This window comes from Vigna unguiculata, chromosome 6, assembly GCF_037176805.1.
Source record: "Vigna unguiculata cultivar grain cowpea cultivar isolate G323 ecotype 2 chromosome 6, ASM3717680v1, whole genome shotgun sequence".
In the NCBI taxonomy this organism is placed as follows: Eukaryota; Viridiplantae; Streptophyta; class Magnoliopsida; order Fabales; family Fabaceae; genus Vigna; species Vigna unguiculata.
In genome coordinates, this window is record NC_140797.1 from 41,795,422 (window position 1) to 41,860,776 (window position 65,355).

The 65,355-nt window shown below is 30.8% G+C and overlaps 6 protein-coding genes and 1 long non-coding RNA gene across 10 annotated transcripts; 3 read left to right on the forward strand and 4 right to left on the reverse strand.

The window, feature by feature from the left end:
* Nucleotides 1-12,397: 12,397 nt before the first annotated feature.
* LOC114188662 (uncharacterized) lies at nt 12,398-19,100 on the forward strand. 2 transcript variants are annotated; one of them, XM_028077240.2, is made up of 12 exons: nt 12,398-12,580; nt 13,071-13,325; nt 14,378-14,582; nt 14,808-14,898; nt 15,023-15,168; nt 15,728-15,971; nt 16,646-16,750; nt 16,855-17,037; nt 17,583-17,787; nt 17,992-18,484; nt 18,562-18,641; nt 18,755-19,100. In XM_028077240.2, the coding sequence occupies exons 2-12, from the start codon at nt 13,097-13,099 to the stop codon at nt 18,766-18,768; spliced, it is 1,995 nt and encodes a 664-aa protein (XP_027933041.1). In that variant the 5' UTR covers nt 12,398-12,580; nt 13,071-13,096; the 3' UTR covers nt 18,769-19,100. The 2 variants fall into 2 exon arrangements, with proteins under 2 accessions (XP_027933041.1, XP_027933040.1); XM_028077239.2 differs by having other exon boundaries at nt 12,429-12,688.
* A 1,031-nt stretch (nt 19,101-20,131) lies between these two features.
* On the reverse strand, nt 20,132-23,589 carry LOC114188840 (Intron maturase, type II family protein). Of its 2 annotated transcripts, XM_028077497.2 has the most exons (2): nt 21,349-23,589; nt 20,132-20,541 (listed from the first exon to the last, which is right to left on the reverse strand). In XM_028077497.2, exons 1-2 carry the CDS (start codon nt 23,475-23,477, stop codon nt 20,412-20,414), a joined length of 2,259 nt encoding a protein of 752 aa, XP_027933298.2. In that variant the 5' UTR covers nt 23,478-23,589; the 3' UTR covers nt 20,132-20,411. The 2 variants fall into 2 exon arrangements, with proteins under 2 accessions (XP_027933298.2, XP_085530435.1); XM_085674309.1 differs by lacking the exon at nt 20,132-20,541 and having other exon boundaries at nt 21,226-23,588.
* A 3,409-nt stretch (nt 23,590-26,998) lies between these two features.
* LOC114186898 (SIT4 phosphatase-associated family protein) lies at nt 26,999-43,025 on the forward strand. 2 transcript variants are annotated; one of them, XM_028074967.2, is made up of 19 exons: nt 26,999-27,283; nt 28,403-28,506; nt 31,495-31,581; nt 31,667-31,742; nt 31,818-31,892; nt 32,214-32,267; nt 35,704-35,763; nt 36,008-36,124; nt 37,686-37,780; nt 37,897-38,099; nt 38,603-38,700; nt 38,894-38,997; nt 39,073-39,238; nt 39,409-39,531; nt 39,726-39,808; nt 40,339-40,480; nt 41,172-41,201; nt 41,561-41,631; nt 41,747-43,025. In XM_028074967.2, exons 1-19 carry the CDS (start codon nt 27,245-27,247, stop codon nt 42,276-42,278), a joined length of 2,259 nt encoding a protein of 752 aa, XP_027930768.2. In that variant the 5' UTR covers nt 26,999-27,244; the 3' UTR covers nt 42,279-43,025. The 2 variants fall into 2 exon arrangements, with proteins under 2 accessions (XP_027930768.2, XP_027930770.2); XM_028074969.2 differs by having other exon boundaries at nt 41,795-43,025.
* On the forward strand, nt 27,290-27,764 carry LOC146885897 (uncharacterized). Its single transcript, XR_014995913.1, has 2 exons — nt 27,290-27,460; nt 27,579-27,764. It is a non-coding gene; the product is annotated as an uncharacterized LOC146885897 (long non-coding RNA).
* A 606-nt stretch (nt 43,026-43,631) lies between the features above and the next one.
* LOC114186697 (U3 snoRNP-associated protein-like EMB2271) lies at nt 43,632-47,246 on the reverse strand. The gene is made up of 7 exons (XM_028074671.2): nt 46,749-47,246; nt 46,326-46,665; nt 45,642-45,866; nt 45,180-45,408; nt 44,521-44,699; nt 43,997-44,062; nt 43,632-43,843 (listed from the first exon to the last, which is right to left on the reverse strand). Exons 1-7 carry the CDS (start codon nt 47,138-47,140, stop codon nt 43,769-43,771), a joined length of 1,506 nt encoding a protein of 501 aa, XP_027930472.2. The 5' UTR covers nt 47,141-47,246; the 3' UTR covers nt 43,632-43,768.
* A 2,931-nt stretch (nt 47,247-50,177) lies between these two features.
* On the reverse strand, nt 50,178-53,452 carry LOC114188922 (peroxidase A2-like). Its single transcript, XM_028077592.2, has 4 exons — nt 53,147-53,452; nt 52,881-53,072; nt 50,902-51,067; nt 50,178-50,819 (listed from the first exon to the last, which is right to left on the reverse strand). Exons 1-4 carry the CDS (start codon nt 53,372-53,374, stop codon nt 50,338-50,340), a joined length of 1,068 nt encoding a protein of 355 aa, XP_027933393.2. The 5' UTR covers nt 53,375-53,452; the 3' UTR covers nt 50,178-50,337.
* Nucleotides 53,453-61,178: 7,726 nt separating this feature from the next.
* Nucleotides 61,179-62,862, reverse strand: LOC114189243 (peroxidase E5-like). Its single transcript, XM_028077964.2, has 4 exons — nt 62,554-62,862; nt 62,269-62,460; nt 61,929-62,094; nt 61,179-61,840 (listed from the first exon to the last, which is right to left on the reverse strand). Exons 1-4 carry the CDS (start codon nt 62,761-62,763, stop codon nt 61,368-61,370), a joined length of 1,041 nt encoding a protein of 346 aa, XP_027933765.1. The 5' UTR covers nt 62,764-62,862; the 3' UTR covers nt 61,179-61,367.
* Nucleotides 62,863-65,355: the final 2,493 nt, after the last annotated feature.

Consider the following 65,355-nt stretch of genomic DNA (forward strand, 5'->3'; position numbering starts at 1 on the left):
AAGAGGATGAAACCATATACCATACAAGGGTCAACAAATAGTTAATACTAACACAAGTGGCTACAATAAACATGTCAAATTCACAACACATTACTGCCAAAACAACTACTATGCAATCTTATCATATGTTTTTTTTTAAAAAAAAAATAGATAAAGCTGAAAAAGATGCATCCATGCCAAAATGATAAGGTGGGGGATGTTTCTCTTTACAAAAACAAATAATTTCAATGGATTTCTCACGCCAAATCATAATTCAAAAGTGCTTCTCATCCAGATATCTTTCCCAGATTTAACACTCTTTTTTATTCTCTTTCTCTACACAAAACAAACTCAATTTAAAAGTGTTTCTCTCTGATTTCTGTTTTTCCCTTTTTCTCCCTGTGTCAGTTTCTTTTTACTTTTCTTCAAATAAAAAAGACACATTATTTTTTATTAATAAAAATTATCGAATTGAGGATTTGTGTTGGGTTGTGAAAAGAAAAGAATCAAGCATAACACAATTGGAGATTTCTTTTACATTTCGTTCAAAAGCTGTACAGATTTCCCATTAAACTAAAAGGAGAAAAAAAAAACGTGTTGCATTCTTCGGATGAAATTCTTTAGTGTTTGATTTTTCAAAAGTAGATCAAGATTCTCCTTCAAACAAGCACAATTTCATTGTATTTTTTTTTAATTATATCAATTTAAGCTATAATATACTCAATCAGACAATCTTACATATCCAAAAATACTTTGACACGAAACAGTAAAAACGAAGTTACATAAAATAAGTTTTTAATTATTAGTATTAAGAGCGTAACCAACGACTCCAATTTCTCTACTGAATTTTTTGTGGTGTCTTTTGCTGAACACTAAAAATAAACTATGTTAGTACTTTAAAAATATTTTAAAATTTTAAAATTTTAAAATTTTAAAATTTTAAAATCAGTGATCATCAAGATTTTTGAAGACACAACAGAAACAGAAGAACAATACAAAAAAATCCAGCAGAAAATTCAAATTCGTAATGAATAAGGAATTATGTTTGTTTGGATACCAAGTTTAATATAATTTTTATAAGGATTAAATATGTTTTTGGTTTATTAACTTTTAGTGAATTTTGAAATTAGTCTATTTCGAAACTTTGAACCAATTTAGTCATTCATCTTGTAAAATACCGTGGATTTAGTCATTTTAATCAAATTTTGTTAAATTTATTTGACATTTCAAACGCGTTTCATAATAATATTCGACTTAACATTAAATAAAAAATGTGTCAAATAGTATAAACAACTTATATACAATCCTAAAATGCATACGAAACATCAAATAAACCTAACAAAATTTGATTAAAATAACTAAATTCACATATTTTGAAATATGAAGTATTAAATTGGTTCAAAATTTTGAAATAGACTAATTTCAAAATTTACTGAAAATTAAGATATCAAAAACATATTTAACCCTTTTTATAAACTTTTAATTGACGATAAAAATACAAATTTTATTGTTCAAAAGAGGAAATGAAAGGAGAGATGGCTTAAGATTGTTTCACAAAAGTGATAACATAAAAGGCTTAATATCACTTTTGTTTTTTTTATGTTTATATAACTATTCAATGTTTTTCTTTTCAATTTATTGTTAATTTAGTATAATTTCTAAAAAGATTCCGTGTGTTCCTCACATTTCCATGCATTTCAACAAAGTTAGAATGGAAGAACGATTATGTTTCTGAAAGTGGAATTGAACTTATATGTTATTTTCATCCTCAATCTAAACGGAAGGATCACATTAATTTTTTCAAAAAATACAGAAATCACATGAAATAAAAAATAAATTTAAAATATTATTAATCCTTATAAATGTAAGGACTAAAATTAATTAATAGCTATCATAAAAATTATTTTAACTCAAGGTAGCCTTGACGGAGTGGACTAAAATTTTCATTCCATTTTATTGTGACAGATAAAGTTAAAATAGATCAGTTTAATTTGTTTTTGTCACTCTTAACTATCAGTTGACAAGAATGATCGTTAATTTTATTTTAGTTGATGAATATTAAGTTCATGGCATTTCAATTTTCAAGTTTTTATTATGTTAACTAATTTTTGATTGAGTAAGACTAAATTAATCTATTTAAGAAATTAAAGGTACAACGTAGGATATTTTTTAAAATATGGTTAAATATGTTTTTAATCTCATAAATTTAAGTGAAAATTAGAATTAGTTTTTTTTTTTTTTTGAAACGTTGACTCAATTTTAGTTCATCAACTTTGTAAATATGTGTATGTTTCATGATAACTTTTGAATTGTTTACATTCTTTAACATATTTCTGCTTCAACATTAGTTCGCTCAAAGATACGTTGTATTTAAAACGTTAAATAATTTTAAGAAAATTTGATTAAAAAAGATTAAATCCTTACATTTACAAAGTTGAGAGATTAAATTGGATCAAAGTTTAAAAAAAAACTAATTTCATTTTTTACCAAAAGTTAAAGAAACAAAACCATATTTAATTCTTTAAAATAAAGCTAACTGAGAGAGAAAAGAAAAAAAAGTAACGTGAATCCCACTAAAAGTAGATGGTGGTCGTGGGAAGGTTGAGATGGAAAGAGTGATTAATTCCACAAATAAATAATTAGGGGCACCTATACATATTCCCTAAAAAAGTGTATCTAAGCATGAGTTGGTCAAGATTGGGTTTGAGTATTGCATATGATGGGTGGTCAATTTTATTTGAGTGACTCTTTGGACATAGCCCTGTCAACAACAACAGCACAAGTGCCTTCCATCTATGTAGATGCCTCCATCACCTACTCACCCACAATTATTCTCTTATGTTCCTAACTAAACAACATCTCCTAATCAAACACACACTCTCTCCTTCACATCCTTTTTTTCTTTTGGATCAAATTATATTAGAATTATGTCCATGGATTCATGCAATGATTGGATACTTTATGTTTATGTTGTTGGAATAATTTATGTATTATTAAAAAATTTGATGTTTATGTACATTCAATAGTCTTACATCATCTAGAAGTCGAGATCAATGATAATTTAAATATATTTTTTTTCTTTGACTGTTTGAGACATCTTTTAAGAATAAAATCTGATAATTATTTCTAGGACGATGTTACTCACTTCAAATTACAACATTTGAGTGTAATAGCTTTTCGTATAGACTTAAAATTATTATATAGTATCAAAGATCATTCAAAATTAGAGTAAATGGTGGTGGTGTAAACATTTTGAAATTCATAAATACATAATTAAAAACGTTAATGATATTCGTATTTGAAACATAGGAACCTTTTTTGTTAAAAAAAAATTATAAAAACTAAAAATATTAAATTTAAAATATAAAAGCATACTTATAAACCATGAAGTTAATGTCCTTTTAGAAAAATAAGAAAAAACAGGTGAAATAATTTTCTTATAGATTAAAATTGTTTTTTCATAAATAAATTTATGGAATTTGTCTCATATTAGTTTCTTCAAAATTAGATTATTAACCATCACTACTAAATATTTATAACACTAATCCGTTATAGTCTTCACTCAATTAGTTGCAGAGAGACCAAGAGCACGTTGAGTTAGGATGAGTGGGCTCTGGTGACAGAAAATAGATGGCTATATATAGCTAGTGGATAAGCCCCACATAACATTTCTGTTCATTGCAAATAATTCATAACTTAATTAGGAACATAATTATTTCATATACAAATATAAAATTCAATCAAATAAAACTTTTATGAGGGATTTTTATACAAATATTATTAATGTTACAGTTAAGTTACATAATATTATTGTAATGAATATTTATATCTAATTTCAGATCATTCATATAAAACTAATTTAGTGATGGTGTAAATCTGTTTGTGTCTTAAATGTTATATTATATATCAATTAGATTCTTATTTAAAATACATTTAGTTTTTTAGATTCTATATATATATGATTAATATTATAAAAAGAAGAAATATTAAAATTAGGTGTATGGTATACTCAATTATAAATTATAAGTAGTTGGAGTTAAAGTATCCAAATTCTTGCTGGAAACATCCCAACATATTTCTCTTCTTTCAACCATTGCGCAATATTTCACTATGTTGGTGTTAAGATTCAACCAACTAGTGTTACAATGCGCTCATTATCGTACAAGGTGGTCTTAAAACATAATCACTTATAATTGATTTTGTATTTAACTATAAGCAATTATAAAAACATGATATAATTGATTATAAGTCATGGATATCTTATATATATCTTATATAAGTGGACCAGTCAAACAGGTTTATTTATATGTAAAATAATTTTTCATGGATGTAAAACTTTCAACAAAATTCATAATTATGTGTGAAGAATAGGAATAAGGTTATAAAACACTGCCATATCCCCTCTAGTGTTATTCTCTTTATCACAATTACCATGTTCCAATTTCTGTCGCATTGTATTAAATAACTATTTTACCTCAAAAATTAAATTAAGATTTTTTTAAGTAACATTAAGAATTTGAGTTTATTTAATTGTTAGAAGTCACATGAGATAAACTTAATATATAGTAGATGAGTAAGTACAAATTTCATTTTACAGTAAGATTAAATTTGATTTAAAATTTTATTTTGATAATAAAATTATTAATTAAAATTTATTCTAACAAAATTTATTATTTATTAAATTTATTGTTCCACATATTTTTGGACAACTATCGAACTATCTGATGTAAAATTTTTCACTCTTACCTTACAAATGGAATATGTAATAGTTGAGTTAGCATTAAAATATATTCTACTTCTTAATATTAACCATAAATTTAATATATACTTCAAATTTTGACTGAAATCACTCAATAAAGATTAATAAATCTCATTGCTTGATATATTTTAAATTTTTATTATGTTATTATGAATTTATTCTGATTCACTTAACCAAGATTCATTACATAATACCGCAGGATATGGAAAGTTATCGGGAAATAAATTACAAATAAAATTGATTAATGTTTTATATCTCCATGGTATAATATATATATATATATATATATATATATATATATATATATATATATATATATATATATATATATATATAAAGAAAAATGATAAGTGATGGAGGAAGATTTGAAGGTGGTATTGTATTAGGGTAATGATGGGGATATGGAGCTACATTATCTCATATCATAGCAATGTCAAAAACCCAATCCATAACTTTTCAAAGACTTATTTTCGTTATCGCTTTCTTTGGACAAGAACACAGTAGAAGCAACTAGTGAAAATTAAGGATGTTTCAATTGAAGGGAGAAAAATAATTTGATAAAATTTATATATTTTGAAATATATATATATATATATATATATATATATATATATATATATAAAATTCTTAATATATATATATATATATAAAATATTTTCTTTTAATAATTTGATATAAAACTAAAATTCAAAACAGAGTTAAAAATAAAAATTTAAATTAAAATAATAATATTATTAAATTTTAATAAATATAAATTCAAAATAATTTTAAATTGAATTAGTTTATAAAATATAAAAGTTTAATTAACTTATTTTACTAAATATTATAATTTTTTTATTGTTTATTTTATTATACTTTCATAATAAAAAATAAGACTTTTATATTTAATATATAATATTATAATATATTAATAACGTAATTATATATAAAATTTCCGAATATAAACATAAATAATAAAAAATAATTTTATATATAATTATTTTTAAACTTTTCAAAAACCTAGTTGCAAAGTTTTTAAATTTATAAAGAATATATCTGCAGTGTTTTTATATTTATCATAGGACCTAATTACACATTTTTAAATTTATCACGAACGTACCTACAAAGTTTTTAAATTTATCAAGACCTACCTATAAAGTTTTAAAGTTATCATGGACCTACCGACAAAGTTTTAAAATTGATCAGGGACCTATCTGCTAAGTTTGTAAACTTGTCAGGGGCCTTCTTGAAATTTTTTTAAATTTATAAAGGACATACATGCAAATTTTTTAAATTTATCAAGAACCTATAGGCAAAGTTTTTAAATTTATTAGAGGGACCTAACTATAAATTTTTAAATTTACCGTGAACTTAATTGCATAGTTTTTAAATTCATAATTGACCTACCTACAAAGTTTTTAAATTTATCAGGGATATATCAACAATTTAAAATTTATCAGTGACCTACCTACAAAGTGTTTAAATATATCAAGCACCTACTTGCAAAATTTTAAATTTATTAAGGACCTATCTGCAAATTTTTAAATTTATTAGGAACCTACTTGCAAAATTTTTAAACTTTCAGGGACCTACTAGCAAAGTTTTTAAATTTATAAAAAATCTACCTACAAAGTTTGTAAGTTTATCATGGACCTACCTGCAAAGTTTTTAAATTTATCAAAGAAACCTAACTACAAATTTTAAAATTTATCAGGGACTGCAAAGTTTTTAAATTTATAAAAGGGACTTAATTACTAATTTTAAATATATCAGAGGGACCTAACTACTAATTTTTAAATTTATCAAGGACTTACCCTCTAAGGGTTTAATTTAATCAGGAATCTACTTGCAAATTTTTTAAATTTATCAGGATCTACCTGCAAAGTGTTTAAATTTATCAGCGACCTACCTGCAAATTTTTAAAATTTATCAAGGACCTACCTGCAAACTTTTTAAATTTATCATGGACCTATCTGTACAATTTTAAATTTATCAGGAACCTACCTGTAAAGTTTTTAAATTTATCAGGGACCTAATTGCAAAGTTTTAAATTTATCATGGACATGCACTTGTGTGAGCTGGTTTTAACCATCAACTCTGATGTCACTTGTTAGCTTTACATAAGGTGTTTCACTGAAAAATACAACACCAATTAGACATTAGTCTAATTGCATGAGGCATTGACATCACTCTCAACCAAAAACTATAAGACTTACTTTTATATATTGTTCTATTCTCTCATTTTTAGTCAATATAAAGTTCAAACTTACACTTGAAATCTTAATAGTATCGAAGTTAATAAAGTTTAAAAGTTATTATAATAATATAAAAGTCTAAGTTTTAATAATTAGTTTTTGTTCTGCTTGATTTTATTTTTCTTTTCTCTATAACAGTAATAACGAAGTGATAATATTAATGTGGAAGATCAGAATGATACGGTGAAAGAACGTATCTTAATATCTTTTTGGGTTAAATATAAATTTAATTATTAAATTTTGATGTAAAATTAGAATTTTCTTTTATCAATTTTTGTAATACATTTTAGTTTTTAAATTTTAAAATTAAATGGATATGAATAAATATTAAATTGTGTAAATAACTCTGATACTAATATAAAACATGTTTGATACATAAAAAATATTTAATATAATTAAATTAAAAAATATGTATTAGTTATTAAAAGTTCGAAGACTAAAATATATCAATATTAAGTATAGACAAATTAGATTAAGAAAAAACATTAATTAATTTTCAAAAACATATTTAACTTTTTTTTTAATGTAAAGTGCAAGTTTTTTTTTTCACGAAAACGATAAGTTGTATAAAATCCAATTGATAATTTTCTAAACATAAATTCTGAGCTAACAACTTTCATTGTTTAAAATAATTTGTTCTAAAAATTATATTTTAAAAAATTTATGGTGTGCTGTTAGAAATTACAGGGTGCAGATAGAACAAGCCCCATATGTTCAGTCCAACCTATATGTTGTCATCCCCCAATTATGTTTGATTGCAGATACTAAATTAGTAAATATTAATTACACTTCACAGGTTAAAAAATGATTTTATGTTTAATTTATGAAAAGTGGACTCATTCCTGTGCTATTATTATTATTTTTTTTCTTTTTTAAATTTGCGTGCAGACATCAATTATCATTTGTAAGAGCTGAATTGTGCAATTTTAGGTTTGATCCATAAAGAATGAGAAAGAAAAGACAAAAGCAACATAGTTCCCACAGCAAGGAATCCAAAGAAAATTATGGAGAACTGAAAGCAAATGTTTTTTTTTTAAATATTATTGTTACTTTTGAATCCGAAAAGATCTGAAAAGAAGTAATTTGAGAAAATGTAGTAAAGAATAATTGAATTTGAATGAGATTCCCTGAAATAACATACACAAAAAAAGTTGAAGTTATTCTTTGCATGTTCTGCACTTTTGAACAAAGTACCGCTCCACAATAATCATTTTTGTCTTTATCACACAATCTTATCTCTTTTTTTCCTCTTCTTTCAAATCTGTTTGCCAAATTATACACTTTTTATGATATGGAATCCACCTTTCCACAACTTTTTCGCAGTGATTCAGTAAAATAAAGATCACGATTTGCTTGTAACTTCACATGAACTTAAATTTTTTTAAATATATATATATATATATATATATATATATATATATATATATATAAATCAAGGATAGTTGCGAAGGCATTATGTGAGCAATTAAGAACTTTCTAAATTATTTTCTCTCTCTAAAAAAAATCTTAAGATCTGTTTAGAAAACTAAACAGATTCACACGCTTCAGTGTAATGTGATTTGCACGATTTTACTTTAAAAAATTTAAAGTCATGTATATAATTTTTTTTCATATCATGCAAATAAGATTTATTTATATGAATACTTTTTTAAAATTTATCTATATTGATAACTTTTACTTGAAATTACACTGATATGGTGAAAAAAACTAATATGATCTCATCAATGTTAAATGGTTGAAATAGTTATGAAAAATAATAACTTCCCGTCTTAAACAAAAAAAAAAAAAAAAAAACAGAGACCTTAGGTTAAGTGATTGGTACATTGTTATTCAACTCACCACTAAAGGAGCATAAACAAGCTACACATGTTTTTCTCACAAACTTGTCCAACTTTTGGGAAAATAAAATGCTTTCTCGTAAGTTAAAATTTTGTTATATATAACTAATTTCTGAAATTTTTCTAATATAACTTATTTTTTTAAGAAATTTGGTGTGGTCCAAATTTAATTAAAAAACTATTTTTTTTCTTCTAAAATATTTTTTTTTTAAATTGCTTAAGCATAAATATGACCAAGGGTTCTCTTAAATACGTTACATATGAAAGCTCATCGATTCAAATCTACGTTTAATTTTTGGTGTTGGGAGAAGATGTAAAGAAGTCGACGTTTAGTTGATAGTTGAAATTTATAAGCGAAGAACGAAAATCGAAATTAAAGCATGAATAAAAGTCTCACCAAATTACTAACTAAAATAATGGCATTTTCCCGATGTAGCTAGCTAGGAGGTAGTAACCATGAAATTGAATGCTGCTTATTTTATGCGCGCAAGTTTGTTTGTTTTTTTTTTTTTCATTGAGAATAGGAAAATGTTGTTAAGAGGTGAATAAATCTTTGCATGGATATAACCAATCGTTCAAATCCACGAACCTCTTATAATTTAATTGAGCAAATTAAGATTTTTTCTTTCTTAATTTCGATTTAATTTGTCGTATACTAAATTTTTGTAACGTTTGAAGATTATATATATATATAACTTCTTATGAAGATAGACATCGTAGATCAAGGAAACTATTTTAGTTTTTATAGTATAGCACATAGATTATCTTATATGATCAATAAATATTGATTTTATGAAAGTTTTATTAAGAATGTTTGAATCTAAGTCTCACACGGGTAAAAAAAGTAAAAATGGGAAAGTAAAATATTTTATATAAATAAATATTTATAAATTTATTATATTAAAATTTTAAATTGAGAGTGAGGTTAATCTTTTATGTGATTAAATTTAAATTTCATTGGTGTCATATTTATTTGGTGAACATTTTTTCATATATTTAATCATTTATCATTAGGTTTATTTAATTAACGAATAATTGTGGAAATTGTGGAAAGATAGTAAATAACGAATAATTTTTTATATAATATTAACATGTTATAATTAACAATTGGAAACGGGTTTATCACTTCGTTCGTGATAAACTATTTATTTATAATATATTAGAAAATTATAACATACAAATTATTTAATTAAATTACATATTTATAAACTATATTTGCAATATTTTATATTTTTAAAATTATATTAATTAAGAAAATTATTTTTAACTTAAACTTATTATACTAGAAAAAATAATTAAAAGTACAACAAAATTAAAACTAAAAAGTATTTATGTAAAGTAGTTAAAAACAACAAAATAAATAACGTATATGAGTCAAGTTTTATTATAAACGTTATTTCATTAGTTAATGTTGTATCCAAATCTATTAAAGCTGGTAGGATGAACCATTTACGTTACAACTGTTTTATTATCTTCTCATAAATTAGTTGGAAGAGATAAAAATTCAACACACACGATATTATATATATATATATATATATATATATATATATATATATATATATATATATATATATATATATATATATATATATATATATATATATATAAATTGTTTAGACATAAAATTGTGTAAAATAGTATAAATAATGTAAATAACTTAATATTATCATAAAATCCATTCAAAAATTTAAATAATTTTAAAAAAATTAAATTTACGTATTTTTAAGATTAAAAGACTAAATTGGTTAAAAAAAACTAATTTTAATTTTTAAAGACTAAAATTATATTTAATTTTTAATTTTATTTTCTTAAAAAATATAAGAATAGCATGCTTCTTTGTGCTAATAATTTATAAGGAGAATTATACGTATTTTATATTTTTGTTTTGTCTTAAATGATATTTTAACATTATAAAAAAATAAATATAAACTACTTATGAATTATAAATCATTCACTATTTTTAGGTAATTATATATTTTTATTTTATTAGAAAGTGTGGAAACAAAATATTTATTCCACTGGTAAACTACAGCATCGAAATTTTAGATTAATTATTCTTTTATACGAATTCATTTTAGATTAAATTACACTAACTTTCTATAATGTTTTTCAAATTGCACTGTTTTTTTTTTCTTTTACGCAAATATACTATTTATTGTTAAAACATCTGTTTGTCATCCATTTTGACATGACATACAAAGGATTTACTCCTCCATTTATTATTCACGTAATATTATCTGACTGTATTGTTTAACAAAACTTTTAATATATAAAATGTATTTATCTTATTGTTTAAGCTCATATACCCTTGCAAAAAAGTGTAGGCACCTTTGCCTTCTTTCTTTTTTATTATATATTTGAAGAAGGAGAATAAAAACTAAAGTATTTTTAGTGGGATCGTAAAAAAAATGGTATTTAGGGATATCTTCGTATAGAACTCCCAACGGGTAAGAAATTAATATTATAAATGATACCTGCAGATAATGGATACGATTTGTTCTATACTCAGGTTAAGAGGACAGGTACAAGTATCATAGTATCCGTATCCGTTGTACTCTAATTCAAATTAAAATAAATTAAAAGAACATGATTAAAACATGAACATATCGATCCTAATTGGGTTATTTGTTATCAATTATTTTAAAAAAAAATCTTTATTTATTTGTATGCTATCATTCAATACTATTTAAATGAGTTATTTTGTATTTTGTTTGAAATTTATAAATGTGAATGTTATACATTATATTTTTATTTATTTAAATTTATTGTTAAAATATATTGTTAAATATCATTTTTTTTAAATATCCGTGGATAGATACTAAAAAATATATGGATATCCCCACATATAATAAATACGTGCACATATATAAATATGAGACAAATATTTATTCGGTGGATAAGATACGGATACAGAAAAATTACATGTATTTTACCCGTCCGGTTGACGTCATAATTTTAGACTAAATCAAAGTTATTAATTTAGAGAAATTATAATCACATATTTAAGCTTTTACAACTAATTTTTGAAGATATTAAGAAATAATATATGAAATATATTCTGGTATTAGAACAACACTTATTTGAATATATATAAATATGATAAGAACTATTTGTTATATATCATTCTTGATATCTTATATATCAAATTGCATTCAATAATCAATTATATTATTATTTTTTGTTTATATTGATAACATTTCCAGTTTTTATTTAAGAACTTAAAAGTTTATAAATACAAATTAATTTCACAAGAGTCACTCGATTTCTCTCAATCACTTTCATATTCAAATATTTTATAATTTTTCTGGTTGCTACTAACTTGAATTTGGAAATTATTCTGAAAGTGAAACTTCTTCTGTTTTCATAAGCTCTATCACTTCTCGAAGATTCGAACTCAACTTCCAGTAATACTTCTCTATCCAACTCCACAAAAAAAACCTACCATCCTTCTTGGTAAGAACAAAGTTTAAATTTGAATTGTATAAAATAAACATTTACCGTGGTTTCAAATACTAGTTAACTCCTAATCAAGTAGTATAACCAAAGTCTAGTTGGTATGACTGTTGAAGAAACCTATTTTTCTTAGTAAGGGAAAAAAATTGACATTTTCGTATGTAGGAATTTTTACCCACATGGTTGTGATCACCCCCATTTGTTAACCAACTTCCACACTTCTCAAAGTGAAAAACCGCCCACTTCTGACTACAACTGTGATAGGTGTCTCCCACTACCTTTCGTATGTTTTCTTCCTGCTTCCTCCGTATGCAGTGAGTGCCATTTCCATTATTTCTATCACCCCATTTCTATTGGATCCAAAGTTACCAACTTTTCTAGATATCATCTCATAAAGTCACTATTTTTTGCTTCCCTTTGAGGTATCAACCCCACCCTTTCTCTCTCTCCTCCTTCACCGGAACGGTGTAGCTGTTCCTTTGTTTTGATTCATTCCTTCACTTCCCTTTCTATTTGGTTGAATAAAAAAAGAAATCTTGCTGAAAAAAAAGTGTGTTTGATCTTGGTGACACTTGCATGCTTTATAGTCTAGACCCTTTTTCACATTTTCACATTTTTAAAGTTAAAATACTAAAAAAAACTGCTTTTCAAGGAATGGGGTTTAGTTTTCTTGAATCCCATTTCAATGGATATGCTTTTCTTTTGCTGCTATTCTATCTTTTTTACCTTAGAGACCAAATGGGGTATAACTCCAAAAACTAAACCTTTATTGGGTCGGGTGTTGTTTTGTGTCAAATTCTGCAGGTGACGCTTGAGCTGGGGAGCTCAACATGTCTAGGGCATTGGTTCATCTGTTGGGGGTTCTGTGGGTATGTTGGTGGTTGGCATCAACTGGGGAGGCTCAAACAGAGTATCTGAGATACAAGGATCCAAAGCAACCAGTTGCAACTCGAATTAAGGACTTGATGAGTCGAATGACTTTGGAGGAGAAGATTGGTCAAATGGTTCAGATTGATAGGAGTGTTGCCAATGATAAGGTTATGAAAACCAGCTTCATTGGTAAGAATAACTGAGAACTCCTACCTTTTTCTCTTTTCAGTTGACAGTGTTCGAGTCAAATCTGTAATTTCATTTTCAAGAGCGAATTTTTTATGCAGTTATATCTCTTGATTTAGGAGCTTTTTTTTAGAGAAAATGGGTAAAATAACTACATATGTGATTGTCTGGTATCTCCCTTAGAAGAAAAGGGAGTATATATGGTTTACTATCCGCATGCCTAGGAATTTTACTGTTTTGTAACCTAACTTCAGTTTTATGTTGTGTTTTCCTTTTTATTTGCATTGCATTTGATTGTTTGCAAGTCTGACTAATCTTTCAAATTACATGTTGTAGTGGTGAGTCTCCTGTTATTCAACCTACGTTTGACATTGCTTGTGATATTCCTATTCACTTACGAAGAAGGATTTCTTCCGTGTAATTATATACTTGCAAATATAGTTCATTTTTATTGATAACTGTGTGTTGTCCCAGGACATCAATTTTTTGGGTTCAAGATATTTTTGGGGAAGGGGATGATACCTCTTTCCAAGGAAAGGGAAGTATTTGGGTTGAAACAGAACTTACTTACATATATACTTTACCCCAGGAAGAGACAAGTGTATTATTCAAAACCTATGACCTCTCAAAATGTAAAATTTGTCATAGTACATGAACAGTATCAACTCCTGGGGGATTTCCTTTAGATAGTTTGAATCCCAACTCAAGTGCTGATTACCTTGTGATCATCTTCTTCACTGAATTCATAATCACTAGATTTAATTCACTAAATATGAAGACTAGAGTCTAGAGCACAGGAAAGTGATCCTTAAGAAAGTGGGAAAGTTGCAACATTCGTGCTATTTATTTCCTTGGCTTCAGTTTGAGTTTCCTTTTCTCTCATAATCTGTTACAAACTTTATATTTGTTCATACGAATACGTCCTTTTGAATCTATAGTTTATTTTTATCCTCTTAGTTTTATAATCTCGTAATAATTATGAAGCTGAAAGAAGCCGGGATGAGTGATTGATGAAAAATTGAATTAAGATAGGAAATTATTTTATTTGTGTGCAGGGAGTGTATTGAGTGGTGGTGGTAGCGAGCCCCTTCCAAAGGCTACTGCCGAAGATTGGGTTAATATGATAAATGAATTTCAGAAAGGAGCTTTGGAGAGTAGATTGGGTATACCAATGATCTATGGTATTGATGCTGTTCATGGACACAATAATGTCTACAATGCAACCATATTTCCCCATAATGTTGGTCTTGGATGTACCAGGCAAGTTCAAGATTTATTATCATTTATTTTCTTGGTATGTGCCATATGAACAAGATTTGATAACTAATAGACCTTTTCATTTCTAATTTGATAATTGACGTAGTCACTTGAACCATTTCACCAATAGCATACTTGGGTGAGAAGGAAGTGGTTATAAGAAATATGCAGTCAATTCTGTAGGTTTAAAACATAGGTTGTTCCATTCTAATAATCTTTGATGAACAGGGATCCAGATCTGGCAGAAAGGATTGGTGCTGCTACTGCTCTTGAAGTCAGAGCTACAGGGATTCCTTATGTTTTTGCTCCATGCATAGCGGTAAATAGGAAAGAGTGTAATGATAAGCTTTTAGAAAATTTCTTATTATACAGGTTTGAGGTTGTCAAATGTGTACCTTTTTCTTTGATGATGTTACTGATTACTCCTGAAACATTGATTATAGGTTTGTAGAGATCCAAGATGGGGTCGGTGTTATGAAAGCTATAGCGAGGATGCTAAAATTGTGCAAGAAATGACAGCAATCATACCTGGTCTACAAGGAAGTATCCCTGCCAATTCCAGAAAGGGATTTCCATATGTTGGTGGCAAGTATGTATTCATTATTTAAAGCATTTTTTAAAATAGGATCACATTTCATTATTTTTATTTCAGGCATATTTTGGATTTATTTTCAAAAATTTACACCAGGGACGTGATATGGATTTTTATGCCCAATCTAGTGTTTTGTCTGCCCAAAAAGATGATAAATTTACATATAATTCATAGATCTTTATTATTTTAGTAAATCTAAACTTTAATCTAGTTTATAATTTGAAAGATTCTTATGCATTTTAACTAAAGTGTGAAAAAAGTAACACTATTCCTCTGTATTAGCAACTTGTTGATATGTTGTATGCTTGTGATTCATCGTCTTGGTAACTATTACATATTATTTTATTTGGAAAATAAGCTCACTGTCTTAAGATATCATAATTTGACTTGGGAATTCACTTCAAACAAACGGCAGTCTACATAGTGATACCAGTCAAGTAGTTATTATCATCATCAACCAACATTTTAAGCTGCAATCCAAATGAAAAAGTCTACATGACTGACTTGTACTTATGTTTTTTCTCCATCCCTTATTAGGCTTATGAATTTTTTGTAGGACAAAGGTAGCAGCTTGTGCTAAACACTTTGTTGGAGATGGTGGTACAGCGAAGGGAATAAATGAGAACAACACATTGATCGATTGGCATGGATTGTTAAGCATTCACATGCCTGCCTATTCTGATTCCATTATTAAGGGGGTTTCTACAGTCATGGTTTCCTACTCCAGTTGGAATGGTGTAAAGATGCATGCAAATCGTGATCTAGTCACTGGCTTCCTCAAGAATACCCTCAAGTTTAAGGTTTGGCTTCTTTGTTTTTTTTTTTTCCTCTTGCATGATAAATGTTCTGGTACAGTATCATATTATCTTGTCTGTCAAGTATGAAAAACAGACCCAGCCTGGCACAGCTTGATTTGGACATGGCAGCACAAGAAAATTCTTTTACTGAACTGATTAAGGCCTTCATTGTTGATCATCATTGGTTTATGTGTTTTTCTTTTTCGAGTGAATTCCATTTGATTTTCAATCCAAATATTAAAATGTCTAGTCATTTCCTTTGAAACATTTGACCAGTGTTTGATATTTCTGTCACTTGCTGATTGCTTTGTAACTTGCTATTTGTTACTGCTAGATAAGTTTATTGTTTAAGGGGAGGTTTGTGAATAAAGAGTTTCTGGAATCCTTCTTCAGAGAAACTCACTTTGAATATCCTTGAAAATCAATATTTGCACTATTATGTTTAATGTTATGCATTACTGAATCTACTACAAAATTTGGTGTGTCAGTCTTTAGAAATCCATTTCAACTTTTTGATAACGTTATTTGACCCATATTTTCAAGAATACTGTGAGAATAAACCAATCTGATGTTCTATTACTGTACAGCCTGTCTTTAGGCCATTGTCTGATCCTGGTTTAAGTAACATGTTTCATTCTCTGGATGCTAACAACACAGTTGTTTTACTTATTTATCAGGGGTTTGTCATCTCAGATTGGCAAGGTATTGATAGAATCACATCACCAATGGATTCAAATTACACATACTCTGTGCAGGCTTCCATTGAAGCTGGTGTTGATATGGTTAGTTGCTCTTTATGCTGAAATTACCTGCAGGGCTGCAGTGAATAATATATCTGCCCAAGTGTAGCTCATGAAACCTTTCTTTTTGTTAACGATCATTGCAGGTCATGGTCCCATATAAATATGATGAGTTCATTCAGGATCTTACACTCTTGGTCAAGAGCAATATCATTCCAATGGAGCGTATTGATGATGCTGTGGAGAGAATTTTGCTTGTAAAGTTCACCATGGGTCTTTTTGAGAACCCTTTAGCTGATACCAGCTTAGTCAATGAGCTTGGAAGCCAGGTGAGTCATTCAAACCGATTATTTCAACCAACAATATAAAATATCATCCTCTTTCTTTTCATGGAAAAACAAATACATTTGATGAAATTGTCTTCCCCTAGGAAGACCACAGGCAATATCAAGAACTTGAACCACATGGAATGTAATCTTCCTTGCTTCCAAACCGACCTGACCATGTCCTATTGGTGTGAATTAAATATCTCCTATTTGGGATTGATTCTTATTGTTCAACCCACTGTAGATGATCCAGCTTCCTAATAGATTCAGTTGATAACACTTTCAAAGAAAAGTTGAAAATCTTGAAAGTGGCTTTTATTAAGAAACTGAACAGAATTTATTTACATTCTTTGTTAATTCTTAATCTTACTGCATGATTGTGGACTTAGACATCCTATAATATCCAAGTCCCTATCACAATAATGAATTTATCTGATACCTGCTCTGATTTTTATGAACAAAACTATTATATGCTGTAGTTCTTGTTGCCTGTAATTTATCTGACCATGATTGAGACACTGAGAGTCATGATTGTGTTGGTTCACTAGGAACACAGGGACCTAGCAAGGGAAGCTGTGAGAAAAACTCTCGTGCTGCTCAAGAATGGCAAAAATGAAAGTACTCCACTTCTGCCTCTTCCAAAGAAAGTCCCAAAAATTCTAGTTGCCGGTAGCCATGCCGATAACTTGGGCTACCAATGTGGAGGATGGACAATCAAATGGCAAGGATTCAGTGGCAACAGTGACACTAGAGGTAAGCAACTCTCTGGCATTCATAACAAGCTGAGGTCTAGGTCCATGGAAGCATGAGATTGTGAACTCTAAATGTTGTGACTTTTTATATTTTGACGAGTGAGACTAGTTAATGAGCATTGAGCATTATCTGAAGCTATCCAAAATATTATACTTTGTGAAGCAATGAAAGGGAACTTAAACTAATGTTATTTTCCTTGAACAGGAACAACTATTCTTGGTGCCATAAAATCAGCAGTTGATCCAAGCACAGAAGTAGTCTTTCGCGACAACCCCGACAATGAGTTTGTGAAATCCAATAACTTTGAATATGCAGTTGTTGTAGTTGGTGAGCCTCCTTATGCTGAAACCGCTGGGGACAGCACAACACTTACAATGACGGAATCTGGGCCAAATGTTATAAACAATGTGTGTGGAACTGTTAGGTGTGTGGTTGTCATCATCTCTGGCAGACCTATTGTGATTGAACCATACGTTTCTACAATAGATGCATTGGTGGCGGCATGGTTGCCAGGCACTGAAGGCCAAGGTGTGACAGATGTTCTTTTTGGTGACTATGGTTTCACGGGTAAGCTTGCAAGGACATGGTTCAAATCTGTTGATCAACTTCCGATGAATGTTGGGGATCCTCACTATGATCCTCTTTATCCTTTTGGTTTTGGACTAACAACAGAATCTGTTAAGGACCTGGTAGCAAGGTAATTTCCATTAACTGCTTTTCATTTCACAATATTTGCTTGCTCCTGTTATACTGATGGAGCCATCCATTGTGCAGGTCAACTTCAGCTGCAACTGGTGTAAGAGCTTCTATATTTACCATCATGCTCACACTATTCATCGCCTTGTATTTAACTGGTATGTTGGTGATTGTGACTTTATACATAATACATAATGAAGTTTTTTTTTTTTTTTCAAGTTGCACAAGATAATGTATAAATACTGAAGTGTTTGATTGTTCACTCTGATAGGTATGCAGAATTGATGGGGGCTTATTGTAGCAGACGGCTAGAGAACTAACTTGGGACACTTCCCAGCTTAGTTTATAGTGTAATTCATTGTATTTGAGACATTATTATTGTTCTCGAACTAGTAATTTGAGCACATTCTTTTTCACAATTTAAAACTTTGTTCCAAGGAACTAGGTATTAAATCTACTGGGATTTGAGAGGTACTGGGATTTTGACTTGTGCTGGGGAAAGTGAGGAGGTGGTCACAACCCTGTTGCCTCTACTTGTACCATTCACCTAAAAACTTCAATTTCATGTCTGTAAATAAGCCCAAATGAAGAAAAATTAGGAAAGTAATGTTCTTTAAGATTGGTACTAGGAGATTTGGGTGTGGGTATTAGGAGAGCGTCATATAAAAAAAATCAAGTTTACTTCAATGGTATATTTTTTATTTTAGTCCAATTAATGCGTTTGCTGAAAAAGTAACATTATTTCAGGAAGAAAAAAAAACTTTAGAAATTTGTATATTTATTTTGATTTTAGACTGAAAACGGAAGGGTTTACATGAAAAAGTTTATTCCGGGTAGCTTTATGTTGGGAGGTTTTATAAGAGATATTGCAATGCTTCATTCTTCACCGATCATTATTTATTTATATTTTTTTCAACCAAATATTTTTAACTTGTACCTTTTTTATCTACTTTCACACTATTAATATATTTTTTTCTAATCCATTTCTCTCCATTCATCAAACTGAACATAAACCTGGCGGAATTGATGCTCTGGTGCAACTCAAGTACATTATTGCCTTGCCTTACGAATAATCATATTCTTTCGCAAATTAGGTCTGTGAGCACATGCATGAATACGTATTAACAGCTATAATATAATAAATATCCATTCTTAAAAAAATTTCTAAATTTTATTCTTTTTCAAAAAGATAACTTATTTCAAAACACACTAGAAAAATAGCTAACGTTTCAATAATGAAGTGAGAATATAAACTGAGCGTAGTAATATTTTCCTATCACAGTATTTTGGACCATATTTACAAAACAGTTTTGCATAACATGCCACTTTAGAGACTAGACTGACTGGATTCAAGTCAAGGATCTCCTGAAGTCGCTAAATGGCTCTCAACTGAGAAACTCGTAATATTCAGAAATAAATAATACATAAACAAAAATTTAATATTTAACAGACAAAAAAGACCAACTGGAAATGAAAAAGAAAATTACGAACTAAATTATAATTTGTTTTAAAAAAATGAGAAACTCATAATGTAGAACAATGAGCTTCTTCCTAGTAACACTGCAAAAATTCAATGTGTTCTTACAGCTTGCGTTCAAGGCCCGAACAGAAAAGAGAGGGAAAAAAAAAAGCACGTATCAATGTGTGGTTAAGAACTAAGAGTTGCCGATATACTCAATTAATTAAAGAATAATCGAGGCAAGTACATATGGACAAATAGCTAATTTACAAAATTAATATGATATTTGAAATGATCCAGCTAGAGTTCAATTCACACCGTGCTTTGTCCTACGCACTCACCAGGAACACACTCTGCATACTCCTTCCTGTGAACTCCCAAATAAGCATTCCAGAACAGTACGAGGAAAGGAATTACTTTCCACATTTTGAAGTGCGTGAACTTTTACCTCCATCTCATTGGCCAGTGTTCACAAGCAGAGTGGCAACGTTAATATTTTGCCCAAGTTGAATGCCTGCACGCATGGGGTCCCCACTTCATATAGCATCCTCTTTCTCTTGGAAAGCATCCTCCATGAGAAGGTGAAAGACAATATCAACCTGAAAAGAGGAAAAAGGGTTTGTGGAACATCAGAGACAGATTCAAAGATGTGAAGTGTGACATTTCTGATAAATTCCAAAACGTTACATGCTGAACACAGATAGCAGAAGTATAAGTAGTCAACTGAAATAGCCAACTGCCAAAATCCAAATTAAAATAAAGAATGAGAACAAAGAAACTCATTTTAAGTCAACTTCAGAAACACTTCAACCCTGTATCATGATAATATCTCACAGGATCATCAACTCTCCTAAAAGTTAAGGCTAATAGGTGAAACGAAACGTCGAAACCACATGAATGGTTTCCATACATCTCTAATACACGGCCTTAGGCAACACACGCTTGTCTTGTACAATGCCCATACCTTCTTTTATCTAATGCTGACATTCAACTTTATTTAAATGAATGAGGTGGTTAGGATCCAACACTCGATCTTTCAGCCACAAAGTTTTCGACATCAAGGCAAGGAACTCTACTAAAAGCTTTAGTACATGATTGGTTTTTATATATACAATAGCCATCCTTCTTAACACATTTTAATATTACACTTCATGTTAGCAAGTCATAAAACTAGGAAGGAAAAGCACAAGAACAAAAGAAAAGGGATAAAGTGGTTTACCACCCAAAGATCAGGTATAATAGGTTAACACCACTCGTGCAGGCAAGGGAGGGAATCAAGGAACTAAACGAAAAAACTATTATTTCATATTCTCAACGAGTCCAAAATATGCTGAAACAACCTATTCAAAGACCATATACAAAAATATTACTCCTTGGGGAGTACAGATTACAAAAACTTTTGTTACATTTGTGCTGCCTTCATCTTTGCATCATCTTCTTCCTCTTTGTTTATGTGGTCCTGATCATCCTGGTTTGAGCCAACTAGCGAATGCTGTTCTACAACACTTTCGTTGCTCCTTACTAAGGAAAGCTGGTCCATAGCAAGAGAATTCCTTTTGTAATTCCACACAAGCATTGAAATATAATCTTGGGGTGTAACAAGACCTTGTTCACTGATGCAACTCCGTTGCTCCTCCAAAGTCTTTGGATCTTCCAGTTTTATGTATTCTAGCAACAACTTTTCATGGTCAGGCCTCCAGTTACTAGGGAATGGAGAGTAATCTGTCTCAGGTACAAGAGACAGCCTTGTATAATGGAGCCCATCGATTGATTCCGCAAGACCCATCCTTAACAAATTCTGGTACTCAGGAGACTGACCTTTTTTCTCCTTCAATGGGCGGCTCAAGTTACGAGCACCTATCTTGTACACTTTTGCCCTCGAACGAAGCTTGTATTTTGCAGCATACAGCTTAGCAAGGGAGCCTCTTATGATATAAGAACAGAAGTTTACAATCTTCTTCCTATTGTCCGCATACCTGTACCACTCAACCATGCTTGACAAAAACTTGTTCATTTGAGCATTGGTATGCGCCTGCGTGGCATGAAACATCCTAAAACAAGGCTGGGGATCTGGGTCCTTATCCCCCTTGAGAAAGCTTAACTTCCTAAACTGTTTAATACACTGTTTCAAGCTGGCCGTCACTGACAACAGCGTCCCCACACCCTTCTCACTTATGATCTTACCACCGGTTGCAGTGTACCTAAGAGTTGGGTACACAACCCTCCTACACAGCACATGGTCCAAAAACATTATCCCTTTGGTTATATGCTCTATAGGGAGGCTCTCATTATCAAGCTTGAGCATAAACCTCTGATCACAAAACTCAATCAACTGCTTCCTCAATGCAGCCGCATCCGCCCTAGGCCCTCTAACACCAATCAAGACATGCCCTCCATACCGAACAAAATCCATCTTCCTAGTCTTATCTGGCCCACTCGTGGGCACAAACTCTGGCCATGAAGTGTTCCCCTGCTCCTCTTCAGGACTATTCCATATAACATCACTCTTGGAAGGAACGTAGAACTCCTTAATCTTCCCCTCCATCCACCTATCCAACTCATCCAAACAAACATTGGCCAAAAGTGGACTAAGCACTCCACAATGCCCCCAATTGGGAACCCTCTCGGCCTCCTCCGGCGCAAACCCGAAAAAGGTATCCAACCAATAAGGATCAGGCTTAGGCTCATCCTCGGCCAGCACCCTCTTCTTCTGATACTTCCTCTTCTTCTTCTTCTCTTTTTTCTCCAAGGTAGTGACAACTACCGGCGTAACCAGCGCGTCTTTTATCAAATCAACAATCAACTTATCCCTAACATCCCTCATAACAGCATTGATCACCAACCCCACTTTCATCCCATCTAACAAAACACTAAAATCAGCCTTTATATACCACAAATAACCAGCAAAGCTCCTTCTGATGACCCTTAATACAGTGTGCGGTGTTCTACCCGGTCTGAAAGCGTAGGACTTGGAGGAAAAACGAGGCTCATAGATTGGTTCCAGGATCATCAATAGAACCTCCTGAACGATCTTGTCCTGGAAGGGCGAGGGCTGCGTGGTGGTGAGGATGGTTTTGATTTTGCGCTTGGAGAGGGAATCGTAGTCGGTTTTGTCTCGCGGGGATTTCACGAAGAACTTGAGTCTGGCGCCCCACTTGAATTTTCCGTCGAGGACGGCGTTGCGGAGGGCGAGGAGGTCCTGGAGGGTGGAGGTGGAAATGGAGGAGCGGGGGGTGTAGGAGCCGGTGTCGTCGGTGGCGACTTTCTGGTAGGCGAGGAGCCAGAGGTCGAAGCGGCGGAGGAGGGGGGAGAGGGAGGTGACGACGCGGTCGGGGTGGCGGAAGTTGTCGATCCACATCTGGCAGCAGAGGGAGACGCCGTCGTCTCTGGAGAGAGTGGAGGAGGAGAAACGGTGAGGGGAGTAGTGGGGAGGGTGCAGGATAGGGAATACTGGAATTGGCCGCAGGGAATTGGTGGGATTGGGGAGGAGTAGGTGGCGGAGGCGGCCGGAGAAGAGGGGAAGGCGGCGACGCATTTGGAATTTGTGTTGTCAGAGCATTGACTGGGAATGGAGTGACTGAGGGAAGCAAAACCCACCAAAAACCCTTCTGCTATTCCACCACTTTCACTCTCCTCTTCCTTCTTCCATCTTTCTGAACATATTAAAATTATTTTAGAAAAATACTAAAATTATAAATTATTTTATCTTAATTGTTTTTTATTATAATATAAAATATATACCAATAAAACATTTTCGCTTATGTTATCGTGGTGTTTGAAATGTTGTCTATTCGATCAAGTAGTAATATTAACAACATCGAAGATCTTTGTTGTCTATCTCACTCGAGATTTATGAAACCATTATGCCAAACTTGGTTAATTTAGATATAATCTCCAGAGCCACAACACATATAAAAGGCCAACTTCCACTGAGTTTCATTATCATGGAAAAAAATTGCATATTGGGAAGTACACATCTACCATGAATGTTTGATTTGAACTGGCCGAAAGGGGAAATATGAATATATATATATATATATATATATATATATATATATATATATATATATATATATATATATTAAATAACTCATGCATGGTTTTGTCTGGCTTATAATGATTTTTTTTTCTTCTGTTCACAATTGATGATTTTTCGTAGTAGTGGACAATATCTCTTGCTAAATAAATTATTATTACATGTTTATGCGTAAAACCCAGTTTAATGAAAGGAAGCAAAGACCTATTCAACTAATCAACCAAACTCGACTAGAGGACTAAACTATATTATATAAACTAATTTTCTTGGAGGCGATAAATTAGACAGACAAGTTAACTCTACAAACAAATTCATCTATCATGTCCCTACAAAATATTTTCTTAAATACTGAAACCAACAATATATTAAGAATTTGAACTATTAAGATAAAATATTGAAATATTCTCGGATAATAACATTTTCATTAAGTATTATAAGATAAATCAATTTTTAATAGGCATGTGAAAGTTAGTCAATCTAACTCACACGGGTTAGCTCACCACAATTTAGGTTAAAAATGAGTGAACCCATCTTAGTTCACTTTATAATGAGTTAAAAATTTTGCAACCCGATTCAACCCATCATGGGTTGGTGAGTTGAGTGAGTTGTCTTACCAACCCACACAAAAAAATATTTATTTATTTATTTTTAAGTATTCAAATATATATATATATATATATATATATATATATATATAATTTTTTAAGCAACCATGAGATAAGAATTACAGTATAATCAAAAATTAATGTTTTCATCATGCTCACCACCAATATATGATGAATTGTTTCCAAAAAAGTATCCATATAGTCCAAGAAAACATGACTAATTTTACATATTTTTTGTCATGCTATTCAACAAAATATAAATAAAAAAACTACATATTTTTGTCATGTTAATTTAAAAAAATTTGTTTATAAAACAGTTGCTTGAATAATTTACTATAAAAACTCTAGTTAAAGATTAAAGTATCAATGTATATAACTTGAAAATTAAATTAATTAAACATCCAATCTATTCAAATATTATTGAGCAACATCGTAGCATTTAAAAATATGAAATTGTAAACCTATATATTTAGGAGTAATAAATAATTATAAAAAATAAATAAATAAATTGTAAAAAAGTGTTAGTGGGTTAAGTGGGTCAACCCAACTTCAAATTGTGTCGAACCCGTTTAACCCGTGGGGTTAAGTATGACGGGTTGAGTTCAATCCACTTCTCTTATGAAAAAATTGATTTTTTCTCAACCCAACCTGGCTCGAATCCGTGGTGAGCCGGGTTGGCTCATGTGTTGAAACTCATTTTGACATCTCTAATTTTTAACGATATTTGTTGTCATCGAGCGATCGCCAACCTTTAAAGTTGTGAGTCTGAAAATATGAATATTTATGCGTCAACAACATCGTTCAGTCGAATGTCTTGAGTCAGACCATATGACAGTTAGCATCGGGCAATGGCAACAAGATGGAGGTATTTTTGTAGTTAAGATAAACAAGTTAGTAATATTTTAAAAAATCATTGGGCATTAATTAGGCCAACCCTAATTAAAAAGGTCCATATAATAAACTATAAATAAGACTCAAAGGTTAGTTTGAAAAAGACTTTTCTCTCACATTTATTACAACATTAATTACTTTCACCAAACACACACATTTACTGACTTAAGCGTCAAACCCTTTTTAGCATCTACCTTGATTAACCAGAAGATCAAGCAACAAAGTTGGACAGAAGATAAAAGTAAATATTTTAGACAAATTGTTTAAGTGAAAGTTAAGCCCTATACCTCAAACAACTTTATCAATATCACAAGTGAATACACTAAAACATATTTTTAGTCATTTACTTAATTTTATGGGAACTAATTAATTGCATTTTGTTATGCCATGTCTTGATAATGATAAGTAAAACATCGATTTGTTTCACTTATTTCAAACGGTCTTTTTTTCTACCTATAATAATAATAATTTTTTTTAAATATAAAAACTAATATTATATATATATACACACACGTTGACATTTAAAAAATTCCGATGACTAAACACTTTTTCTTAATAATTTTCTCAGTTAATCATTTAGTCAACATGACACTTAAATACACAAGAGTATATTTTTTATCATTAGGTCAATTTTATGAACACTAATTAATGTGCATGCATTTTTCATGCCATATATATTGACAAGTAAAGCATTCATTTATATGACTTATTTCAAAGATTTTTTCTCCTTACATATATATATATATATATATATATTATTTTAAGTTGTTTCAGTCTTTTTATACACCCTTTATAACTTTTTTTTTTCTCCATATAAGTTTGAAAGTAAAATTATATATGTATAGATATAAAATATAAAATTAATCTATAACAAATAATATATATATATATATATATATATAAATTCATTAATTTTGTACATATTATATGTTTTAATTAATCATAAAGTAATACAATTTAACAAGAAATGTTTATTTATTCCCCTATTACACGAAATGTTTCATTCAAAAACATATATGCAATGCTAATAAAATAGTTTAGGAAGACAATAAACACAGTCCGTCAAGTGACGAAACAATGTGGATGACTTATACATGACTACAAAATTACATGGTAAACAACCTTAACATAAAAAAAAACATCACAAAGGAACATATCATCTGGACAATTGAGGGAACTTTTTGAATGTTTCATGTTGGCAAGTGGACAACAACAATAATCCTCCAACTTTAGAGGAGCAATCATAAATAGAGTATTTTATTACTAACTCCCAATTTCTTTCAAATAATATTTTTTTACATATTTTTAAATTATTATTTTTCTAAAATTGAAACAAAAGCTACATTCTCTCATCTATCACATTTCATTATTACTAAATCTTATTGTTCATCAAATTTGCATATTTTTAATTTTTAATAAAAATAAATTAATAAAGTGCATAAAGAAAAATAAATCCTGGCACCAGCTATTTAAATTTGAGTTTAATTAAAATTCAGAAAAATATATATATGATGGTACATGATGATGGTTGCGATGCTATTGTTCATTCATCACTTGGAAACAATCTTCCTCCCGCGATTGAAGGTTGTTTTTGGTCTCTCTCTATTCGATCTTCCTATGCCTCGTCGTTCCCGATTCTAGGGTTTCCGTTCTGATAACAATTTCTCCAATTCGATTTGGGGCACAGCACTAGGGTTTCTGCCCTGCCTGCCAGATCCGTTTTCGGATTTCCGCTTTCAGGATTCCCAGTCATTTATTCAGAAATTCAACATGTTTTGGCGCATGGCTGGCCTGTCCACGGCGTCGCCGGTGAGTTCCGAACTCTCATTCTTCAATTCTTGGCGCAAGCTGCGCCGACACTGATTCATGTGTTTTTGTGGTGGTTTCGGTTGTTTTCTGGATGCGGTTTTTGCTTGGATTTGTTTTTCCTCTGTTTCTCGGGAAGTGTGACCATGTGGAGCGTTATTGTCTTTAATTTACTCTACGGTGATCTGAGTGTCTTTTTTCTCCAATTTGTTTAATCAATCGGATGTTTTGAATAATTGAATTGGTGCATGTAACTCTGGACCTGATTGTGAAGCGATGGCTTGCGCTGTTTGGCCAGGTTGTAGTTAGTGCCACATCAGGCGAGGACACTGGGGTAGTCTCTGCATTTAAGAATTTTGGAAGTGATATATGGAGATCGATAACCGGAGTAAGGAGTGCGTGACTGATCAATGTAGTAATGCGGAGGAATTAATATTTTTGTTGTTTGTGGATAGATTGAATGAAACTAATGTTCCTGTTTTTACACGACCTGTGTTGGTCACAAATTTCAGTTATCTTTAAATAGGGTAAAAGAAGAAGAGCTGCCATTTATTGTCGAAGTATTTGATTTTAGCAACGATTTGTATATCTTTTTCCCTGTCTAAATATTTAATAACCGTGCTGTTCTTTCTACATTACATATTTTTATGGCGTATTTGGTTGTACGGAAATGTTAGAAGGCATTGTACCACTGCTCATAAGTAACTTCTACATTTGTAACATTTTCTTTTTTATACTAGTGTTTACTAAGTTATGCCTTCTTTCTCTTCCTTCCGTCCTAGATCAGTAAAATATTAATTTGAGGATTATTTTTATGGTAAAATTAAGTTTAGTAGAAAAAAACTTAAGTAGTAACATCTGTAATGAGGACACTATGTGATCCAAAATGGAACAGAGAAGCACATTAGAGAACAAAAAGATGTAAGAAAAAAAAAATGAATGTGCTCAATTGTTATGCATACATGTCAGGGTGTCCCTTGTGATGGTTTGTAAAGGCTTGAAACCAATATTTATTGCCTGTTTCTTGGGACCAGAATAAATTTATTTAATTAAATTTTTGAAGTAATATAGGTGCCTATTGGTATGGTGATTTTACTATTTATTCGGTGTATTATATTGCAGGTGGAGACCATTTTGGATAGGGATAACTTTACTTTGGATGAACTACTTGATGAGGACGAAATTATTCAGGAATGCAAAGCTCTCAATAGTCGCCTTATAAATTTGTAATCCTCTTCTTTTCTTCTATTACAAATGTATTTCACATTTGAAATTATTGTAGTTTATTATTTAGTTAGTGCATGCTTTGATAACTACTGCATCCATTCTAAAATTATGTTTTGCATAAAAGATAAAAAATATCTCACTCTAGAAGTATATTCAGCATCCAAAAATATATTCCAAACATGCACCCAGTTGCTTTCCATTTTCTGTTTTCTTTCTCTAAGAAACTATCATTCGCAAGTGAATTATAATTTATCAGAATCATAAAAGCTGATTTATGAACAAGTACTTTTTGGATTAATATTATTGTTTACAGTGAGGATGAGATCAAGTGACGTGCTTGAATTCACTAAAGCGAGCCTCACTCTATTTTTTAACAATTTGGACTTGTGCCTCTACGTTTTAATTAATTAAATCAGGAAACAAGATATTGGTTTGATATTCCAATTTTTATCCTAATTTTACTTTGATAATCTGATCCAAAACTTAAAAATTTGTCATCTTGGCGGTTATAAGGAGTAGGGGTTAAGGGATATACCCGTTTTGCATGTCTTAATATTTATTATTGTGAAATAACTAACCATTGAGATAATACTCATTTACTTAGCTTTGTCTAAAAGTAAATCTTGTTCAGGAATCAGGAGAGTGAAGAAAGGATGGAGAAATTCTTCTATAGTATAACTCATACTAATGTAAAAAGGGTGGTCAGTGCATGAGGTTTTCATCATAGTAAACTTCTGAGATCACTATCTGTTATTTTTGTAAGGAAAATGATTTCATTCCTGTAAATGTTTGGAAGTACCATTTTGTAAAAAAGAAAAGTCTTTTTTTACCTACATTTAGTCATCATCATAATAATGATTTAAAGTATAAAATGTACATCGTGAAATTGTAGGGCTTTGTGTAAAGAGAGTGGAGACTAAATTCTCTGAAGTTAATGTTGATATTGTTATGATGTATCACTAATACTTAAACATGAAGAGATAAACAAGGAAGTAGATAATGAAGTATTAGGAAACATGGAAAATAAGGAAATAGATGAACCAATCCTAAGTGATACTTAAGTGAGAAAATATGGAAATAATGCTTATTGTTTCATCTCTTAGCTGATTCGTATATTTATATGGGTTCTTATATCAAAGATTCACAAAATGATAGGAACAACCTATGATAGGGCCAATAGGGTAATATAAAAGATAAGTTAACTTCTTCTAACAAGTAACCTATTTAAACAAGTTAAATTCAGACACTCCTCAAACTGGAGTATACAAATTCTATGTACCAAGCAGAAGTATACAAATGGTATGTACCACGCTGGAATATATAAATTGAACTTGAGCTCTTCCAAAGAGTTAAACAAAATATTTGCATGTTGATTATTGAAGCCGACAAATTTCATGAAAATTTCCTTGTTCAACAACTTCTATCGAACAAAATGACAGCTACATTCTATATGTTTAATTCTCAGAAGAAATACAAGATTGTAAGCAATGAAAATAACTGCCTGGTGATCACAATACACATTCATTTGATAAACTTCACTAAACTGCTTGAAGGAATTGTTTTATCCACAAAAGTTTACAAGTGAGTGATGCTGTTGTCCTATACTCATCATCTTTGACACTAGATCGACCAATCATTTTGTTTCTTGCTTTTCCAAGAAACAATTTCACCTTCAATGAAAACACAATATCCACTAGTGGATCAAATCTCTTTAGGAGATCTTACCCAATCAACATCACAATACCTAGTCATATGAGTATTTGCCTTATTTTCAAAAGGTAGCTTTTGTCTTGGAGCTTTTTTAGTTATTTGGGCATGCATAAAACAACATTCCAATGATCAAGTCGAGGAGTTTGCATAAACTTGTTAACCACTTCAACTACAAAAGATAAGGCAGGTCTAGTAAGAGTAAGTTTTTGAGCAAGTTTTCTAGGTATTTTGGGTTTGAGAAGGACTCACTTTGCTTTGCCATTAATTTCTGATTTGGATTGATACGATTATCCATAGTTCTACAATCAATCATGCCTATTTCTTTTAGGATATTAAGGCACATTTTCTTTGAGTAATTAAAATGCCCCCCTTTATGCAAATTGATGCATACCTTGACACTAAATTTCTTCAAATTGATGCCAAACAATGTCTTTCTAGACTTAATTGAGTTTTTAATATTTATAATTTTGTTATGTTAGTTTTAATCCTTGTGTTGTCAATTGGTTCCTATCAGTGCCCCCAATTTACTACCTGCACGGTATATGATTTTCCCCCTAAATTACTTTATTAAGAATTGAAATGAAATATGTTTTCACTCTACTGTTCAATCACAAGTCGTCATATATTATAACTTTGTTAACTTTTACAATTGCTATTTTAAAAGTCATTTGAAGGATTAAAGTGAGTGAGATTGAATTTTTCCATTGAAGATGCATTGATCATCTTTGATTATACTACTTAACGAAGTTTCTAGGCAACATTCATTTTCACAAGTAGTTTGGACGAAAAGTTCCTATAGTGACATTATATTTATTGGTAAATTGGGGGGCTAAAATCAATGAATGGAAAAAGTAAGGGCTAATATTAATATAGAGAGAAATAATATAAATATGAAAAAAAGTTGAATGGAACTTAATTTTAATAGACTTTCGTACTTCCCACTGTATTAAAGTTGTAGACTTTGAGCAATTGCACGTCATTCCATGTTAATTGTTAGGGCAAGGGTTGTCTCGTTGGTGCAGCTCTTTCTCTTCTAAAGATGTAAATAAAATTGGTTTATCTCTGATATCTGAATTATTTTAAAAGATTAAGATAATTGGTAACTGGGTTTTAAATTATACATTGGCTTGGAGATCGATAACAAAGTTGCGTGTGGGGTTTGGGATCAATTATTCTCTTTGTTCTTTTCAAATGTGGTCTTTTATTGTGTAATTGTACGACCACACTACCCTTTTAATTCATTTGCACTGAACAAAGTACAATGTTGTTTGTTGCAGTTTGTCTGCAAAACCACAGGTTGAACAACTGATACGATACATCATTGAAGAAGCTCCAGAGGATGCTGAAAAGACGAGATCTTTTAAGTAGGATGCTCAAAATGAAGATTGACTAAGTTTCCTTTTAAGTGGATATTTTCTGTGAAACCTTATTGTTATATTTTTTTAACAGGTTTCCCTTTATTGCTTGTGAGATATTTACATGTGAAGTTGATATCATACTCAAAACTCTTATAGAGGATGAGGAAGTAAGTCATCAACCACTTTTAAAATCTTTTTGGTTAATGTTTTGAAGTAGTTCTTACCTGATTCCTTTTTGGCAGTTGATGAATTTGTTGTTCTCCTTTTTGGATCTAAATCACTCCCACAGTAACCTACTAGCAGGATATTTTAGCAAGGTACTCATTTATTAAAACTAGAAGCTCACTGCCTGTGTAGTCAGGCAACACAATTTCTTTTGTGGTGGGCATTCTTGAACTTGCTCACAGAAATAAGTCTGCTGACTAGAGAGTTAACTTTTGCTCTCTGACTCCAACGTTGTTGACTTAAAAATTAATCCCGTCAACTTGCCAGGCATTTCCTTTCTCATTGATATCAGGACTTAGCATTCTGTTTAATTTTTCCTTGTTCTCTTTTTAATTTAATTATTTTTTTGCATTTCAAAGTTCCTTTTACGAATAATCTTGACCATTGTATTTATTAAGTTCTTATGCTGCTAGGTAGTTGTATGCCTGTTGTTACGTAAGACAGTTCCTTTCATGCAATATGTTCAAGTAAGTCCACAACTTCTTATTTATTTTATTTACACGTATCCTTCTTGCCATGCTGTATGGTTACACATTGAACTGTTGTGTAACACGATTATTGCAGACAATAATGCATTTCTGTAAATAACACTAGTTGGTTGGTCTGAGGAACAAAAGATTTTTTTTTTGTCATCCTCTTTTGATGAATTATATTATGATTATGTCTTGATTCTGAAAAAAGAGAGCTGTGCTGATGCTTTATTGATTCATATTCCTCAAGTTTGTTACTTATTTTTGATCATCGATAAGAAATACAGATTTGTATATGTAAGAAATTGGTCTCTCGAACTCCTCTCTGATTTAGTATTCAGAACCCACAATTAGCCTTTGTTTGGTTGAAGGAAATAAATTAAGGGTGTGAAAGAGTAAAGAAAAGAAGTAGGTAAGAAATGGGTGGAAAGTGAGGTCATAATATGTCATAATATATTTTTTCCATGCTCAACCAAGTTTCTACAAGGAAAATCAATTTCGTAAGCACAATGGAGTAGCTGTTCTGTCAAACTCCATGCTCCTACTTTACCACGAATCTACACTACCCCAACTGTTCATACTCCTGTTTTCTCCATACACAACCAGTTTTTTGAACTTTTACATCACTCATCTCCAAAAAATTACCGGTTAATACTTTCTTTTTCTTGTTATTTTTCTTTTTTGTCTTGCACTTCTGAACAGTCCTTCCACATTTCCCTTATCCAAAGCACAACCTTTCCATACTATTCTTTCCTTTTCTTGAATTCATAACACGATCTTCCCCACAACCAAACACAAGCTCAGAGATATTATGAAGTATACAAACTCTTTGAAGTCTGCTTTCTAACCTTCTTAGTCACTTCTCGTATTTCTCTAAATCCTCTCTTCCTCATCTTCACCCAAGTTGTCAAAAGTTTTAGTTCTACATAATGCACCAATTTATGTATAGGTAACTATTATGTAGGAATATCTTCAAGTATCGTGAATAAGTATTTGCAGTAATCTCCATGTTTGATTATATTTTGTGATCTGCATTCTTGTTTGCGAATAATAGGGATTGGTTTCTCATAAATAGAAGGCCTTCCTCTTCTTTTGAACAAATTCCTCATTTTATAACTTTTTGAAATAAACAGTTGTACTGTGTTTTTGTGTGGGTTTTCGGTTGTACTTGTTTTGTTCATGCTGCCTCTTTAGGTTTGGATAAGCTTTTAGGCTGAGCTATCAAATGTATGTTCCTGGATATTCTTGTCTTTGGAAAGGGTACCAATGTTATTCTCCAAACATTAAATGATGTTAGATGTTTCTAGATGTTACCTTTTTGAAGAAACTTTCTTCTTTACCTCTTCTGTACAAGGCTTACACACTTTCCAATAGGTTTTACCTGTCCCGTCCTTTTATTCATTGTCGATTCCTCATCATGAGTCTCCTAATCATAAGAAGATGAATCCTCTTCTTCAACCAACATTCTTGTTGATTCCTCTTTACCTCCTATCTCAGATCAGCGCAAGGCACGAAGAACTAATCCAACTTTACGTGGAGAACCTTTTTTTATTCATGTAAGCGTCTAATACCATGCATGCTCAAGATGAAAACTCTTGTTGGTTTATAGCTTTTAGGGTAGGTATTCAATCCACTCCAAATCCTTATACTATTTATAATTGAGTTATAACTGTTTATCATATTTCCCTTTTGTATCTTCTTTGTCTTCCATTTCTATTCCAAAAAATTTTTTGTGAAACAATTGATCATCCTAGTGGTGACAAACCGTGATTCTTGAAGTATAAACTCTTGAACAAAATGGTACATGAAGTTGGTTTGGTCACCCCATGTTTCTGTTATTATTTTTCTTTTTTAATATTTTTCATGTGATGGCAAATGATTGGTGTGCTTTGAGATGAGCCTACCTAAGATGTCATAGTACACAGTGATGTCTAACTCTAGTTTTATTAAAAAAATACTGTTGGGAATTCACAGCAGACAGCACAACAATACACTTGTCTCAGAAGAAGTCTTCCCTTCCATAAATTAGATATACAGTTGCTGTCCCAGTGACCATGGCCTCCCACAGAGAGTATTCACTGTCCACATGCTGAAAATTAACTCCGGAGACATTCTTACATAACCTACTATCTGATATGTACTGCTAATACGTAACTACCAACAGTTATTTTCAAATTATAATTTCGATCTTGCAGTTCCTAATATAAAACTAACTACTAGCAGTTATTTTCTGTACATAACAATTATTTTCTACACCTGTTCAACCTGGCAAGGCACCTCAAACAGAATTTTCGAGGAGCTTATGTGGTCTGGGGGCGAGGGATTTGTTTGGGTGCATTTGTATAATCTAAATTCAGTAGTAGTTAGGTCAGGTCTGCAGTGTGTTGTGAAATATCTTTTATGTGTGTTATGTTGTATTGAGATTAGTGTTTGAATGTTGAGTGGCTTGCTACAATTAGATTGTAATGTTAGGTAGTTTTCTTTGTTTTGATTGTGGACTTTGGCCGTTGCTTCATTGTAAGTTTAACTATGGGTCATATTAAATGTATGTTCTCTTATTCCGCTTTGCTTGCACATATGGTTATCGTTAAAATAGTTTATTATTTGTTGTACAGCTTTAAAGCTGCTTTTTGGCTGTAGCATAAGGGCATAATATGGATCCTTTTTCCTTTAGTTATACTTGTTCTCATTGTATATATTGAATACATCAGCTGAGGCAAAACTCATTGATTTGTGACATCCTTTAAATTGAAATACTATAAATGTACAATTAGATGTTGAGTCTCTGAATTGAAAAATACCTTCGATGCTTCAATCTTGTTGTGGCTTTTAGAACAACTCCATGACGAAAGTGTGATATGTGTATTACATGTGAATGTGAAAGATATCCTACAGATTTTTCTCATTCCTCTCATGGCTATTATATTAGCACAACTGAACTAAAAGGAGTAATTGTGTTGGAATTGAAAGTGTACAATAAAGAATGTTACTTTATGGAACAATTTGAGGAATATTTCCTGGTGATATATATGTTTTAGTAATGGACTGAGTACATATTTTCGTGAGTAAATTAAACTTTCTCCCCTTCAGGTTTTCTCAAAATATGCCGACACCCTCTGCTTTTTTCATTGTTACAATGACCTCCCTTAAAGGGGTAATGTAAAATGGAATTCTTGTGTGTTTAAAACATAAGGAGTGCACATGTAATGATTTTAAACTTAAAAAGGGTGTATGTGTAATGTAAAAAGGGAGACAGTGTAATGTTTTTAAAACAGATGGGACATTTGTGTAGAACTAAAAAATCCTGGGGTGTTAGTATAATTCCATAAACATTAGGGGTGTTTGTTTAATTTACTCTATTTTCATTGATGTGTTAGCATTCATTAGGTTGCACTTATCAGTTTGCTGATCTTTGGTCCTTGTGGCTAACCAGGCTCACCAGGAAATTGTGAAGAAACTAGTTGACTTGATCGGAATCACATCTATCATGGAGGTTGGGTTTTTCACATTCATTTTATTTTAAATTGTTAAACTCGCCTATTAAGGGTTATATTTGCTGCTGTAAGTTCAAATCTTTGTTTCACTGGTATTTAGTGCCTAGACACCTGCATGGGAATTAGTGTTTTTAGATTTAGGAATCAATTACTTTCATTGGTGTGAATTTCTTTTCCTCTCTATTCTGTGCGTGTTTTTGTATATTTGTAATTTTATTGGTAATCTTTTCTTCGAAATGCCAGGTTTTGATACGTTTAATTGGTGCTGATGAACATATGTATGTAAGTCATGTGAATGCAATGCAGTGGATTGAAGATACTAATGTGCTTGAGATGATTGCGGATAAATTCAGTTCTTCAGTAAGTATCATCAGTTTTCTGAAGTCTATAGTGGAGGATTTGGATATGCTATTGATTCTAAATTTAAATTTGTTGGAGTTTGGATGAATTAAAAGTAAGAGGTAATTGTTTAAGTTGATATGTGAGGTGAATAAGTGAATTAAATATTTGCACACTGATGCTGTATGATTTTCTTTTTTCATATGGAACATATGATCTTTAAGTTTTTTTTTTCACTGTCTTTTTTTATTACTTTATACTTTAATAATAAATCATGGTGCCTCATTTGACTTGTATTAACCATTTTAATTCCGGAATGGTGCAGTTCTATCTGTATCATGTTCTTTTGCATTTGAGGTATTTTTTTTATAGTTGTCAATGGCACCATATAATGGTGCTGTTGCTGAATTATGTTGTCAAGTGGCTGGAACATGCATTAATGATTGTGCAACAGCCAGGCACAGTGCCGGAGCTTCTTTGAAAAAATTGGAGAAGTCAAAAGCTTGAAATAATGTTGGGGGAGCTAAAAGCTTGAAATAGAATTTTCAGGTGCCAAACTATAATTTAATTTATTTACTTTAAAAACTTAGAGAGAAATGTTTGGGGGAGACATGGTCCAAGATCTGCCACTTGCCAGACAAAACTGCAGCTGGAAAAAAGTGTACTTAATAATGAAAGAGGCTTATTTCCAGCGGGGGAGAGAGGGCGGTGGGGGGGTCAGTTAAGGATTTTTTTCCCTCTGAATCAGAATTGAAGCCCTCTCGGAGTCATTTTGCATGCTTTTTGTTACGAGGTGAGCATGAGCCAATCCAACCTGCTAGCTTGACCCAAAGTTGATTTGGACGGGTTGTGGTTCTAAAAGCAGGCGCGGTATATTTTTTAAGGATGAGGTTAGATTGTGTTTCTGGCCGTTTCCACATGGTTTAGTCGTAAGATTCTCTTTCAATTCCAATTTTTTTTGAATAATTGTTTTTCGTTTTTTAACCCTCATTAACCATTCTTATTCTAATTGGTTACAACAGCGGCCATCCTACTAGCCCACAATGACATTTAGTGGGTTGGCCACTTCACACGATCATTTGGGATTGACAACTGTTTCCTGTATGTTAATTTTTTGTTTATAAGGATTAGTTGAGGAATAACGGAATTTTATAAAAATGTTGAATCAAGGCCTAATAACATATTACTTGAATTACTATTAGAAATATATAAAACATAATTACATTAGAAAACCCAACTTAACTATGAAAGCATAAAAGTTTTAGGTTAAGAGCAAGAAGTCATGTAGATTAAATTCAAAATATATTTGTGATGTATTTAGAATGTTCTTTTTGTCTGGACTGTTATAATATTTGTTGTTTGAGTTTTAGAACAAATATACAATGCCAATTTCTTTTTCACTTACGCTATTATTTTTTTTGGCACATAAGGATATCTTTGTGACTTATACTACACTTTTCTCTAACAAAACCTTCTTAAACTCCTATAACCTATAAAGATGAATACAGTAAGCACATACAATAACGAAGGCCGGCCAATACATTTTCACTGACTATACATTCTTTTGGTATGGCTTTTACAGGATTCTCCAGAAGTACATGCTAATGCAGCAGAAACTCTCTGTGCTATTACACGATTTGCTCCTGCCGGGCTTTCTGCAAAAGTCTGCAGTCCTAGGTAGATTTGTTTGAGGACTTGCTTTTTGTTATTAGTGCAATCCTAGATTAGTTTTCATCACTTGGAAGTTTATGCATCGCTATCATTAAGCAACATTTTTCATCATATATCTTCAGCTTTATAGGAAGATTATTCCGTCATGCCCTGGAAGTCTCTCGGCCAAAATCTGTTCTTGTGAACTCCTTATCTGTATGCATATCTTTGTTGGACCCCAAGAGACATACTTTTGGAGCTTATTATGCATATAATCGACAAATGACTAATGGATCTACTGTAACTGCAAATCCCGAGACTGTTGAAGGCATGCTAGAAAGCCTAGGTAAGACTTCTGAATCGCTTAATATGTTTTTTGGGAGAAGAGAAGTGCTAGGAACAAACTCTTGTGGGTTTGAGTTTATTGGAAATCACTGACATTTTGGTTCCACATCCTTATTTAATGAACATCTCATGATTTGTAGTTATCTATAAATTTTAATCAATAGAATAGTGTGTTAGAGAGTGTTTCGTAACACTCTTCATGGAGTTTATTGGTTTATTTCTTTCCAATTTCCTTAATCAAAAAACACCCCTTTCCCTCAAGCAAGAAATAAGTTTTATACTTTTCAATAAATTTTATACTCACATCTAGCATGTAAAATTCTTGTTACACTGATTTATAATTTTCATTTCACATTTGAAAATTGAGTTCACTTCAATTAGGTAAATTAATTCAAACATTAATCATGAGTCCATTTGTGTCTGTATCTATATTCTTTTTTCTGAATTTTTATGTTACTTTGTCTAAAGGAGAAAAAAAATGTTGATCTAACTCTTACTCTGCAGGTGATTTACTCAAGCTATTAGATGTTTCTTCCTCTGAAAATCTCTTGCTAACTACTTTTGGCAAATTACAACCACCTCTCGGTAAACATCGTCTAAAGGTAAACTAATTATTTGAAATTGCCCTGTTTGTATATTTGATTCGAAGACTAGTTTTGAACATGTACTGTCATGAATGTACTATCACAAGTAATTGCCTTGTTTCACATTTGTGGTTCACGATCTTTGAAGACGTTAAAAAGTAATATTGGAGCTTTGCCACAAGTAATATTAACTGAACATTTATTTTTTCAGATTGTAGAGTTCATATCAGTCCTAGTAACTGTTGGTGGTGAAGCTGCTGAAAAGAAATTGATTGATCTTGGAGCAGTGCAAATAATTATACACTTGTTCTTTGAGTAAGTTTTGCAATTCTGGTATCTTGTGCCTTGTCATTTAATCTCATGCCTTGCTACTATGTTTGAATGTGGTAGGTACCCATACAATAACTTTTTGCATCACCATGTGGAAAACATTATAACATCTTGCTTGGAGAGTAAGAATTCTTCTCTACTGGAACATCTTCTCCATCATTGTGATTTTGTCGGGAAAATTATTCAGGCAGAAAAGCAATGCACGTTGGAAGCTGATACAAACAAGGTACATGATTCCTCTTGCCCCTTACGCACAAAATATTGTATTGCAGAATTTTTTTGCAAAATTGTTTTTGTTTTGCTCTCTGATTTTGATACAATGTTTAATGAAAACTAAAAAAATGTTTTGGAATAAATAAATATTTTAAATGTTCTATATCTGAAAATTTCTTGCAGGCAACAATACCTGCCGAGGGCAAATCAGTACCCAGGATAGGATGCATAGGACACTTAACTCGTATAGCTAACAAACTTATCCAGTTAGGGAATAACAACGCTGTGATTCAGGAACATTTGCAGGTCTGTTACTATGTCTCCAGCAAGTTTTGTCGTATGATTTTTGAATGTTTAAACTTAGTTGTGATATTTGATCAATTCTCTTTCTTTTCCCATTAAGTAATTGTCTGATTTTTTAACATGAACTTGAACAAAATGAATTTTAAAGGTTAACTACATAATCTTGAAGCTCATTTTCAAACTTCTTAAATTGTCAGGGAAATAGTGATTGGACAGATTGGTACTTGGGTGTTCTATCTAATCGCAATGCTGTGGAGAATGTCTATCAATGGGCTTGTGGGTATGTTGCTTTTCTGAACTGGCACTATCTTGTTATATCCCATGGTTAATCTGCACTACCACTATCTGAATGAGCTGAAAAATTAAGATTTTCCTGTTTCCTTGAATGCCATCATGGTCTTAGAAGTCGTGGTTGGGATCTTTGGAGTCCAGATATATATTCTAATATTTTTTCTTAACAGTCATAAACACAATGTCACACCAACCATTAGAGTCATCAGAGTATAATATACCTTTCTCAATCAAGAACAATGCTCCGATTAGATCATTGCTCACTGAAGCAAGAGAACTTTGACCTCCAGAATTCGTAGTCCCTTTCCAAAAATCTTTCTTTGTGCCACCGTATGCTTTCTGATCTGTCACATGATGAAATACATGCTTGGAACCTCAAACTTGAGCACGATCTTGATTCCTGTTACTGAATACTTATTATTGTTGGGATTGAGTGTATTTTGATGTAGCTTCAATGTAGTTCATATTGTGGCTGTGTATTGGGTCGTTTGATGATTCTTAATTAATTTATTATTACAGGAGGCCGACAGCGTTGCATGACAGAAATAGGGATAGTGATGAGGATGATTATCAAGACCGGGACTATGATGTTGCGGCATTAGCAAATAACTTAAGTCAAGCCTTCCGTTATGGCATTTACAATAATGATGACATTGAAGAGGTACGGTGCAGTTATTTCAGGGGACCTCCTGTCTGCCTGTAGCTGAATGTGCATTTCCTATTGTCATTTGTTATATAGCTCTGAATGGAAGAACGGAAATATGTGGAATTCTTCTGAGATTATTAAGAATCACTTTCTGATATGGTGTTGGTTTATGCTCACAAATCCCTTTGAATTGTTTTCTTCATAGTGGCCAGAAGTACATGAAATACCTAGAAAATTTATTTCTATAGTGTTATAAATATGAAGAAGATTAACAGAGAATGGAATAGCTCAGTCTGGGTTCAAAAGAACTTATGTTGGGTAGTAAAGGCAGTCCACAACCTTTTGAGAAAGTGATTTGCAACAGTCAAATCCTTTCCATTCTTAGCTATAATCACAGCAGAGTGAATGCACATAGTTTTGCCAGTATTTTTTTCAGTTATTGTTGTTACTTTTTGTATTGGAGTTGTTACTTATCTACAGTTAATAGATTGTTGTTAGAGTATGTAGACCAGCTGATGTAGTGACCAATTTGTTCATTGAGCATTGTGGAATGATAAATTCCTAATGCTGATTTCATTTTTAGGTGGTGATAATTCTTTATTATTCTCCTGTTTATTGTTGTGGTGATACTACTGCTTATCGGATTCTGTCATTAATAGTTCTATGCAATAGCTATTGATTCCTGACCAATGTATGTGTGTTTCAGGTTCATGGCTCTCTTGAACGAGATGATGAGGTATACTATTTTCCTCTTTATATGATAAAACCCAGTCTTGGAATTGAATTGAAGTGAATATATAGTTGAATATGTGCAGGTTAATGCTTAAGATAAATATGTTTAAAGATGGAATGAACATTCTTTCTTGGGTGTCTTGTACTGACTTGAATTCCTCCATCACATAAATTTTGCCTATCTGCAGCTTTGTGCTGAGCAAATTAATGGCTTTCATCATACAAGTCTGCGAGTGTCTTTATTTAGGGCTGATTTCTCATGTTCATGTAAATTGATAGATTTCACTAATGTGTCTTAGGGTTTTTGGTTGAGGTTTGATTTACTATTATGATAAAATATCTAACAGACTATGAATCTTGCAGGATGTCTACTTTGATGATGAATCTGCAGAAGTCGTTATATCTTCTTTGCGGTTGGGAGATGACCATGAAAGGTAAATGGTGTGCTTTTGTTGATCGTACGTGTCAGTTTTCTACTTTGAATTGAACGTCTTGCCTGGTTTTTCCTCACATTCTTGGGATGTATACCTTATGGCATGGCATATGCAGTGGATCTCTATTCACGAATTCCAACTGGTTTGCTTTCGAGGAGGATAGAGATCGAGTAGCGAATGAGCGCTCAACCGGTTCCCTTGCTTCTCCATCACCTAATGCCGAGGAGGGTAATGTAAAAGCCAGTGATGATGTTGCTGGTGAGGATGAGGAGTTAGCTGACACTGCAACATCTTCTCCAGAAGCAGGATCAAAGTTAGAACATGGTGGAACAGATAAACCTGTTGAGTGGGTTGAATGGAGGGAATCTTCAGATGCCAATGACCCTTCTGATGTTCTTCCGAATGGGGAAATTGGGAACAATGATCCTGGTGCAACTGAATCACCATCTCCATCATCCAGTGTTGCAGAAACAAACGATAAGCAGTTAGCTACTGATTTGCCATCAGCGTCTCTCGATAACTCCACCATTGTAACCTCTGAGACAACTAAAACAGTAAGTGAAAATCCAAGTTCATGTGCACCGACTTCTGTGGATGGGTCAGTCGCCGAGGTTGGAGGAAACAGTAACAAGGACACAACTGAATAGATAATGTAAATTCCTGTGAACTGGCTTGGGTAGCTAATCATGCAAAATTAATCAGGTGGGAAAAGTACATCCTGGAGTCTGGCTGGGCAAGGGCATTTAGACCTCTCTGCACGCTTTTTTTTAATAGGAGTATTAAATTTTTATTCCCACCAACTTCTGAAGATATAAATTCAATGTTTGACGTGGCTTTATTAGCTCATGCTGTTAGGTGCTACTGAATTCTTCACCTGTTCATATCAAATGTTTAGCTCGCCCAATTAGGTGCTACTAAATTTTCCCCCTTTTCGTATTAACTGTTCATATAAATACGTCTCTCCGATCCGAGTGTTTCGGTATGAAAATGGGTTCCTTGCTTGACTTTTTCAATCGCTCAAAGTAACCTTGCATGATGATTTTTATAGGAAGTTCCTTGCCCAAGCTCAAATGATGATGACTCTTTAGCATTGAAGAGTTTGAGATGGTTGCTGATAAGGAGTTTAACCTCAAGCATACTGAAAATGGGCAAAAGACCAAAACATGGGGGGTAGGGGAGGACGTTCTGTAATTACGAGTTTTCTGAGATGAACAAGATTCGTTTCATTGTTACATGAACCTTCGGGTTCTGAAACTTGTATTCACTTGTCCCAGTATATTGTATAAGTTAAGTTGCTTCAGAATCAACTTAGGAAACACTTCCTGGTTGGGTTTAACTAGTTACGAATTTCTATGCATTGATCATTTATGAGTAGTGTTTCAGGATTTACAATATATTACTCTCTCTGAACATGATAGTTTGATTGAATCCATTGTCTTCAATTTTGGGCATAAATTTTTCAGTGATTGATACTCATACAATATGAACTACTGTTAATGCTAGTAACCCAGGTGCTGGTAAATGGTGTAAAATAAAATTTCTCGATCGTTAAATCAACATTCAATTTAAGACTGTTGGATACGAGAAAATACATGATTATCTCAGTTTTAAATTTATGCAGGAACATATTATGATAGAAATCTACCTTAATTGTCTTTTACACTATTTTTTTACTTAAATTCTCACTAATTCATACGATAATGACGAGTTCCCGGACCAAATTCAGCGTAAGTTCCTCAATAGTGTCACACTTACGTGGGCAATGCCTATGAGTTGATGGTACAGCATAGATAAAAGCCCACACCAAACGAGGATGAGGATTAGTGCATGACACTTTTGTAGTGTCATAAAGGCTTTAGATCATTGGAACATTGAACGGTAATGAAACAGGTGGTATTAAAGTCAAGGGAATTTTTTATTCTGGATTTTTGTAGCCATTACCTAAACTTTTTTTTTTTTTGCTGAAAAAACCATTCCAAAATTTTTAACATATACAACCATGCAAAAACTAAGAAATTATTTATAATAAAAAAATGTAATCGATACATATAATTAAAAGATCACGGACGGACATTCAACTCAATGTTACAATTCGTATACCAAAATTGAGGAGGTACAATGTTTTCATTGCGTCATCTCACAACTTAAGAGGAAGAATCGAAACTCCATTTCGTGCTTCAGGGCTACGTCCCCACCTCCCTAGACGAGGTTCCTGCAGACAAAACACTCTTAAGTGACAAGAAAAACCACTAGTTCTAATGCGGTTATAATGGCAGGAAAAGAGTAACAATTAATCGAGATAATAACTGGATATTCATTGGTACAAATATGCTAATCAAATATTCACAAGGCGGGTAAACTTCACCTGTCCAACTCCAGCAATTAAGAATTCTGCTGATTTTGCAAAAGCCAAGGTATTCACAAATCCAACCTATAATGCAAAAAGGTTTAATTAGATGCCAGTGGATTATTAAACTGCAAATAACTCGGTACAAATGTAAAGGCAATACTAGAAATATAACGAATGACGTGTTTGGAAATTAAGTTTGACTTCAATAGTAAAATTTACTTATTATGTAAAACTAAAAAAACATTATGTACAAATTGACAACTATATAGTGGGAGCAGGTTTTCCATGTTTGAGTATCTACCATTCTGAGAAATCTTAACGATATTACATGGCATAAGAGTAAGGTTTGTACAGAAGGGGAGATAATTGCTCAGAGTAGTACAATACAGGGCTCTACAGAGAACCACATTCAACAGGAACAAAATCAAAAACAAAAAGCAAAATCCTTTTTTCAGCAGAGACTATAACTATAATCAAAATCGAAGAAAAAACTTTCTAGGAAAAGTAGCTTGAGTTTAGCTGCTATTTCGTTCACTTACCAATGGCACATTATGAAGAGGTTTAATGTCTTTTGTATCACTTTCAATTGCCCATAATCGAACAGAACCATTGCCAGCCCCAGATGCTGCAAGGTCACTGTTTCTACAAACAGTGACTGCACTGACCCAAGAGGATACTGACGCACAATGATGGTTCTCAGGATGGTGGTAACCATTTTCTGCATGTTGAAGACAACGGCATCACTTTAGGATATTAAGACAAGGGTAAATGTATTACAAACTCACACCTTTGAATTGTAAAAGTAAGCCAACAGCAAAATGCGATGCTCTTTGCTATTTCTTGAGAAAGGAGTAAGGGAATACAGAATCATGGAGGAAATAAAACAACACTCTCAAAGAGATAAATGATACTCGTACACTAACTCGTACAACACAGTATACAGCAGACAGTGAAGAGAGATTAATATACCATGTAATAAATGATGTAAGAAAAATATTCACAAAAGTGTTGTATCACATTGTAGTGCGTGTGCATCACAAAACACTTTCAGAAAAGTGAAAAAGAAAAAATAAACAAAAGATGTTACAAACATCATAAGTATATTCTATCTGACATAAGATAATTCACACTGCTGAAGGAACTGCCAATATTGAGACATTTGGATTAAAAGGAAACTTGTACAACCATAATAGTTTACCTATGTTGCCATTGAGAAGACGTTCACTGTCCTTTTGGTCAGATTTCATGTTATCCACCAGTAAGGCATGAGCATTCCTCAAAATGTAAATAGGCTTCTTTCGCATTACAGTCCAAAGCTCAATGCTTCCATCATCCGAACCAGACAAGAGTTCATCATTATTAACAAAACAACAGCATTCCAAGGAGGATGCAGGAGCACGAAATACAAGACGTGACTCTTCATGAACCTAAATTAGGGAGAATACACGAACAATGGTTAAAAAAGTCAAGTCTAAAACAAAAATTGGAATAACCCAAGAAAAAAGTAGTTAGCTGGCAAAAGTTCCAACTTAATCACTTGAATATTTTCCACACGAAGATAAAAAAAGAACAGAGCAACAGTATAAGAAATAAATAAACACTTAACATACATGATAGTTGATAGCCAAATACTTAAATCTTGATATATTTATAAGATTACCTTAAACAATTGCATGCTACGATCACGTCCAGCAGTCAGTACCCTTTCTTTGCGTAAGCAATCAATACTTAATACTTCACTTTGGTGACCAAATAGAGTATTCATGTAAGTTCTGTCTTCAACATTCCATATCTTAATTGTCCTATCAAATGAACCTGAAAAAAGTTCCGAAGTTCCCTGCCTAAAAGCCAGACAAGAAACAGGGCCCCTATGACCTGGAAAAGCCTGTAAAAACAATTGCAATTCAATATCAGCAATCCAATCGACAATTAGACAGTCCAAAATCTTCAAACAATTAGCCCAATCAAACCTATGATTTTCGAAATATTGTGTAACGTGTTAGCAAGGACAACTACAAACCAAAGGAAGCAAATTACTTCCCATTTTACTTTGTCAAACCCTGTGTAGGATCCTGTTTACATTCAAATAAGTTCACTATCCAGAGAAACACAAAATTTCTCAATGACTTTAATCTAAGCAAGGCGAAACATACAACAATAGCAGTAAAACATTTTTATTCAAAAAAAAAAAATGAAGCAAAATACACATACAATCGGTCCAATCCAAACAATCAGTAAACAATAAACCAACTACTATTTTATCTGCACAAATAACCAGAATAAAACATGCAAGCCACCTTTCATACTACATTCCTACCATTCATTTGAAAGAAAAAAGAAGCACCTGAACATGCTCTCTGGTACGAGTATCCCATATATGAATATGGCGATCAAGTCCTCCAGTCGCCAAATACCTACCATCCGAGCTAGCAGACAAAGCCAATACATGCTTACTCTGCTTTGTAGCCGAGCCTTGCGGATCCTTCAAACCATGAGATTTCAACACCGAATCACTGGGCCACTTATACCGCTCAAATTGCCCACTACTCACATCCCACTGCAGAATTACTCCGTCCTTCGACGCCGAAAAGCCCTTCGAATCATCCTCAGACAGGGCCACCGCTGTAACGCTCTGTCTGTGCTTCACCAACACCCTAAACCCTTCATCACTACTTACTTTAACCCTAAAATAACAAACAAACAAATCTTAGACTTCCATCAAAATCTAAAACGCAAACACAAACAGTTGGTGAAGAATGAAACATACTTTGAAGCAATGCTTCTTCTGACGCGACCACTTTCCTCTTGTTGCTCCTTTAACAACTTCTGAGCTACGAGTGAGTCTCTTGCTCCTTCTTCGTCTTCTTCATCACCGTCTTCTTCCTCGTCACCGTCCTTTTGTTCTTTATCTTTCTGCGCTATTTGCCGAACCATTCGGATATAGTCTTGTGCGATTCTCTTCCGCGCCTCCGCACCTGTTTCTACCTCCTGATCCTCACCGGAGCCGTCGTCTGCGCCGGCGAAGAAGCCATCTTCATCAAAATCGCTTTCTATCTCGGCATCTTCTTCATCGTCGCGGTCAAGTTTGCCATTGGGCTTTCGGCGTTTTCGAGAATCGCTGGAGAAGAACGGATCATGGCTTTTCTTCTTTCGCGGCATGATTCAGATTCAAAAGGTTCGAATTTACGATACAGAGAGTGTTTGTAGGGTTTTTGAGAAGAGATGCGACTGAAGAAGAAACTAGGGTTTAAGAGCGATACAAAAAAAAAACATAGTTTGTGTTTATGGACTCCAAACATTATTTTAATTTTTTTATTTTCTTTCAATAACAACAAAAAATGGCTTAACTTTAACATTATTTCAAACTTTCTCTTAACTTTCTCGTAAAAACAGGGGAAATTATTTTGTTAACTCAACTTTATTTTCTATTTAACTAGCGTAACACAGGCGTTATCGCGCCTGTGTGTATACATTTTTTAAATATGCGTGATATTATATTAATAGGTGATAATATTATAATGTTATTAAGTTAATATATATATATATATATATATATATATATATATATATTAAAATTATATTTATTAAAAATAAATTGGAATATATCAGAACAAATAAAAGAATAACCATTGATAAATAAAGAAAAAGAGAATAAATAGAAACATCTGATTTTATAAAAAGTTTGTAAAAGTAACGGTCAATTTTTAAAAATTTAATAAATTATTATATTTAAAGGGGTAAAATCGGTATTTTGAAGAGTGGACACAAAAAGGGGAATCCCCTTTATTGTTATAGATAGATTGATAAATAAAGAAAAAGAGAATAAATAGAAACATCTGATTTTATAAAAAGTTTGTAAAAGTAACGGTCAATTTTTAAAAATTTAATAAATTATTATATTTAAAGGGGTAAAATCGGTATTTTGAAGAGTGGACACAAAAAAGGGAATCCCTTTTATTGTTATAGAAGATTACTTCCAATTTCAAATATTTATTTTTCATTGGAAATAATATTCCTAATTAAGAATGTTATTCTTAACAATAAAATATTATATTGGAGAGAAATATATTTTAAGTTTATATTATTCAGATTGCATGCATTGCAAGATTATGGATTATGTATATATACTTTTACATGATTACTAAGTCCAGCATTTTCTTTATTTAATATTTTTTTCATGAATAATGAGGAATATCACATACATATTAATGTGAATTATGTTCTCTTGTTTACTTTTCCTCTCTTTTCTTTCTTAAGGCATGTTGATAATAATAAAAAAAAGAGTAAAAAAAGGAAGAAGAGGTTAACAAAAGAATATTAAATTTATTTAATTAAAAATAATAAATAAAAATTGAATAACTTGAAAAAAATTTGTTAACAATAATAATATTTCATTTCTTATACAAATAAAAGTTAAAAACAATAATATTTAACAGTAATTACGATAGTAATTCATATCTTTTATAATTTCAAGTTTATATAAGGATTTCTTTTTAATTTTAATAATATATTTAATTGCAATACAAAATTCATAAAAACATTAAAAAAAAGGAATTCAGTGGAACGAAAATAAACTTTTCCACTAATTAAAAAAATAACCATTAACATCTAAAATATAATTAAATTACGCGTAAAAAAACTCTCTTTTTTTCTCCCCACTTTGATTTTAGATTTTAATTTATCTCACCTTTTTAATTTGTCAACGGAAAATATGTTTTTGACAAAGTTTTATTTAACATTGACAAACAATTATTTTTGATAAAAAAATTCTAAAATTTTACTATTTTATTTTTATAATTTTCATAAAAAAATATAAGAAATTATTTTATTTAATAATTTTGTCAACTTTGTCAACAAAATATTAATAAAAAATCATTTTCTTCTCAGACACCGTTCATTTATTTATTTACTTTCTTTGTATGTGTTCATTCTCCTATTATTGTTTTCTTGGCACATGTTTAATTTATTCTCTAATTCCTTTATCTAACATAAAATTCCAAATTTTACAAGTTATTTTGTTCCCGTTTTTCCTTCATGATCATTGAAAACAATTCCAAATTTGTATAACAAGCAGTTGATTATGTGAGATTGGAATTCACGATCCTACGTGATTAATTTAAAAAATACAATGAAATTTACTGTTATCAGTTATTTTATAATGGTTACAGTGGTAATTTTTTTATGAAAATTGTTTGATTTTGTACATTAGACATATGAGCCAAATATGTTTATTATTTTTGCGACTCATGTCATTTAACTGTAAAAAAAAATATTATAGCTATTAACTCATCTTTTAATAATTACATTTAATTCATATTATTTAATGCATATTATTAAACTAGAGGTACAGAAACGTAAAGTATTATAATTATAAGGGTTAAATATGTTTTTGGTCCCTCAAGTTTCAGCGAATTTTTGGATTAGTCCCTCTTCGAAATTTTATACCAATTTAATCCTTCATCTTTAGAAATACGTGAATTTAGTCCTTCTTACCAAATTTTGTTAAAATTATTTGACATTTTAAACGTATTTTATGATAATATTTGAGTTAACATTGAAGCAAAAATGTATCAAATGATGTAAACAATTCAAATATTATCATGAAATGCACTTGAAACGTCAAATCAACTTAACAAAAGGACTAAATTCACGCATTTTTAAAGATTGATAACTAAATTGGTATAAAGTTTCGAAGAGGAACTAATCCCAAAATTTACTAAAACTTGAGGGACTAAAAACATATTTAACCCTAATTATAATGGTGAAACTTTTTATCAAAATTATTCAAATGACTATATTTCAAAAAAATTACCAAAAGGAACAAGTCGTGTTAGTGTGAAAAAGTCTTACTATGTTTAACACGACTTTTAATTCAATTTATATCATAATACATTGAAGTTGTATCATGCTGATCCAATTTTATAACAAAATTATATTAAATTTACACCACTTGTTTATTATTATGATTTTTTTTAAAATTTGTTAATTTCAATAATTAACAAAATTTACACCATTTTTATTTTGTTTGTCATTATCATGGTTATGTTCCTACTTAAAAATTGATAATGATTGTGATAAAGTACTAAGATGTAATAACTTTAAAATCTACACTCTTCTAAATATAACAATGAATAACACGTTGAAAATAGTTGTTGGATTCCAAATTTACCATGACAAATATATTTTCACCTCCAAATTAACCAAACAAACCAATTCTTATAAGTGGATATTATCCATAACGAGTACAAAATACAAAGGTTGTTACAACACAACATTACCAAACACATGCATGTTCCTGTAAAACCTTTTATTAATGACCACTGTGTCGCATTTACTACAACATTCTTCATTTTTTTTTAGATTGAGCTCACAACACCATCTTTTGAAGATTGTTTGGTGGGTAGAGTAGACAAAGTAGCTGAATTTCCATTCACAAAGTTACAATGAGCTCGAATCTCTCCCTGTGTTCCTGTCAGCACTTGTATGATGCTCATTTTTATCATTGAAGCCTTAAAATTTTCGTAGAAAAGAGTCTGGTTATTGCTGAAGTTGTTCACAATGGGAATAGTATCTGCACCGGTGGTGGAAAACAACTCTTGATCACTCCGAAGCAACCCATTTTGAAGTTGAAGATTGGAGTAGTAGTTAGAGTCAAGTCTATCAGGAGTGCTTAAGTCCAAATTAGTGAGATTGGTTCCAGGTCCACCATTAGGGCAAATTGCTTGAAGTGCTTGTAGCAGGGTTGTGTTAAGAGTTGGGTCAGGGTTTCCAGTGCTGTTGAAATTGTATAATCGATTCACAAAAAATCTGCATTGAGCTCTGCCAATTGTATGAGCACCTGAAGAGGAATTATATATATGTAACATATTATACCAATTTTGTTAAATATATGTTTCTTAGAATGCAAAAAATATATTTACCTGAAAGTGCAACTAAATCAATTGTGCTAAGGTTTTGCCTTTCAAATGCAGATTTGAGTTGGTCGAGAGAGAAATTGGGACCAGGAAGATTTTGATTAGCAAGATCGAAACTTGCGTTTAAACTGTCTCTTCTTCCCAGAGGAACTTTCCAATCAGGACCATGAGCCTAATAAGTAACAACACAAACAAATTTATATATTTGAAATTAATTTGTTTGACTTTTATAAAAAAAAGGGCAAAATTGTCTAAACTTGTATTTTCTTTTAACTAAAAATTTAAGATGATATTTTTTATGTAAAGTACATAGGACTGTGTTATTTCCACCCTGTTTTTATGAGTTCATCCACCGATTCTTTTGGTTATGTATCTAAATACTGTTTCCTTTAAGATAATCCTATCAATGTATTTTTCGAAGGTGAACTTAACACATGTATAGTGAGAATAGAGAAGCCTTGAACATATTTTAAAATATGGGCTTTATATTTATAGACTTGGGCTCCAGGCTCAAAGGCAAGTTGATTATTGTCCATGGATCCACATCTCCCAATAAAACTTTAAGATGAGATTCAGATTTACAATATAATAAATTTGAATGCTTATTTTCTTTAAATAAATTTATTTATCTGATTATATGTTTTTGTTTTTTTTTAAATAACAAGTGGAATTTCTGGGAAATGTTTTTATACATAATTATATCTATCTTAATTTCTTTAATATTTTTTCCTATTTTATTTAAAAAATATCGAACTTATTTGATTAATGTTAAAGTACCATGATACATTTAGCATCTGGATTCGTTTATTTCCTTCGGTTAAAAGTAACAATAATTATATAAATTCATTACAAAAATAAAAACTAAAAAGAATGACTTGTTACTTTTCTTATAAACAATTAGATTATATAATAAGTAATTTATGTTTTAATTTTAACAAGTATATACTTTGAAATAAAATATGTTATTTCGAAATTATCCAAATAATTGATGGATACAGTGCTGCTACCTCTGTTAGGATGTCTATGATTTATACCAATACATCAGATGTCCCTTATATAGAAATTTTTTTTTTTCAGATTTTTATATTATATTTAGTTATGAATAGTGTGTAAGATAAAGAGAAATGATTGCAAGGTAATATATTTAAAGAAAGACCTACCTTTTTTTTTTTTTTTTCAGTATTACTATAAGTACACGAAGCTTCCTCCTACCATTCAAAACCTAACGGGAACTATATAATCCTTTGTCATTATGTTTGAATAATTTTAACGATAATGATAATATCTCTCTCCTTTTTTTATTTAGATCTTTTCCTCTTTAACATGATTTAGTATAAGTTATTGATTAATATCTTATTATTATTTTTATTGAAAGGAGCAATGATCCATATTAAATTATATTAAAAAATAATAATGAAAATAGAAAAAGAAAGTAAAAATATAATTTTCTCAGTTTTAACAAGAGATATCAATACTTTTTATTCAGATGGTTCACTGTCATGTTGTTCTGTCTATGGAAAGATATATCACAAATTGTGTGATGAGTTTTTGGCCTTAGTACAAGGATTTATTATAGTACCATAGGATCTGACATTATTGAGGACTCATAAAAAATCTTGACAATAACACCACAACAACTCACTAGCTCATATCTAAGTTAGTTCACATATGCATTAAATAAAAAGAATACTCCTAAATTTATTATCATCTTCAAGTTAATTATAACCGAGTATTATTGAAGTCACATGCCCGATAAAGATAATATCAATTTATTTATTTTATTTTATAAATAAATTTTAGAAAGTTTAATTAAACTTAAAAATATATTTTGTAATTATGAAATTTGAATACTAACTTTCTTTTCTTATAATTATTTTTCAAGCCAAAAGAATGGGAAAATTGAAGTTTTAGAGCGAGATTTGTTTATCTTATTTGAATTACATGATTAGTTAATATGAGTGATAGAGGAAGATAAGCATAGTTACCAGAACAGAAGATATCTCAGCTGCAAGAGCAAGAATATCAGCACAGGAGACAACCCCAGGACATTGATTTTCTACTGCTGTCTTGATCTCATTAACAACATCCAAACCTCGTAAGCTGTTGTTATTTGGCCCTGCACCTTGTTCACTCACGATCGTGTCAGTGCTGTTCAAAAGAACTGATGCATCACACCCCTGTCACACACAGTGATTACTAAGATTTTTCAAAGATGCTTTATAAAAAGAAAATCAACACAAATGGTATATACCTGAACAAAGCAATCATGGAAGTGAAGTCTTATGAGACTGGCGAGAATTCGAGGATCGGATTTGGAGACATTTCTGAGAACTTCACGCACAATAGAATGCACCCTTGGACACGTGTCTCTGTAGAATGAGTTATCAAGCTGTGCATTTGAGAAGCGTGGTGATGCTGCCAGCAAAACCACCGCACAGAAAAGTGCTACTTTCACTGTGAAAACACTGAAAAAACTCATTGTTTCTTGTGTTTTGAGCAGTGAATGTGATGTTGTTGTGAGCTTCCCCAGATGCTTGTGGTCTATTTAAAGAGACAGAAAGAAGAAAGAAGAAAGAAGAAAGAAGAAAAGAGGAACGTGGTTTAGTTTTATGATCCGCTGGTGGTGGGTTCAGATTTCAATCATGCTACCGCGATTAATGAGAAAAGTCAAATTTGGTGTTTCTGAAATTTAATAAGAATTCATCCATATATTCACGATGCTACACCTAGACCAGGTTGTTTAAGTGTGTTCTCTCTCAGTAAAAATAAATTAACCAGAACTAAACACGTTAATATATGATATGGTGAACTCTGATTTTGACCAAAAATTTGATGAGCTAATATTTATATAACTACATTGATGTTTGAACTTAACCAGAAAAATATTAGATAAAAAAATAATGTTTGGTTTGAATGAGGATAGAATTAAATAATGATCACAATTACCTATCTTCGTTCCGAACAAATGTTCATATGTCCATTAGTTTCTACTCACTCTTCCTTTATTTATTTTCTCTAAGTGGTGTGATTAAATTGACTTGGATGATAAAATTGAACACATTAAAATATGGATCCTTATGATTCTTGCACAACAATTGATGTCTCTGTATATATTTAATTTTATTCCATTCTTATTTCCTAACATGTGTTTACGATTTAGTTTTTTTTAGTAAATGCGATTTTCTTCACTACTAATTTTTGTAGTCGACTATATATATTTTCTACCTTATATTTTCGTGTATAAATAAATAAATATATATATATATATATATAATTTTAACTTTTTCATCGATAAAACTGAACAAAATACATTCTTATCTCCATATCAAAATTTAACAGGTATCAAAATTTTGTATAATCCTTACTAGATTAAATTTTTTTATGAAATAATAAAAGATTACGGTAAAGAAAACGTAATATTATCAAATATTAAATATTAAGAGATAATTGTTTTTTTAATATTAAATATTTATAAATAAATTATAATTATGATTGTATACATTCAAAACTAGAATACCAACTAAAATTTCGTGAGAACCAAAACATTTATTAAATTTACAAACGTTAATTAAACCTAATTGATAAAATGTAAAAATATTTTAAAAAAATATAAAAAAACAAAATATTCAAATTAAAAAATATTTTAAATGTATGTTTACTTCAATTTTTAAAATTATAATGAAATCTCTATATTTATACACTAACAAAAATTATAATACATCACTCTATCAAAATCACACAAAGAAAAAATTAAATTATTAATAATAGAATTTTAACATATCTTTTATATTTTGAACTTCAATATATATGTTGGATTCTAATAAAAAAAATTCATTACAATTATATTAAATTATTATATTATAATAAATAAAATTTATTTATACAATTATAATAATAAAATTATATGTACCAATGTGTACATCCCATATCTATACCCAATTAATGTAGGGATTCATTGTCAAAACAGAAACATGTTAAGACAATACTTACAAAACGAATTTATTTGTTATCCCTATCCTCAACAAATATAACAATCAAACATTGTTTATTGTATGATTAATCCTTTAATACATGTTAACTCAAACAATAAAATCTTAAATTCATTATTTTGTATACATTGCAAACTAAGCGCATTCGAAACTAACAATTATATACTCCATCAAGTTATCTTCCACACACCCCAAATATTAAAATAGAAAAAAAAAATATTTGCATTGTAATGAAGGCAACTTTACGAACAAATTCCTATGAAACACAAACACACCTTTGCATGACACTTATGTAAGACCTTAAAATCTTCACTGAAAAAAAAAATGTAAACTATGGAAGAGAATAGGGAAGGCCTTTACATAAACACTTCAAGATAACACTTTTCTCCCATTCTTTTTTACTCCTCAAATTAATACTAAAGAAATACACATTCATTACTTACCTTAAAAACATGACATGTATACCTTATATAAAGTTAAAGATAAACATGGTTATTCACAAGACAAAATTAATACATCCAAAAATAAGATCCATGGTCATTATTATCTAAGACTATAGAAATGGAACAACTAAATTATTTATAAGAACTAAAATCAATATTTACAAAAAGAAAACATACAAAAATATTTAACCCTTAATTTAAATAAATTTAACGATTATCTACAACAATGCTACGTACAGTAACACAAAGTTCACTTATTATACCTATTACTATTTTGTTCAACATTGAATCAAGACTATGATGAGAGAATAAATTTAATTTTCCTCTTTACTTACGAGTGTATGAATGATTAATATATAATTGGATTTCCTTTATTGAAGTTCTGGAAAACTTTAGTTATAATGTTATTTTAACAAGGAGCATATTTCGGTTGGTGCGTCTAAGAGAAAAAAGAGAGAGGAAAAAGACACTATTTTTACTTTCTTTGGAATGTAAATATTATTGAAGTAGTTTTAATATATTATTCATTGTTTTAACCTTTTACAAGATGGTCCATGGTTCCACAAGTGTTATTTATTTAATGGTATTCATATAATTAAGAATACAATTTAATTTGAAAATTTAAATTAATTATTTACTGAAATTGAAACTTTAATTATAATATTAAGTATTTAAAATTTAGAACATACATGTAAAAATAAGATATTCCTACAAAAGCAACATGGGGTCCATTTCTTTGTTGATAACTTTTTCTTTCTGAGCTCACGTTATTAACCTTGCTTTTTGTGGCGTCCATATTTAATTAAGGTTCTTTGTATTATAAGTATTGCGATTTATGTTTTAACTTTTGTAAAAGTTTAATTTATTTAAAATATTTATACTTATAATAAAAGAGAAGCAGTATTATTTCATACCCAAAATCGTGATAACATATTTAATTAAAAAAATTATATATCAATATTATTGGTTGATATGTATATATAATAGGAATTTTTTTTTTAAACCTTATTTTCTATAACCATTTAAAAACTTTAAACAATAATAAAATGTTAAATGAAAATATAAACTAAATTATTGAATAAATATTAATAAAATACTGTGAAGAGGAGTATGAATGTACATATATCAACAAATAAAGTTCATTAAAGTATTTCTCTTGTGTTATGTTAGGAATGAAATCTAAGATGGAGTTTATACAATGTAAAATCAATAAAGTTAAGCAACATAATATAAAAATATATCTACAAATTTATTCCTTTAAAATTGAGTAAAAAGTGATGTTATATATTTGATGATCTAAAAATAGTGTGTAATGCAGTATAATATTTTCAACAAATTTTGAAGAAAGACTTTATATCATTTCTAAACTAAATGTATGAAATGTAGATAGTTGAAAATGAATTTCTATCAAAAGTAATGTTTTATTTAAAAAAATTAAACTCAAATCTTGTCCCGATTTAATATTGGAGAAAAGATAAGGTCTGCATTATTAAACCTTAAAGTAAAGGTGTGTTCCAACAACCATGCTTTTGAAACAACGAGTGGTGAAACAGTAACATGTAACGTGGGACCTTTCTGAATTCTGAATACATTTATTTAATCTGAGTTTTCCAACCATTATTTTTCAATGATCCTTTGGTCAATAAAATCACCCCATGCCCTTTTCGAGTAACTTCTCTTTACCATCTCCTTTTGCTTTCACCAAACCATTTTAACATTTATACACAATCTGTATATATATTTTTATTTAATCACAAATTTATGTCTCAAAATACACTATAATGATGCTTTCATGTTAGTTTCTATTTTCTAAACAAGATCCCACCAAAACTGGATATTACTAATATTATATTAGTGATCACGTGATAAAGTTAATTTGACTACCATCTCCATCTTGTTTCTTAATTAAAATTTACTTAACAACGGATTTGGTCACCAATTGTGGGCTTATACTTAAGAGTGGTGATGGATTGGGTTGGATATTTAATGATCCAATCTATATATATTTTATATCTAAATAATTGGATCAAATTTTTGATCTAAATTTATAATTTAAATTCATTTTTTTCAACAAAATTAGTTTGATTTTTTTTTAAATATAGATCCAAATATTTAGATCAAGTTTAAAATCCAAAATCATTTTTAATAAAAGAAATTTAAATTAAATTTTTTAAAACTTGTGTCCTTAAGGTCGACACGACTTAGTCTGTACGGATCGTCGAGTCGACTCAGCCTATACGGGTAGCTGGGTCGACTCAGCCTGTCCGGGTCATCGGGCCTAATCGGCCCATCAGGGTCGTCGAAATTGCCCAGTTCAGGTCGTTGGAGATGAACCGTTTGAGTCGTCAGTCAGTCCAACCTAGCCCATATGGGTCTTCAGGCCCACCTGGCCTGTTCGGGTCATTGGACATGCCCAGTCTGCATGGGTCGTTTAGCACGACTCGTCCGAGTTGTCGGGCCGACTCAGCTTGTCTAGATCATCAGGCTCGCTCGATCCATTATGGTCGTTGAGCCTGCCTAGTTCGTACAGGTCGTTGGGCAGGATCCATCCGAGTCGTTGGGTCGACCCAGCCTTCGAACCTGATTGACTCGTCCGGTTTGTTGGGCCCAACCGACTCGTCCAATTTGTCAGGCCCGCCTAGCCCATTTGTATCTTTAGGCCTGCCCAACCCGTTCTGGTTGTCGGGAAAGGCATGTCCAAATTTGAATTTAGTTTAATTCATCCCAACATTTAGCCTAACCCAACTAAAAATTTAAATTGAAAATTTAGATTACATTTTTTTGATTATCTGTATTTGAAAATCTTGATTTAGATAATGAATATCCAATCCATAAAATTTATATAATTTTAATGAGATTGAAAGTCAGATATATTAAAATGAATTTTAAATGGATTGAATTTAAAAAAAAATGATTTTTAATGGATTGGATCGGAATAAAATTGGATCGGATTAAGAAAATTAGATTTTTTTCCATCCCTATTTGTCTTTTAGTTTATTATAGTGTCCCTTTAACTAGCAAAAATATTTTGTACTTGTTTTCATTTTTTTTAAGATTTTTGACTCTCCTTGATCGTTTAATGTATTTTTGGATTTTTTTTATGTCATTAAAAAATGTAGCATAATTTCAATATCGTGTTAGATCAATATAGTCAAGTAACAATGATAAAATAGAAAAAGAGTTTAAACCAAAAATAAAAAATATCATATCAAATTTGCGACATTTAGATTTTAAATATATAACACGATAAGATATAACTTGAATCTGTAGATTAATTCAAACTAGCCTTATCCAATTGAGGGTTTATTTTATTGATCTATTAGTTGTTAATTATTGTATTTATCTATATTAGGTGTCCCCTCGGTAAGAAAAATATAAATTGAACCCTAGTTTTGTGGGTACAGCTTATTTAAATTATTTTCTATTTCTAAGAAAAAAAGCTTATTGAATTATGAAATAAAAGTTATCAAACCGAGGATCGAACTTCGAGAATGAAATAAATAAATAAAATAACCCTAGTTTCGTGGGTCTTGTTTGTGTGCATGCACAGTGTCGTGCTTCGTAATGGAATTAATTAACATTTATAGCTAAATTTGTTTAAGTAGTTGGTACAATCTGGGGTTATGGGAACATCTTGCTGGAACCACACGTTGATTTGATTATTAATTAATGTAGATTTTGTCTAACTTTCAGTTAGGATTTCGACCTAAACCCCCCAGACATTTTTGTTTGGATTTTGCTGCACATGTATTTTATTTTATCTTAGTCAATTAATCTGAAATATAAGTATTTGATTGATTACTTTATTTACTCAAGAACAAAACGTGTAAGAAACACAAATTTTTAAGTTATTGAGATCGGTGCACTTTTTATTACTAAAGATTATTTGCATATGAAAATTCAATAGTAATGTAAATGAAAAAAATGTAAAGTTAATTAAAGAAAATAACGAAGTAATATTTTGTTTAAAATAAAACATTTGTGTTCTAAGTACATAATTTAAACAAAACATGAGAGTTTTTGGTACAAATTCGTCAGTGCTCAGTTAAGTTGACTAGAGACAATGCGTACTATTAATTTCCTTAGTTGAATTGTAGTTTGTAAAGTTGTTAGGGTTTATTGACCAAAAATAGTTGGTACAAGATTGTAAATATATTTTAATGTAGAAGTTTCTCATATATATATATATATATATATATATATATATATATATATATAATAGAAATTTTTATTTCAAAATATATTTTACAACTGTGGATCAACTAGTAATAAATATATATTAAGTTTAGTTGGCAATTTTATTTGATGTTTGGACAATTTTGAAAAGTTTATGAAAAGGGTGGTTTAGGTACTTTGATATATGTAATATGTTTTTTTTTTTTGTGCAATTAGTTTAGTGGGTTTAAAAACTCGTTAAAATGAGAACATTTTGAAGAATGTTAGGATGGATTTCTGAAAAAATGAACTTTTATTATTTGTTTATAGGACTTAAATAAATTTGCATATTTAGTTATGAATTCCTTTAATAAAATATAAAATAAAAAAAATGATTTGATGACTTTATTGATATATTCAAAGTCAAATCTTCAACAGATATATTAGAAGTACTAAAATAAATATACTAAAATTTTGGAACGTTAAATATATAAAATATATTAAAATTAAAAAAATTATTTATACAATATTACATGTTTGAAAAAAAAAACGGGAAATCTCAAATACACTCATATTACACTAAGCTCTGTGACATTTGTAGACGAAAGTAGTTCTATCCGAGATTTAACGTGTATTAGACGTCAAGATTAATGTTACTAATTTTTAGGTCTCTACATTTAAGAAAAAGCTATTTTCACACCGTTTTCAATTTTGATTTTCATTTCACACTAGATTTAATAATAAAATATTCTATTAACATTATAAAAATAAATATATAAAATATTATAATAAAATAGTAGTTTTTTGAAGTGTTAAATGGTTATAAGAGAAAATTGACAATGTCAAAGTACCACTGCCCCTACATTTAACACATGAAGACTAATAGAAATTTTTACCGTGTTAGTTATTATAGTAAATACAAGGAACTGCTTTATTTGTTTTGTGAAGTATGATATTAATGAGTAAATTTTAATCTTGTATTACTAGTTAATTTTTTTGTTGATGTGCTAAATAGTTTTCTAAATGATAAGTCAAGTTAATTCAATTAGAAGTGTTTTTAGATGAAGTTGAGAATGTGTTTAATAAATTGATTTATACGAATGTATAGTGATATAAATTAATATGATCATAGATAATTTCATAGTTAATGATGCTGTGAGAAACCAATTATAATATATATATATATATATATATATATATATATATATATATATATATATATATATATATATATATATATATATATATTAGTTATATTAATTTTCTTAACGTTACATTTAAGAAGGAATCAAATGTTACCGAACCCGACAAACATATGATTGTTACCATAATGTAGCAATGAACATTGCCATGGATGGAGTTATGAGGGCAGGCTTGGTGAATTATTCTATTCAATCTAATATATACCACTTGTAGAAACATAATTTGACATTAATTTGCAAATAGTTCTTAAGCAAGTGTATATTTCAATCTATAATTAACCACTCCAACCCTTGTTCTGTTTTCTATCGTGTCTGTCTCAACAGAGTTCGTATTCTTGTATTTGGCTTTTGACAATCTTTTTTGAAATTGATTTGAATCTACGAAAATACAAAGTTTATAAATTTAGTTAGCTATTTTATTTTTAGATTATTTGTATAAATTCTTTGGTGAAACATATGTAAACATATAGGTAAATAAAAGAGCAGGTAAGAGATAAGAAAACGAAAAACTGATATTAAGAACAGAACATGGTTCAAAAATACAAGAAAGACAAAGACGATACATGCGACAATGAAACATGGTAAGCTGCGGACACTTTACGCGAATAAAGTGGCTATAGCTTCGTTATTAGTGACCATGTGAATCACACAATTCCAAGTGTGCACAACTCCTCGTAATTCGTTTATATAGAGCTCACCATACCCTCTTCCAATTCAGAGGCCACAGTATCAACTTCAACAGATCTTCTGTTAATAAAATTACACTGTTTTCTTATTTCTCCTTTATTTCCAGTGAGAACACCGATATTTCCCATTTTTATCATTGATTTGGCAAAGCTGCTAAAGAAATCGTTTTGGTTACTGCTGAACCTGTTGACAATGGGGATGGTGTCAGCACCGGGTGTTGAGAACAACTCTTGGTCACTCTGAAGCAAACCCTTCTTAACCTGAAGGTTGGAGTAATAGTTTTTGTCGAATCTATCAGGAGTGGTCGGGTCGAAATTGACCAAGTTGTTTGGTCCACCCTGAGGGCATATATTGCGCAATTGTTGTAAGTAAGTAGGGTCAAGAGTTGGGTCAGGTCTGCCAGTGCCACTGAAGTTGTACAATCGGCTAAGAATGAAAAAGCAGTGAGCTCTGCCAAATGTATGAGCACCTGAAATTCAACCACATCCAAATCGGTTTTCAACAGTTTTTTCCATTTGTTGTTGCTATTAATGCAATCAGGGAACATTTGTTATTACCTGAGAGTGCAACTAGATCAGTAGTGTCAAGTTTCTGAACAGAAAATGCATCTTTAAGTTGACCGAGTGTGGAGAAAGGAGAAGGAAGGTTTTGATTCGCAAGTGTTCTGTTTGCCGTTAAACTATCCCTTCTTCCCAGTGGAAATTTGATGGAAGGACCACCAGCCTATCAATATTAAACAATTGTTGAACAAAATAATAACAAGATTCAAATCAAAGAACTTGAATGGTGACAGACACGTGTTGAATCTTGTTTTCAATAGTATTCACTATGTGGCTAAATTTGATTGGACAACTTCAAAAAGGTGCAAAGAAGTTTGGTCTGAGTTCTGAGACGTACCAGAATAGAAGAGACTTCAGCTGCAATGGTAAGAATATCTGCACAAGAAACAACGTTGGGACAAACATTTTCCACAGCTGTCTTGATGTCATTCACCACATCCAAACCTCTTATGGAGTTGTTGTTTGGGAGGGCTTGTTGCTCACTCACTATCGTTGCAGTGTTGTTCAACAAAATCGATGCATCACAACCCTGCAAGCCACAACCACCACCAACATATATCTCAGTTCATTCTTAAAACTATCAAGTGTTTGATGGTTGTTTCAACATGAAAAAGTTACATACTTGAACAAAACAGTCGTGAAAGAAAAGCCTGACGAGACTTGCAGGCATACGAGGATCCCTTCGTGACACTTTCTCTACCACTTTGAACACAACATTACGCACGGGTGGACAAGTCCAGCGGTAGAAGAAGGGGTCTAGTTGTGCATCTGAGGAGAAGGGTAACCCTCCAAGCACCACTAGGGCTGTTACCACAACACAAAGAAACCTCATTTTTATGTCTGAAATGTTAACCCCTTAAGTGTTTTTGTGTGTTGCTGTATTCTGAGACAGACCATGATGCTACACTCTTTATTTATAGCTACAAATGGCCATGGCCTTGCTCCTGAACTGTGAAATGAAGATCAAGACTTTTTGTTGGGCACGTTATCTGGTACAAAATGCATATATATTTTTAAACATAATACTCGCACAAGTTGTTTGTTTACACTAAATGATGATTTAAGTATTTGTGATAGATTATGTTGAGAGCCACTTGATCAAGGAAGGTGCAATGCTAGTCTTTACCGTGTTGCATTTCTTAATCGACTCATTTATTGCCGAGTCAACTCTCATCGATTGCCACAAAAAAAGTCGTACTTTAGATCTGTGGATATACCATTTATCTGACCAAAATTAAGTTTCGTAAAATAATATACGCCATACTTATATACAAATGCTGTAATTTTTCTGTACTGTAAAATGTTTAAACATGATCTTAAGAATGACTTCTTAGTCAATATTTTTTTTTTAATTATCTTCAAGTAACTACTTATGTTGGATAACTTAAATTAAATTCTTTTACTATTATACAGACTATACAGGAAAATTAATTTATTAAACATGAATTTTATCGAATAAAAATTACTCTTATAATACTTAACATTTTGTGTTATAGTTTTTATAATATTTTGTTCATTTTGAATTAGTCTTATTAAAAATGTTTATAAAATTGTAAACATATTTAAACTCTGAAAAAAAATATATGATGATTTCTGACAAATTTAAAGTTGTTGTCGATCATATATTTAAAAAAATACGATGAATATTCTTTTCACATTATTGGCTATAGTTTATAGTCATAGGATTTATTTTGGCAAGCGCAGAAGTGTGTTGAACAATCTAAATCCTCTAGGTATTTGGGTGTAATTATTTTAGATTAGAAACAATAAGTGGTCCATATATAATTTGTTTTTGAACACTCTAACATAAATGTTACGTGGTCTCTATTATAATATTTTTTCCAAATATTCAAACTCGACACACTCCATTTTGGGTCATTGTTAATTATTTATTATACTTAATTATTAGTATAGTAGCCTAGTGTAAGTATTTTATTCAACATTCAACCCTCAATTGTCTTGAACGTAACATCATCGTTTATAGACTTCAGTTTCTTGCACAAATGTTTTGAGTAAGGATGGATCTTCGCACAAATGTTTGGGGTAATTATTGTTTTTTCAACATTTTGTAGTGATTTTTATTTTCTTAATGAGATATATATGCTAAAATATTTTTCAAACAAATAATGCAAAAAATATGCGAGTGTAGTATTTTTTAAACCATCAAGAAAACTAAATTGACGTATTTTTTTTTTATCTCTTTTTGTAAAATAAATTGTATAAATAATATACCTTTTTTATTTGTTGATCATTGACATCGTTTTATCTTCTTATCCATAATTTGTTTCATTATCTCCTTCCACATATAGTTGTTAAAACCTAAATTGAGATCGAGTTTTCTCTAGATTACAACCACGTGGTTGCTTACATTTCTACCTAAATTATTAATTTGGGCATTGAAATATGAAGCAGTTGTTACGAAGATGATTATTATAATATGGACGAAACTTCAATGACACACATACACATGTACCAATTTTTCATTGGCTAGTTTTGCCATTCTTTATGTTTGGATTTAACAATGCACAAAACCTAATTTGATGCCCCAAATGGATAACGAATATTACTTGTGATATCAGATTCATGTGATCTTTAATAATTGATTATTCAATCTCTCTCGTTAATTTGTAATTACCAAACCATTTCATGATATGTAGGGGTCATACATCATGAAAATAACTTCTCTATTTTTCTATGTTTTTCTCAAATAAAAGGTAAAACAATGTTTATTTTTACTTATTTCTATCGGCAAATAATTAATTTAAATTAATAAATAATTTGAATAGACTTTTAATTAAATACCAGGTCAACAATCAATGATCTCAACGCATGATTTCAATAATTATTATATCAACAACTAGTCTAAAAAATGACCCAAATCGTATACAGTCTATGAAGATAAATAAAATAGAAAACTCGCTCCAATATATAATGCATTAAAATCAAAGTGGACCAAAACGATATAAAAAGAAAGTTGGATTCTCTATATTTGGCCTCTCTTTCATTCTTATTATAGTTAATGTATTTAAGATATAATTAATGTCTTTATTTCCGTATTTGAAATTCCAAATCTACCAAAAAATGATTATTATAATGTTAAAATAAACACAAATTTAATTTTATAAGTTGATTTTATGATATTAAATTAAATTTATAATACTTTGATTTTTTGTTAGAATGCAGGAATTTGATCTTGAATGGCCCACATATAAGAGAAAATTTGGTTGCATCATCTTTATTTGTCCTTAAAGTCAAGTAGTTGCTACAATCCAAACCTTTCCCAATCGCTTCAATCTTTAAAGTGAGGAAAATTTTCCACGTAGCTTGGAATTTGGAAACACAGTAATTTTTCATTTGGTTCACTTTTTCCAACGAGGAACTTTCATGCCAACATACAACCGACACTTTTAACTCACCTTGTTAA

Coding starts and splice junctions, on each gene's coding strand:
- LOC114188662 (XM_028077240.2), top strand. CDS start 13,097: ATGTCTAGGGCATTGGTTCATCTGTTGGGGGTTCTGTGGGTATGTTGG. Junction 17,788..17,991: donor TGGCAACAGTGACACTAGAG/GTAAGCAACTCT, acceptor TTCCTTGAACAG/GAACAACTATTCTTGGTGCC. Junction 18,485..18,561: donor GTTAAGGACCTGGTAGCAAG/GTAATTTCCATT, acceptor TCCATTGTGCAG/GTCAACTTCAGCTGCAACTG.
- LOC114188840 (XM_028077497.2), bottom strand. CDS start 23,477: ATGCGTCGCCGCCTTCCCCTCTTCTCCGGCCGCCTCCGCCACCTACTC. Junction 20,542..21,348: donor AAGATGAAGGCAGCACAAAT/GTAACAAAAGTT, acceptor TCCTCTTTTCAG/GTTGATATTGTCTTTCACCT.
- LOC114186898 (XM_028074967.2), top strand. CDS start 27,245: ATGTTTTGGCGCATGGCTGGCCTGTCCACGGCGTCGCCG. Junction 28,507..31,494: donor AATAGTCGCCTTATAAATTT/GTAATCCTCTTC, acceptor TGTTTGTTGCAG/TTTGTCTGCAAAACCACAGG. Junction 38,998..39,072: donor ATTATACACTTGTTCTTTGA/GTAAGTTTTGCA, acceptor TGAATGTGGTAG/GTACCCATACAATAACTTTT.
- LOC114186697 (XM_028074671.2), bottom strand. CDS start 47,140: ATGCCGCGAAAGAAGAAAAGCCATGATCCGTTCTTCTCCAGCGATTCT. Junction 45,867..46,325: donor GTACCAGAGAGCATGTTCAG/GTGCTTCTTTTT, acceptor TTGTTTTTACAG/GCTTTTCCAGGTCATAGGGG. Junction 43,844..43,996: donor TAATTGCTGGAGTTGGACAG/GTGAAGTTTACC, acceptor TTTTGTCTGCAG/GAACCTCGTCTAGGGAGGTG.
- LOC114188922 (XM_028077592.2), bottom strand. CDS start 53,374: ATGAGTTTTTTCAGTGTTTTCACAGTGAAAGTAGCACTTTTCTGTGCG. Junction 51,068..52,880: donor CTGAGATATCTTCTGTTCTG/GTAACTATGCTT, acceptor GTTACTTATTAG/GCTCATGGTCCTGATTGGAA. Junction 50,820..50,901: donor TGATTTAGTTGCACTTTCAG/GTAAATATATTT, acceptor ATTCCTCTTCAG/GTGCTCATACAATTGGCAGA.
- LOC114189243 (XM_028077964.2), bottom strand. CDS start 62,763: ATGAGGTTTCTTTGTGTTGTGGTAACAGCCCTAGTGGTGCTTGGAGGG. Junction 62,095..62,268: donor CTGAAGTCTCTTCTATTCTG/GTACGTCTCAGA, acceptor TAATATTGATAG/GCTGGTGGTCCTTCCATCAA. Junction 61,841..61,928: donor TGATCTAGTTGCACTCTCAG/GTAATAACAAAT, acceptor GTTGAATTTCAG/GTGCTCATACATTTGGCAGA.